General features: G+C 41.8%; 2 protein-coding genes across 4 annotated transcripts; both read left to right on the forward strand.

The window, feature by feature from the left end:
- Positions 1–26,807: 26,807 nt before the first annotated feature.
- Positions 26,808–28,361, forward strand: LOC307033870 (uncharacterized protein). Of its 2 annotated transcripts, none has more exons than XM_079672503.1 (2): positions 26,808–27,064; positions 27,180–28,361. In XM_079672503.1, exons 1-2 carry the CDS (start codon positions 26,845–26,847, stop codon positions 28,079–28,081), a joined length of 1,122 nt encoding a protein of 373 aa, XP_079528629.1. In that variant the 5' UTR covers positions 26,808–26,844; the 3' UTR covers positions 28,082–28,361. The 2 variants fall into 2 exon arrangements, with proteins under 2 accessions (XP_079528629.1, XP_079528630.1); XM_079672504.1 differs by having other exon boundaries at positions 27,183–28,361.
- A 2,774-nt stretch (positions 28,362–31,135) lies between these two features.
- On the forward strand, positions 31,136–45,865 carry LOC307031237 (uncharacterized protein). Of its 2 annotated transcripts, none has more exons than XM_079668154.1 (4): positions 31,136–40,683; positions 42,047–42,207; positions 43,024–43,500; positions 43,761–45,865. In XM_079668154.1, exons 2-4 carry the CDS (start codon positions 42,108–42,110, stop codon positions 43,853–43,855), a joined length of 672 nt encoding a protein of 223 aa, XP_079524280.1. In that variant the 5' UTR covers positions 31,136–40,683; positions 42,047–42,107; the 3' UTR covers positions 43,856–45,865. The 2 variants fall into 2 exon arrangements, with proteins under 2 accessions (XP_079524280.1, XP_079524281.1); XM_079668155.1 differs by having other exon boundaries at positions 44,330–45,865.
- The last annotated feature ends 26,224 nt before the right edge of the window (positions 45,866–72,089 follow it).

The raw sequence follows: 72,089 nt of genomic DNA on the forward strand, positions 1-72,089 counted from the left end.
ACTTTTTCAGAGTGTGGAGGAAGGTGAGGGGAGTTGACAGGGGACTTTACCCGCCTTATGGGGCACTATTCTCGGATACATTTTTTCATTTTCACCCATTTTTGATGGTTCTCCAAAAAATAACTCTGACTTTTTCAGAGTGTGGAGGAAGGTGAGGGGAGTTGACAGGGGACTTTACCCGCCTTATGGGGCACTATTCTCGGATACATTTTTTCATTTTCACCCATTTTTGATGGTTCTCCAAAAAATAACTCTGACTTTTTCAGAGTGTGGAGGAAGGTGAGGGGAGTTGACAGGGGACTTTACCCGCCTTATGGGGCACTATTCTCGGATACATTTTTTCATTTTCACCCATTTTTGATGGTTCTCCAAAAAATAACTCTGACTTTTTCAGAGTGTGGAGGAAGGTGAGGGGAGTTGACAGGGGACTTTACCCGCCTTATGGGGCACTATTCTCGGATACATTTTTTCATTTTCACCCATTTTTGATGGTTCTCCAAAAAATAACTCTGACTTTTTCAGAGTGTGGAGGAAGGTGAGGGGAGTTGACAGGGGACTTTACCCGCCTTATGGGGCACTATTCTCGGATACATTTTTTCATTTTCACCCATTTTTGATGGTTCTCCAAAAAATAACTCTGACTTTTTCAGAGTGTGGAGGAAGGTGAGGGGAGTTGACAGGGGACTTTACCCGCCTTATGGGGCACTATTCTCGGATACATTTTTTCATTTTCACCCATTTTTGATGGTTCTCCAAAAAGACAAGTTAGTCTTTTTTCTTCCCCCTTCCTCTTCTGATTTCTCACTGATCGAATGGCAAACGCGACCCGCCATCGGAGGGCCTCCGCCGGCCCGGCCTCGTGCCGGTGCTCTGGCGGTCGGTTCCTCCGAACTGCGGGTTCGACTCTGATGGCCGGGAGGGACGAGGGAAACGTCGGGGGGGTCTGCTGGAGGCTCCTGCTGGAGTCTTGCGTTCACTGGGACCTGGCTCGAAAAACTCGAAACCCTGACTCCAGTGCGGTGTTGCGGCCATGCGCCTCCGGGTACCAGACTCCCCTGCCTCCTCCGTGTTGCGTGGGCTGCGTGGGGGTAACCCTGCGTGTCCGTTACCCTGCGTGTCTCTTACCTCCCAGGCCGACCGATATGAAGCGTTTCCAAGACGAACCGTCTGACTCAGGGGTCCCACCACAGGTTCCGTAGCGGGGTGGAAGTTCCACCTCCCCTCTTTGCCGCGGAATGCAAAACAAACACCTGTTTCTCTCATCCTCCACTGTGGCATAGCGGCCTTAGTCGGCTGCGGCATTCAGCAATTGGCCTTGCTCCGGGCACAGGACCCTACTTCATCAAACTACCTATTTGATCCTGCGTAACAACCACATATATGCTTGTCTGCAAAGACATTGATCGAATGGCAAACGTGACCCGCCATCGGAAGGCCTCCGCCGGCCCGGCTTCGTGCCGGTGCTCTGGCGGTCGGTTCTTCCAAACTGCGGGTTTGACTCTGCTCCTGGGAGCACATATGCTTGTCTGCAAAGAGGGACATGCCTGGTCCCGCCCAGGTGTTCTTCTACGGCTAGTGTCCAGCCAGCTGCGGTATCATCAACTTTGACCCGCCATCGGAGGGCCTCTTCCCCGGGTCCAGCTTCCGGTGCTTGGCGGTCGGTTCCTCCAAACTGTGGGATTGACTCTGCTCCTGGGAGCACATATGCTTGTCTGCAAAGAGGGACATGCCTGGTCCCGCCCAGGTGTTCTTCTACGGCTAGTGTCCAGCCAGCTGCGGTATCATCAACTTTGACCCGCCATCGGAGGGCCTCCTCCCCGGGTCCAGCTTCCGGTGCTTGGCGGTCGGTTCCTCCAAACTGTGGGATTGACTCTGCTCCTGGGAGCACATATGCTTGTCTGCAAAGAGGGACATGCCTGGTCCCGCCCAGGTGTTCTTCTACGGCTAGTGTCCAGCCAGCTGCGGTATCATCAACTTTGACCCGCCATCGGAGGGCCTCCTCCCCGGGTCCAGCTTCCGGTGCTTGGCGGTCGGTTCCTCCAAACTGTGGGATTGACTCTGCTCCTGGGAGCACATATGCTTGTCTGCAAAGAGGGACATGCCTGGTCCCGCCCAGGTGTTCTTCTACAGCTAGTGTCCAGCCAGCTGCGGTATCATCAAATTTGACCCGCCATCGGAGGGCCTCCTCCCCGGGTCCAGCTTCCGGTGCTTGGTGGTCGGTTCCTCCAAACTGTGGGATTGACTCTGCTCCTGGGAGCACATATGCTTGTCTGCAAAGAGGGACATGCCTGGTCCCGCCCAGGTGTTCTTCTACGGCTAGTGTCCAGCCAGCTGCGGTATCATCAAATTTGACCCGCCATCGGAGGGCCTCCTCCCCGGGTCCAGCTTCCGGTGCTTGGCGGTCGGTTCATCCAAACTAGGGGTAATCCTGGAGCGGACATAAACAAAGAATGATATTTTACAGGACATGATGGATATGTGTTTTTTCCAGGCTTTTTGGAAATAAACCAAATGTGATTTTGCAGTGCATGATATAGCTCATTTTACCCATGTGATGTTGTGCAGTACATTACTGAGCTCATTTAACGATATTGGTCTACCAGGTGAAGTGGGATGCTGCCATTTCCCAACTGGTCTCCGGAGGAATATAAGGAGAGTTGACAGGGGACTCTGCCCAGTGCTCATGAACCAAATGAGGGGTGTGTTAGAGGGGAAAGGCTCTGGCTGTTTCTGCAGCCTCTGCATCTACCTTCTCTCCCCACCCCGATACCAGCGCGTGCCTGCTGTAAAAGGCAGGTGCACGGGCTCTCACTTCCACTAACTCTGAGCCTGGCTCCCGAGCAGCACGTTCTCCCCGGCAGTCCGCCAGCAGATGAAAAACACCCACCTCTCCGCCTCTTCCGAGGGACGAGGGAACCGCGCGGGGGGGTCTGCTGGAGGTTCCTGCCGGGTGCTCCGTACTGCGTTTCACCGGGACCTGGCTCGAAAAACTCGGAACTCTGACTCCAGTGCGGTGTGGCGGTCTCGCCCTGGCCGTCCACCGTGCGCCTCCGGGTACCTGACTCCCCTGCCTCCTCCGGGGGCAGGTGCGAGGGGTTCAATGCCTCCTCCCCCCGCTGCGGCGAAAGCCGGAGCGGGACGGAGCGCCCGGAGGTACTGTTACCCCCACGTTTTGTACCCAAAACTGTCTTGTGAGTTCGTGGCAGAACCATGAAACAAAAAACAATCAATGTATCGGACCCATCGCCAGTCGCGTTGGTGCGGAGGTGGGACCATTTTAACCAGGTGGTAACCCAAGTCCTCCCCTTGGTCCGTGTTCCCTGCATTGAAGCATCGGACCCATGGTTGCAATCAGCAGTTGGCTAACGCATATAAACGGAGAAACAGAGCTGAGAAGCGCATCCCTGATCTCCTTGACCTGATGGCTAGCAATCCGACCACAATCACCCAGTACCTGCTATATGGCTATCTAACCCTCCATTGGAGCCTCCTGTATGGCCACCGTCCGGGTGTGTATGCAAACATGACCAACACGGAGGTCTTTGAGGCGGACAGAAGGGGCACTGCTGAGGGCTACATCATCCACGTGCAGGATCACAAGACTGCCAAGACATTTGGTGAAGCACAGCTGGTGCTTACAATAAAGGAGTTTAGCTGGGTCATGCGGTGGATGGGGATAAAAGAGGGCTTGTCGGGTCCTCAGAATGAATTCTTCCTTTTCACATCGGGGAAGCAGGCTTCCAAGAACCTGAACGCTCACTTGAAGAGGGCTTGGGCTGATGCTGGGCTAGAAACAGCCATCACCTTCACCATCTTGCGCACTGCCCTGGCTGACAATATCAAGCATCACCAAGATCCAGAAAGCAGGTCGATTCTGGCTAGGTTTATGTGCCACGACGTAAGCACTGCAGACCGGTTCTACGCGAATACGCCTGGAATAAAGGAGGCATTGAAGATCCGCTCCATGTTCAGGGCGGCGGCAGCAGCTGCAGCAGCATCATCATCAGAAGGAGGTCTACCACCGTCAGCTACCTCCGAAGAGGATTCAGGGGCGGAGAGCAGCGATACCTCTTCTTCAGGACCGATTGGTACTCCTGATGAGGGGAAAGGGGCCGTGGACTCAACCTTTTTTCCCCGGTGCACTGTACAAGTTAGACGGCTAATATGGCCCCCAGGCCCCTGTTAATCATGTTGTTATTATGTTTATTTTGTATACTGTTTTTGTAAAAGTGGTGTGATAATTAAATAAAAAATAAAAAAAAAACATTAGTATAACCTTGAAGGTTCCCAGGGGCAAATACAGTGCCTGTCATTTTGCAGGATATAATTTAACATGTAACCTCTCCTGGAAATGGACATACTCTGTGCATTTCCAGGAGAGGTTCCATGTTAAATTATATCCTGCAATATCCTCCAAAGAAGGGGTGGTAGTGTCATGAATAAGGCCGAATATGTATGCCGATGTGCGGACGGTAAAGCACCGCAAAATCCACCCCTTTAGGGTAACCAGGGGCATGAAGTTCTGTAGGGTGTGAACATCTGGGTTTAGTCCGAGTGAGGAGTGCTCGAGCGTGGGAGGATGTGTAAGGCAGAGGAGGGTAACAAAAGGTGTGTGCAGGAGCAGGGAGAAAAGAGAAAATAAAAAGACTCAAAGTGTTCCACCTTCCAGCAGCAGCAGCAGCGGGCCCGCTCTGTCCGTGGTGCTGAACACCTGCCTGTCTATGTGGAGTACAAAAACAAACAAAGACAAACACCTTTAAGGTCACCAGGGTCGTGAGGTTCTGGTTCTGGCGGTGTGCATGGAGGGGTTTAGTCCGAGTGAGGAGTGCTCGAGCGTGGGAGGATGTGTAAGGCAGAGGAGGGGAACAAAAAAAAACGAATACAAATAAGTTAAAGTGTGAACCTCCAGCAGGGCAGGTGCTGCTGCTGCTGCTGCTGCTGCTGCTGCTGTGAAGGAGGACGAATATTGATGCTTGTGTTCGGACGGTAAAGCACCGCAAAATCCACCCCCCCTTAAAGGTGACCAGGGGCATGAGATTCTGCAGGGTGTGAACATCTGGGTTTAGTCCGTGGGGGAGTGCTTAAGTCCGGGGGCCCGGGGTCTCACGGTGCACGAGGTTATGGAAGTGCAGCAGGGCAGGTGCTGCTGCTGCTGCTGCTGCTGCTGCTGCTGTGAAGGAGGACGAATATTGATGCTTGTGTTCGGACGGTAAAGCACCGCAAAATCCACCCCCCCTTAAAGGTGACCAGGGGCATGAGATTCTGCAGGGTGTGAACATCTGGGTTTAGTCCGTGGGGGAGTGCTTAAGTCCGGGGGCCCGGGGTCTCACGGTGCACGAGGTTATGGAAGTGCCACTGTTGCCGGAGGTCCTTAGTCCGTCCTTTGGGGCTCTGTCAGGGGCTACAGAGAGGTGGTTTTCCCGGTCCCTCTCCTGGAGGTATGAAATAACCTGAGCTCCATGTGAGGGAGCCGTGCTGGAGCTGCTTAGTCCGTCCTTTGGTGGTCTTTGAGGGGCTAATGAGAGGTGTTTTCCCCGGTCTATTTGATGGAAGTCTGACACGAGCAGAGTGTGCATGCTTTGAAACTAATCCACCCACACTTAGCATGCTATTTTAGGGTATAAATCGTACATTGTCACCATGCACTGTGCTCCCTGGGACGACGCGCCCTCCTGTGGGGACACATGAGAACTGCACTCAAATCACTTTGTGCTTTTTAAACAGTTTAACATATTTTTTTCCACATTTAAAAAACGCTTTCTGCCCTGGAAATCATTTCTAATCATTATTACCGTTATGGAGGGGCTGCAGGAACACTTTCCCCGCCTTGCAAACATTTATTCCTGGTTCAAATAATCAATTTGTTCCGCCTGCTTTGCGTCAGCACCTCTGCGGCTGTCGGATTAACACAGATGAAGGCACTTTTAACACTCACGCAGCCAGAATTCCTGCTCTTTTCCTGGGTTACAAAGTGAGGTGACGCAGCCTGTCCTCTGAGTCTCCCCGCCTCTCATAGACTTATTTCTGGGTAAAAAAAGCCATGTGCTCCGCCCCCTGGATCTCTGCATGTGTGTGTGTGCCTGTGAGTCTGTGGCTACTGTCCACATGCCCGCATTAGGAGGCACTATTTTCGGATACATTTTCTCATTTTCACCACTTTTCATGTTTTTATTATGTATATTGTTATATTATTATTATTATTATTATTGTATATATGTATACTGTGTATACTGTTTTTGTAAAAATCATGTGATTATTAAATAAATAATAAAACATGAATATAACCTTGAAGTTTCCCAGGGGCAAATACAGTGCCAGGTGTCAGACTATTTAAACAATGTTTACCCAGGATTCCGACACCTTCCCTGGCTTGTAAAATGCGGTGATGCGCCCTGGAGGTATCAGACTATTTTAAACAACTTTTCCCCGCCTTTCAAACACTTGTTCCTGGCTTATAGCCTGTCATTTTGCAGGATATAATTTAACATGGAACCTCTCCCAGGGGCAAATACAGTGCCAGGTGTCAGACTATTTAAACAATGTTTACCCAGGATTCCGACACCTTCCCTGGCTTGTAAAATGCGGTGATGCGCCCTGGAGGTATCAGACTATTTTAAACAACTTTTCCCCGCCTTTCAAACACTTGTTCCTGGCTTATAGCCTGTCATTTTGCAGGATATAATTTAACATGGAACCTCTCCCAGGGGCAAATACAGTGCCAGGTGTCAGACTATTTAAACAATGTTTACCCAGGATTCCGACACCTTCCCTGGCTTGTAAAATGCGGTGATGCGCCCTGGAGGTATCAGACTATTTTAAACAACTTTTCCCCGCCTTTCAAACACTTGTTCCTGGCTTATAGCCTGTCATTTTGCAGGATATAATTTAACATGGAACCTCTCCCAGGGGCAAATACAGTGCCAGGTGTCAGACTATTTAAACAATGTTTACCCAGGATTCCGACACCTTCCCTGGCTTGTAAAATGCGGTGATGCGCCCTGGAGGTATCAGACTATTTTAAACAACTTTTCCCCGCCTTTCAAACACTTGTTCCTGGCTTATAGCCTGTCATTTTGCAGGATATAATTTAACATGGAACCTCTCCCAGGGGCAAATACAGTGCCAGGTGTCAGACTATTTAAACAATGTTTACCCAGGATTCCGACACCTTCCCTGGCTTGTAAAATGCGGTGATGCGCCCTGGAGGTATCAGACTATTTTAAACAACTTTTCCCCGCCTTTCAAACACTTGTTCCTGGCTTATAGCCTGTCATTTTGCAGGATATAATTTAACATGGAACCTCTCCCAGGGGCAAATACAGTGCCAGGTGTCAGACTATTTAAACAATGTTTACCCAGGATTCCGACACCTTCCCTGGCTTGTAAAATGCGGTGATGCGCCCTGGAGGTATCAGACTATTTTAAACAACTTTTCCCCGCCTTTCAAACACTTGTTCCTGGCTTATAGCCTGTCATTTTGCAGGATATAATTTAACATGGAACCTCTCCCAGGGGCAAATACAGTGCCAGGTGTCAGACTATTTAAACAATGTTTACCCAGGATTCCGACACCTTCCCTGGCTTGTAAAATGCGGTGATGCGCCCTGGAGGTATCAGACTATTTTAAACAACTTTTCCCCGCCTTTCAAACACTTGTTCCTGGCTTATAGCCTGTCATTTTGCAGGATATAATTTAACATGGAACCTCTCCCAGGGGCAAATACAGTGCCAGGTGTCAGACTATTTAAACAATGTTTACCCAGGATTCCGACACCTTCCCTGGCTTGTAAAATGCGGTGATGCGCCCTGGAGGTATCAGACTATTTTAAACAACTTTTCCCCGCCTTTCAAACACTTGTTCCTGGCTTATAGCCTGTCATTTTGCAGGATATAATTTAACATGGAACCTCTCCCAGGGGCAAATACAGTGCCAGGTGTCAGACTATTTAAACAATGTTTACCCAGGATTCCGACACCTTCCCTGGCTTGTAAAATGCGGTGATGCGCCCTGGAGGTATCAGACTATTTTAAACAACTTTTCCCCGCCTTTCAAACACTTGTTCCTGGCTTATAGCCTGTCATTTTGCAGGATATAATTTAACATGGAACCTCTCCCAGGGGCAAATACAGTGCCAGGTGTCAGACTATTTAAACAATGTTTACCCAGGATTCCGACACCTTCCCTGGCTTGTAAAATGCGGTGATGCGCCCTGGAGGTATCAGACTATTTTAAACAACTTTTCCCCGCCTTTCAAACACTTGTTCCTGGCTTATAGCCTGTCATTTTGCAGGATATAATTTAACATGGAACCTCTCCTGGAAATGGACATACTCTGCGCATTTCCAGGAGAGGTTCCATGTTAAATTATATCCTGCAAAATGACAGGCAACAACTCTCTTCCAGACGTTTAAAAACACTTTTCCGACTATTTTAAACAACTTTTCCCCACCTTTCAAACACTTTTTCCTGGCTTATAGCCTGTCATTTTGCAGGATATAATTTAACATGGAACCTCTCCTCGAAATGGACATACTCTGCGCATTTCCAGGAGAGGTTCCATGTTAAATTATATCCTGCAAAATGACAGGCAACAACTCTCTTCCAGACGTTTAAAAACACTTTTCCGACTATTTTAAACAACTTTTCCCCGCCTTTCAAACACTTTTTCCTGGCTTATAGCCTGTCATTTTGCAGGATATAATTTAACATGGAACCTCTCCTGGAAATGGACATATTCTGTGCATTTCCAGGAGAGGTTACATGTTAAATGATATCCTGCAAAATGACAGGCTACAACTCTCTTCCAGACGTTTAAAAACACTTTTCCGACTATTTTAAACAACTTTTCCCCGCCTTTCAAACACTTTTTCCTGGCTTATAGCCTGTCATTTTGCAGGATATAATTTAACATGGAACCTCTCCTGGAAATGGACATACTCTGCGCATTTCCAGGAGAGGTTCCATGTTAAATTATATCCTGCAAAATGACAGGCAACAACTCTCTTCCAGACGTTTAAAAACACTTTCCCCGACCATTTAAACATTATTTATGGCTTGTAAAGTGCGGTGATGAGCCCTGACAGTATCAGACTATTTAAAGGGTTACCAGGAGCATGAGAATATCCTCCACAGAAGGGGTGGTGGTGCCGTGAATAAGGCCGAATATGGATACCGATGTGCCGACGGTAAAGCACCGCAAAATCCACCCCCTTTAGGTTAACCAGGGGCATGGAGTTCTGTAGGGTGTGAACATCTGGGTTTAGTCCGTGGGGGAGTGCTTAAGTCCGGGAGTCCGGGGACTCACGGTGTGCAAGGTTATGGAGGTGCCCATGTCAGGGACACATGCTGGAGGTCTGTGGTCCGTCCTTTGGGGGTCTTGGAGGGGCCACAGAGAGGAGATTTCCCCGGTCTCTGTCCTGGATGAGTGAAATAAACAGAGTCTCCATGTCAGGGACACATGCTGGAGGTCTCTCTCCCGAGAGTGGACGTCCATTGCCTGTAAATTGGTCTAACATTAGGTCTGTCACTTTGGCTAACCGCACCACTGTCTGTCGTCTCCCGCAAGTGGACATCCATTGTCACTTTGGCTAACCGCACCACTGTCTGTCGTCTCCCGCAAGTGGACATCCATTGCCCCTAAATAGGGTAAGGGGCAAATTTTAATGGCCTCGTCCAATTTAAGGTCCTTTTCCCTTAGTAAACGACGTCTAGCACCCTCGTCAGTTATCCCGAGAACAAGCCTGTCCCTTATGAGTTCATCTTTTATAGCTCCATATTCACAAGAGGCAGCCTTTTCCCTCAGCCTGGTAGCAAACGCATCCAAGAGCTCTCCATCCTCTTGTTTAAGGTTGCCAAAAACGTACCTCTCAAAGATTACGTTCTTTGCGGGCGTGAAGTATTGCTCCAGTGCCACCAGTATATCACCCGCATCCTTTTGTTGGTCCGCGGTGAGTCCCAGGTTGTGTTTGTAAACATGGCGGCAGTCGTTCCCCATTAGCCTCCTTAGCGCAGCTGCTTGTACCGGCTTTTCTTCCTCGCTGAGCCCGGTCGCAAGCAGATAATCCTCAAATTCTGCTCGAAAGCTCACCCAGTTGCCGTGGATGTCCCCCGCCATCTTCATAGGCTCCGGAGGTGGGATGCTGGATGCCATTGTTCCAAGGTGACGCTAATGCTAACAGGCTAACTGAAACTGCTAAACCTCACCAAAACAAATAAATGCACGCCGTCTCAGCGACGGACAGTAGCATGCAGTCCACAGCTGGGTCCTATTTGAGCTTCTGACACCATGTTTGTAGATGTAGGTGCATTAATAAACAAGGCAAATCAGGCTGTGTCTCAACGCCGTGTATTCACATTAAGCAGGTAATCATACAACTGGAGTAGAGTCACGTGAGGCAGATATATATATAACACAGGCACAATACGTCCACAGGGTGGAGCTGCAACCTAGCCTAAACCATTCTGTAACAGCGCCGACTCTCCCATCGTTATTTTTTGCAAACTTTGCAGGAGGCTACTCGTGGGCTTGACCCTCGTCTTATCCATGGCTTGTATTTGTCTTCTGCTAGCCAACGCTTGTTGAAACTGCAACCTCCTGGCATACTGTCATCTATCACTTATCAGAATGCCCAGGTCACACACCTAACAAAAACACTTGCAGGTCGCGCGCATAGCGCGGGAAGGCCGGAGCGGAGCTGTTTTATGTAAAAGCGAAGCAATTAAGCTGGCTCCGACTTCTTTATTTTCTTTTAATCTAAAAAGCGAAGTAAAGCATTCACATTTTCAAGCACTTTATCCCAAAGTCAAGCACCATTCCCAAAATTCAAGCACTTTCCCAACCTTGAAAACACCACGTCAAATTTCAAGCATTTTCAAGGATTTCAAGCACCCGTACGAACCCTGTACTTATACGGGCAAAAAACCCGTAAAAAAACGGTCAAATGACTGGCAGCAGCAGGCTGCCAAACAAAAACCATAAAATTAAAGTAAAAATACTTTAACTGAAATAAAGTGCGAAAGCAATTAATATACAGGAATTGTCCTTAGAGATTTTAAGGAAAACACTTTGTTCTCTTTTCAAAATCCATTGTCTTAAAATGTTACATCCAAATACCTTAAATAAAGTTCTGGTGAGAAAAACAGTTTTTTACATTTTTTTTTGTATTAGATTTGTATGATCAAACACTAAAATAAATACAGAACCTGCAGTTCTACAGCTAGAATACTGTTATTTTCCAATCAAACAGGTTCAATAAAATGACATCACAAAATGTTCTGTAGGAAACAATTACTCTGAACCCAAGTCTGTAGGAGAATGAATATTGGCTGCAAAAAACTTGAGGCCCAATCATGTTTCCTCTGTCCATTCTGCGCTACTGTAGACGTGGCAGTGCAACCTAGAGCAGGTGTTCCCAAACTTTTCAGCCCGCGACCTCCAAAATAACAGTGCCAGAGACTGGCGACCCCCTGTCGACGGGGGGGGGGTGCTTGTGAATTAATTTCAGTTTTCCGCACAAACACTGCGCTAGTGGATTGTCAAAGGGAGAGCCTCGTTGCGGGGAAATTATACAGATGGCTAGTCCGCCACTGAAAATGTCTATGCAAACGTTATTATTAATAATAATTTTTAAAGGAAAATTATTTTAAAAAAATAATCATTTTTTTAAAATAATTTTCCATTTTTATTTTGTAATCATTTCGCGACCCCCACTTTGGGAACCCCTGACCTACAGGACAAAAAGATCAGAATGAGAAACGGGTTTATTGCCAGGTAGGTTTACACGTACGAGGAATTTGACTAGGTGTCGTGGTGCATACATACAAATAAAAAACTAAAATCAAAAAAAGTACACAGATAGCGAACTATATTAAGAGTAAAGTGTCAGTGGGGGAGGGGGCAGGCCTTGTTGAGGCGGCGAGAGGTTTCTAGTCCTGATGGAGAAGTTCTGGTCCTGATGGAGAGAGGTTCTGGTCCTGATGGAGAGAGGTTCTGGTCCTGATGGAGAGGTTTTGGTCCTGATGGAGCACGGAGGGGAGGGGGGTGAGCAGTTTGTATCCAGGATGGGAGGGGTCGGCCACTATCTTCCCGCCTCAGGGTTCTGGAGGCGTGCAGGTTGTGGAGGGATGGCAGATTACAGCCGATCACCCTCTCTGCAGAGCGGATGACACGCTGCTGCCTGCCCTTATCCTTGTCTGTGGCTGCAGCGTACCAGATGGTGATGGAGTATCCTCGGTAGGGCCGGGCGATATATCGAGTTTACACGATACATCGTGGATTACACTACATGCGATGTCGTAAATGACCACATCGTGAACATCGAGTATTATGTTGTCAAATCAATTTCCCGCCGCGGCCAAAATGAGCTTTCCTTTCTCCCTCAAAGACACAGTCACACACGCAGGCACACACGCAGGCCCCGTCTAACTTGCACACAAACATTACACACATGCACAGTGACAGAGAGCAGGGCTCGACATTATAAATGGCCCGCTGGCTAGGAAGCACTATTTAGACACCCCGGGCCAGCATAACGTACTTTCCACTTGCCCGCTCGGGCCACTAAAAATATTGCTTAAAAAAAATAAAATTGTCCTGTGGTATAGGTATTTTGACAAGCACTGTTGTTAAATTGTTTTGTTTATTAACGCTACAACATAGCGTTTCGTAAGGCGGTTGTCGTTGTTGGGTGAAAAGCAAACGGCTGTTTACTGCGGAGCCAGCGCGAGCAGGCTCCCGTTTGCCCGTGAGCAAGCTTGCCAACCTTGAGACCTCAGAAATCGGGAGCATTTCAAAATGCAAAATGGGGGGGGGAGGGGGGGGGGGGGGGGGGGGATGCTAGTGGATTGCCGGAGCTGTTAGATTAACATTAACATGCTTATATTGTAGTTCTAAGTGCAATGCCTTGCGGCCTGTAGCACCATCCTTGATGGTGCATATGTGTGGGCAGGAAAGGAGTGAGCAGAGAGTAGAGTAGTTGTCGATTTTTGTTATGTTTTCTGTGACTATCTGCCTCACCCTCTCAGACTTTCAGTTGCGCGCGCTACTAAAGAGACGTGTTTCCATGGAAACCAAACAATGGTGTAGCTGTATTAAAGTCCGAGTGGAAACAGTCCTGAGTAAATCTGATTTTGTCAGAAATCGGGAGAAATGCTACTGATACTGATACAAGTAGTAATGTAGTTAGTGCATAAATTACTATTGCAACAAATGTGTTAATTTTCTTCATTATTAGTCGATTTTTTTAATGCAGACATATGTGGCAGGGACTACTAGAATCATCATACTGGCGTGACTGTAAACATCAAGGGGTTAAATAAAAATGTTTTATGTGTTTTAGAGGACATTTCAGAATATCACGATATATATCGTATATCGCGATATAGTCAGTAAATATCGCGATATCATTTAGAGACCATATCGCCCAGCCCTAATCCTCGGCTGTGCTTTTTTGGTGAGGGAGCAGATGTTCTGCTCCCGTTTGAGGTCCTGGGCGATGATGGTGCCCAGGAAGCGGAAAGACTCCACAGCAGTTACTGGGGAGTCACACAGAGTGATGGGGGCGGGTGGGGCTGCGTTCTTCCTAAAGTCCACAACCATCTCCACTGTCTTGAGAGCGTTGAGCTCCAGGTGGTTTTCCCCACACCAGGTCACCAGATGGTCCATCTCCCACCTGTAGGCAGACTCGTCCCCACCAGATATGAGTCCGATGAGGGTGGTGTCGTCTGCGAACTTCAGTAGCTTGACAGACTGGTGACTGGAGGTGCATCTGTTGGTGTACAGGGAGAAGAGCAGAGGGGAAAGTAGCCGTTGGCACGAATGTAATGCTTCAGCTTCCTACAACTTTAACCTCTTAAGCCCTGAGCCTGTTTTTCAGGTTTCAGGCTCCAAAATGCCACTAACACAGCAAAGACTATATCTTCACTTCTAAAAGGGGTACATTAATAATATTTTCTCTCAAAGCAAGGTTACATCTGTGAGTTGGATGTAGAAGTGTCAGAATCCATATAGATGTTTTTATTTTAAAGTAAATTCAGATGGAACATAGTAAAAACATGTACATTATAATGTCCGCCTAAAGAAACCCCATTACTTATCGCGAAAACCACCCTTGAATGATGGGTTAGTAGACTAAAAGCTTTAGGAATCCAAACTATAACATATAATAAGTACCCTGTATCAAGATTGATGCAAAACAAGTGAAATGTGACCTTTTTAGAGAGGTTAAGAAAAATAAAGTCCAGGCAGACTCACCTCTGGGTAATTTGGGAACCATCGGTTCCATTTGACCTTTTTCACTGTAAAAGTAATTGTATTACTTTGAATTATCACTATAGGTATTCATTCCATCCAAATACAACTGTTGTGATAACATTTAAAATAAAAAAAATAAAAAAACATACTCTGTTATCCTCTTAGGCCCCACAATGCTAACAGTGAGCCTCTGGATTAGCCCCGAGCGAAAAATGCTAACCTATTACTGCACCTAAAATCACTCCTAGCTCCCTTATTACTTATCCCAGCTGCACATCCAACACATCGTTTATGATCATAAAGACACATAATCTAACGGTGCCCACCTCAACACTGAAAGATACAAACTTACAACGTCATCAACAAAAACGTAAATCAAAAGAAGTGGCGCTAGGTAGCTACACAATGCTAACATGGCTTACCTATGTCTTTGTCTGGTCCAAACTGGTCTTCAATGGCATTCAAACGATAACAACGATGACATAGTTAATCCATAGGTTAATATCCAATGTGGCTGTGTCCCCTTTGAAATGTTCTGATAATCTATAAGCAATAAAACTGCAATTCCGTTATCTGCTGTCCGCTCTGTGCTCCGTGCGCTCTGGGTCCTGCAATTCCTGCTTCCTTACGGTAGTAAACAATAAATGAAGTCGGCTGCGTAATGTTGTTATGCTGGCTGGCATTCTTCATACTTTACGCAGGATCATATCTCTGGAACCCCTTGGTCGATTTGGGTGATTTACACCTTTTTCTTTACCAAAATGTCCAATAGAATCGAGGGGCAGTTCCCAAATCCACGTAAAAATTACCATTGCGGACATAATAGAGAAGCAAACAAAGCACATCTGAAAGTACAAGCCTGGACGGCAAAACCTTATACCCGGTATATTGCCATAAATATGATGGTGGATTATCAGTAAAAAATTATATGTGACACAAAGACATTGGATTAACCTTGAGCGGCATTTTTATTCCGGTGAACACAACTTTTGATCACAAATCAAAAAAGGTAAGACGTAATTATTGTAATATTTTTGAAACCGGATGTTGTTTACTTTCTCTTTTCTGGCTGATAGCTCCGCAATTTGGGGTCCTACAGTGATGACATTACATGTGTGGAATCTGTGGAGTCTCAGCTTTAATCGGATCTCTTGTTTGTGCAGTGACGATAAGTAATAAGCGCATTGCTACCATGAGTGCTGTGCAAAAGTCCGTTAGCATTAGTTAACATTTTTTCGCTCCATGCTAATTCAAAGGCTTGGTATTACTCTTGTGTTTCTTTTAGCTAAAAATGGTTCATATTGTTAGTTAGTTGAGTTTCTTATCGTTAAAAGGGTATGGAACATTAATAGTTTCATACATGTTAAGAAGCCCTGAGACATAGTCTCGTAAAAAAACGGTGGGGGGGGTCCACTGGGGGGACCCTCGTTGTTAAGAGGTTAAAGCTGTGTGGACGTAGCTCTATGAAGAGTCGTTCATATTTTTCTCATTATTTCATATGTTTAGAAGGGGTAACAACAGTTACATTTTGTTAATTTTACCTCGAGCCAAACTTGTGCGACTTGTTTCTGAAATCCCTTTCTCTTAAAGAGGATACATTAAAAAAAAAAACAGTGGAGCTTACCCTAAAACTAACCACTGGATTGCTTGTCTAACATGACCTTGTCCATAAATGTGTTACGTGGAAGTTTCAAATTGGATTGAAAGGCGCGGACAGTGCTCATTGGCAGGTTTTTTCGATGACGTTTTGAAGGATTATTTGAATTATTTGAAGGATTAAAGTAACGTGGTATGGCAGGAAAGTTCAATCTGGTATATTCCTTTTTATGTCACCTTATATATATTCATGTGTGTTAAATTAGAAGGGACAAAGTATATTTTCCCTCCCCCAATATATTGAGGTGAAGTCCTTGTGTTTAGAGAGAGATGTGAGCAGGGGACACCCTTATTTGGGGATAGCTCCAAAACTCTGGAATGTTTCCCTCGTAAAAGAAGGGTGTGCGTTACACATTCTTGGAGCAGATGTGTGTGTGTTTTCATTGCAGTAAATATATGTGCTACAGGATTACTGGTCAACTATACCTCTGTTCTTATTCTTTCATGTGTGGGTACTAAATGGCTACAAACATTGTGGAGAAATTAGCTTAAACATCTTTTATTACTCTATATGGAATGGAAGCAGTTTTTTATGACAGGGACGAGAGAGTTGGGGGAGGGGACACATTCCGAAGAGTTTCAGCATGTCAATTATCAGGGAAATCGACTTGTTTTCAATAGATATGTGTGGTTGGTTACTTTGTATTAATAATAACAGTATGTGTAAAGGAAGCTGGAAATATGCAATGTGAAACCTTTTTAATTGAAGTAAAGATGTGAACGATAGCTCAAACAAATGGAAAGGTGGTAGGACAAATGAGTGTGTTCTCTATATTAGGCCTGTGTGAAGTTTGACTATTTGAAAAGCATCTCTAATACTGTTTAAGAGCATAGGTAATGTGTTCCTCGTTATTATTGATATGAAAGTGATTTACATGTATTACGTATATTTAGCCAACTATAACAACTATATCTTAAAACATACTTTTAACTTGTGTGTGGTAACCTGAAGGGGGGAAGATGGACTCAGGGACAAAGGGCCATAAAGGGGATGTGTGTGTGCTGGCTACAAGATGTGAATCGGGTTTCTTCTGCTGTGTCGCACTGATTGGGTGCGACAGGCCATGTGTTGGTCTCTGCCAATAAGATGACCTCTGGGGGAAAGCACGTACACACCTCCTCCTGTGTTTTTAGTATGAAAGCCTGTGTTTTCCTTTGGTTCGCGCTCTTGTTTTTGACCGGCCGTTCCTGAGACCTGTCTCACACGTGGTAGAACCTGAGCCCGGAGTACTCTGCAGAGTGCTTCGTGATTCCTTTGTATTTGTATTGTTACCTTGTATCATTAAAACAAGATTATTGTTTCACTTGCATTCTGGTGTTTCTTAATCCCTTCCTTTTTACGAATTCACCCAGCTTATCAAACGACACGCGGAGACGAGGGTGGTTTTGAACATCCTCCAAATCTCCAACAGTTTATATCAACCAATCAGGAGTGTTGTGGTTGTGGACTCATTCCAATCCTGCTTGTCTTGTCTGCCGTTGTATGGCTGGATTCCATTTCAAGTGCCGTAGCTTTTTACATACATTTTACGTTTTTTTTATTTGACACTTTTTTTTTACAGTTAAAGGTGGGGTAGGTAAGTTTCAGAAACCGGCTCGAGTGCACTCAAATTTGAAAGTAGACAGCCAAAAAGAATCCGCCCCTTCCTTCAGACTTCCTTACAGAGCACCTCCTCCGCGAGAGCAGGCTGCAGTAACATTACATATCAGGCAAAGCTAAACACATCTAGGTTAGCAATACTACACAGCCAAAGCAACTCCGATATTGACTCTGGTTTGACTTCTCCTAGTTTCCACTTTCTTTTTGTTCTTAATTTGCTCCGTTACATTTTTTCTTTTGCGACCAGTCGACAATGTTGAACCTAACTCTGCCATGGTGAAAGTGGCCGCCTGTTGCTGGCGAGTCATTGAAGTACTGCTGCAATGCACGCCCAATGAGGGCACGAGATACATTTGTGCGTGCACGAGATGGAAGGCTGACAGACAGGGCGGCAATCAAGAAAAAAAAATCCATTAAAAAATGTCATCTGTGGAACCCTTAATACTGTAAAAAGTACAACTTTCAATTTTTGTATGGATTCTTTGTCAAATCACTTAAGATATTCATTGCTATCGGGATGTTAAGAGCATTCCATTGAATATAACCAAAAAATGTATCTCGAGCCGGTTTCTGAAACTTACCTACCCCACCTTTAACTATTTTAGTATACTATGAAAACTACTTTATACAAAATCATTTTAGGGTATTTCTGCAATATATTACATTTTTTGTGAAGATGTATACATTTATTTATTTATTTTAGAGATGTTTTATAATAAGATTTATTTGTATTCTACAACAGTACAGAATACAGTTATTTATTTATTTTTTACATTTTGTTACATTAAATTTAAGGTTTTACTGCAACAAAAAAAAGAAAGTTGCCTTTATTTTACATGCAGTACAATTATGTGTATTTTATGTGTTTTTACATAGAATTCAATGTAATTTAACATTCAAGACAATTAAACAATGGAATTATCCTGTAAAAAAACCATAATTTCTCATCAAACCAATTTACAGAATAAAACCTTTATTTATTTTAAATAAAAGTAATTTACTGTATTTTTATGATATTTACACTTAATATAGAAAAACACGAAAGGTCTGTAAAATAATACAGTACATTTCTGTGATAAAACTTTTTTTTTTTTACAGTGTAGTAGACCCCTGTAACTACGTACTTTCCCCTCTGTGGGACTAATAAAGGGATTCTGGTTCTGGGGCCCCGTCAATTCCAAATAAAGTTGCTGAGTAGCGCATGAAGCCAAAATGGCCTGACTGACTTTCGAGAACAAAAGTACCATTATCAATGTTGGTACCCAGTTCTCTATTGGTGGCCAAAAGAGAACTGGGTATTTGATTTATTTATATTATTTTACATCTGCTGATTAACAGATGTCTCTCTGCCAATGTAAAATATTGTAAAAAGTATTCTTGAGCCCATATATGTGACAGACACTGAAGCTGAAGTACCACCGTTTGGCCACTAGGAAAATGTGCCATCTGGCGCACTCCCTGGGGGCTTGGGTCCAACTCGCAGTGAGGGACTAGCAAGCCGATGGGCTGATGCCGGGCGAAGTGCATGTGCTGAAGTGTAGGGTTTAACCATGGTCTGGATAGGATGACAAGGACCGGATCCCTCTACAGCAGGGTTGGCCAGTGCCAGTCTCCTGAAGCGGATTTTGGCAGTAATTCCTAGACAGAGAATGGAGCAGAGGAGCAGTGTAGTATGTCATCTCTCATTCAGATTACCAACTAATTGACATGTTTATTACATTAATATAAAGTAAGGAAATGTTCAGCTTTGCTTTGTACTGTCCTGTCGCCAATTATTCTCGCCAAGAGCTCGCTTTAGGTAAGGCTTTGCCATTGTTTGGCCTGCTTTGCCTCAGTGCAGCTGGGCAATGATGTATGGCGCTGGAGGCATGGGGGTATACAGGCTCCATTTGTCAGTACAAGCTGCCATGGTTACGGTGGCACACAGCCGGTTGAGGATAGACAGAGTTTCACTTTAAGGGCGCAATACGTGACCAGCCATTATCAATCCACTTGACGACGACGGCAGCCTCAAGCTGCTCTCCCCATGAGCATTCATTTTTACAAAAGGTAGCCCGAGGAAACCAAGTTCTGCTGCTGCCTGTTGTTGAAGTTTGTCATAAGACTCGCAGAGTTATTCATTGACAGAAAATATTTTTCACCTCCACGCAAACATTACACAACAGTAATAAAGGGTAATGTATAAAGGGATTAAAGTTAGCACAAATACAATTAAGTACACTTTTATCTTAACTTTTTCAGCCATGGGTGGAGACACACAATCACCACTGTAACAGGAACACCTTTTTCATTATTTAAACAGCGGTTTTAAAGAAATGATTCTGTCCCAAGCCCTTTGATCACTATATATTTAAAAGTAAAACATAGGGCAATGAAGAAAGTACACACCAGTTTTGAATTTGTTAAATTGGTCAAAGTTTATTTAACTTTTTCATTAACAAAATCATTATATTTAATAGAGTATTTATACTTGAGTGCTTTACGGAATACAACATTGCTGCTGACTGCAATAACATTGATCCTGTTAACAGCTACCATCTCCTCTTTGGCTCCTGAACATCACATGACATTAACCTACACCAGTTCATGTTCTAACAAAACAGTATTGATCATGCCCTTGATATAATAGGGGACATTGTGAGCACATGTAATTTAAATCAGCTAATCTAATATAATCCTTTTAAAAGGGAAGCAGCACCTCTCTGTCCCTCTTCTGAACTTTGTTGTCTAAGTTCCTTCTGTATAACATGTCACGAAGTCGACAAATGCTGCCTGATGGGGCCTGCCGGGGCTACGGAGCATAAAATGTCCACGCAAGGGTTTTTTGGCGCCTGGGGATGAGGTTGGTGATCAAAAAGACAGATTTCTAACAACGCTGAATGTCCCCTATAGAGAACAAAAAGCATATAGGCCTGACATGTAGTGCATTATTTCTGGTCGTTACTGAAAACCCAGGTTGTTATTTTCCAATATAATGACCTCATAGCATTTGTGTAGCACGTGTTTATTTCACTAGCCATGGGACAATCTCCTCCTACATCTCCTGTCTGCTTTTTGTGTGTCTAAAACTCTGAATGTATAAGCCTGAATGTGTGTGTGAGCCTTGTTTGTGAAAAATCATAAGCGAACATGAAGGTTTGCATAGTCAATGTAGTTTGGTGTGTTTGGACATTCCTCGGGGATTAGCTGTGTTGAAAAGGCCAACATCTATGTCACAAAATGCCATCTGTATGTGTGTGTGTGGTAAAAGAGAATTGAAAAGTGCACCTGGAAAAGAAGCTAGCAAATGGTGAGTGTGAATGTTCCAAATGCACGAGTAGGCCTCTGTCTCATCATGTTGTATTACATTTCTAGAGTAGGAGCGGGATTGCATGTGCCTGGCTGTAAGTAACAGCAAGACTTAGTCTGTGAGCATAGTGTTTCAGACAAAGAGTGGTGCAGGAATAAGTCCCAAAACCCTTATATAAGTTAGCATTTTAACACTTCCGATTCCCTCGTCTCGAAGTCAACGTCTTTGGTGTTTTAGTTAAAGAACTGAGGTATGTGGTTAACACAAGCTTTCGAGATGTTTAGGTTTAGTTCTTTGTCTCAAATATGTCAGTAAATACCCTAAATTTTACTGGGCTTTAACCTGTTAGACCCCGAGCCTGTTTTTCAGGTCTCAGGCTCGAAAATGACATTCCCAGAACAAATGACCATATCTTCCCTTCTAAAAGGGTTACATTAATAATCTTTTTTGTCAAAGTAATGATAAACCTGTGAATTGGATGTAGAAAAGTCAGAATCAATATACAGATGTAGCGATTCATTTCAGACAGTTTGAAACACGAGGGCCGTGATTGGTACGTGATCTGCCCTCGCTCAAGGGAAAACCTCCAGCTTGACTTGAGACCGCCCCTGTGATAGATAAATGTAATTATAATGAAGCCAGCTGCAATGGATCATTGATCCACCAGGGGGTACAGTGGGGTTCCACACTGGAGCTCATGTGAAATAAAGTGAGATACAGTATGCTGGATGTACAGCGGAACTTTGTTAAGATCCATATGTCACGGATATCATACTACTGTGCTAAATAAGAGACATGTAATCATTTACAAAACATCACCATGTTGTTATTTAACAAAATAATTTTGTTATTAGAAAAAAACGAACGGGAGGAAATGCAGCCCGGCTCTCGATTTTTAATCCTAATTTAATCAACATCTTCACCACGATCATTTATGTTTATGTTCGCCGAATTGACATGAAATCACCGACACATATGAATATACTGTATTCAACTTCATTAAAACGTTATTAACGTGCCTAAACTCAGTAATTCACCAAAAATATGTATATTTTAATGGAGCTTCGTCGGTCGATCAGGATCCCAAAGTGTAGTGGAGGGATCCTCATCTGGATGAAGGGTGTTATTTTCCCCATAAGGAACAAGTCGCTGCAAATTATTCCATGGCCACATTCTCAACAAAGTAACGATATGACTCCCAATATTAATTGAAATGCTTTTATGGATTTAGAAAATGTTTTTATTTTTTTTTTAAATAGTTGTATGTATCGATTTAAATTGACATGCATCCGCTAAGAAAAATAGTCCGTTGTTACCGTTTTTTAAACAGTCTGAAAGAAACGGCAACTCTCAGCTGTGTATTTACACAACTAATGGCCCATCAACCACAGCTCTCTCCCCCCCTCCCCCCCTGATCTTTCTTCTCCGGCAGCTAAATGAACAGTAGGTTACTCTGAGTGACCATAGACTGTGACAAGCTTACAGTTAGTGACGTAACAACACCATAAAAGCTGGTGGGTTGAAAGCAATACGGGAGGTAAAAATAACTAGAATAATTGTGATTTATTTATTGTGGCTTTTATGTTTTTAGGTATAAAATGTTATGTAATTCAGGCTTATAGTTCACCCTTCTCTAAAAGCCTTCAACAATGACAATATTGCTTGTAATTTAATAAATCCTTCCAACACACATTGTAAAAAATAGCCTACTGTAAGTTAAGAAATCATTTCAATATGTACATCTTCTGATGTAACAACAATAACATTATGAATAGTAACATAGCTGAACATGGTATTGCACATTTAGCTTTGAGTGTTACTGACCTGAGATGTTTTTATTACATGAATTAAGGTGACTGAGGCTTTTTAACATACAGGGATGCAAACTCGTCAGGTATGAAAAAGGTGACAATGATCCGAGCCCCCGGCTCCCCCACCCCACGGAATGACAGAGGATTTTAGCAGTCAGAACAACTAAAGCAGCAGTGTTAATAATAACAGAAACGTCAAAGAGTCACTTCTAATATAAATATATAAAAGCATTTATTTTAAATTGTGTTGCAGTCAGTTTATAATTTTGGCAGCACTGTTGAGCATTTTGAAAATGTATTTTCGTGCCTCTGTGCAAGGCTTAAGTCTTTTTATCTTTATAGCCACATGGTGTAAATTAACTAAGTTCATACACTCAACAAGTACTATACTTGGGCACAATTTTGAGATACTTGTACTTTATTTAAGTATTTCAATGTTTTGCTACTTTGTTCTTCTACTCCACTACAGTTCAGAGGTACATGGTGTACTTTGACTCCACTACATGTATTGAATACCTTTAGTTACTTTACAGATGTGGATGAATGATGTGAAATATAATCAAGTGTTAAATCAAACTTTAGTTCCACCTGGAGTAAATCCACAAGCTACCCTGCAGTATACAAAGTCATTCAAACTAGCTGCACCTTTACCAGCTTTGAGAACACTTTCATGATCAATCATTATAAAACATATCATATCTATTATTCTGAAATGGACCAATCTGCACAATGACTACTTTTACTGTCGCTACTTTCACTATATTTTGATGATAATACTTTTCTACTTTTACTTGAGGAACATTTTGAATGCAGGACTTTTACTGTAACAGAGTATTCCTACACTCTGGGACTATTACTTTTACTCAAGTACAAGATCTGAGTACTTCTACTTTTACTCAAGTACAAGACCTGAGTACTTCTACTTTTACTCTAGTACAAAATCTGTGTGCTTCTACTTTTACTCAAGTACAAGACCTGAGTGCTTCTACTTTTACTCAAGTACAAGATTTGAGTACTTCTACTTTTACTCTAGTAAAAGATCTGTGTGCTTCTACTTTTACTCAAGTACAAGATCTGAGTACTTCTACTTTTACTCAAGTACAAGACCTGAGTACTTCTACTTTTACTCAAGTACAAGATCTGAGTACTTCTAGTTTTACTCAAGTACAATATATATATACTTATACCACCTCTGTTTATAGCCTATGAAAACAACTATTAGAAATAGAAGGCTAAAGCTAACGTTAGCAGATAGTGACAATGTATGCTAGCTAGCTAGCTCAACGATTCCTTAAATAATATTGCCACAGAAAAACTTTTCAGTTCACATCACGCTCTGCCGCTCCGACAGGGAGCTCTGCTCTGAACACCTGAACGGCCCGTTCTAACAGCTGTTCACCAGCGGTCCAGTCTGTGCCACAGTGACTCCGGACGCACAGTTAATATTAACGAACGCACCCGTAGGTAATGTAGCTGCTGAAGCTAGACCATCATCTCGGAGCAGCAGAGCCTTATTTATACATCCATGAGCAGAGCCGACAGGCAGGAAGACTCGAGCACACAGCTCGTACTTCATTATAATATATAAAAAAAGAACACCATGCGTGTCATGATGGCACATAACAGCTCACGGCCGCAGATTACTCCGGGTCCCAGACCCCCCCATACCCCAACAATATTTTTATTGCAGATCTACATGAATCACACAAACGACTTATTTTGGATTCAAAACGGCGAATTTCGCCGAAAGGTGACAAGTTTGCATCACTGAACATAGACAGAGCACAACTGAAACATAACATCTGATATTTAACAACATAATACACTTTTCGGGGATGCTTGCGATGTGAGTGAGGGACACGGCTTAGAACGGGCGTGTCGCCTGGCAGGACAGGAGAGTGTGTGCACCAGTCTGCCTTGATCTATGAATTCATGTCCGTGACACTCACTGCTGCCCACAGCTGTTTTATAGAAGGAAATTCCTTCACTTCATGAAAGTGTTTTAACCACACACACCTCTAGACACACATGACGGGTGTTATTTTCCCCATAAGGAACAAGTCGCTGCAAATTATCCCGCTTATTACACAGCCACATTCTCAACAAAGTAACGACATGACTCCCAATATTAATTGAAATGCTTTTATGGATTTAGAAAATGTTTTTATTGATTTAAAATATAGCTGTATGTAGGGAGAGTGGGGTAATTTGTGCCAAGGCAAGTAGTGCCACCCCTGTTATCTAGAAAACCATAGAAGAAGTTGGTCATGTGACCACATATTTTTGAAGAGGCATCCATTTCAATCATCCTGCAAAGAAGAGAGACACATGGCTTGAGAGGTAAGTACATTTAAGTTCAAAAAACATTTTTTTGCCCTCCAAAGTAAAATTTCTATGATCAAGGTTTTTTGATTGCTGTGTTTGAACAATTTAGAGAACTTTGAAAACAGTTAACACATGTTTTAGTGCTTTAGTAAGCTACACCATGAGTCTATACAGTTAGCATGATGCTAGCTCAAAACAGCTGGGGGATGCATGTTATTTCAAAATGGTGGGCTTGGGGTAATTTGTGCCAAAGGGCCTGGGGTAAGTTGTGCCAGTGGCCCAACTTATGATTATTTACTATATATTACTTTATTGTATTTTATTGTTATTGTACATTGTATTCTTACATTTGATCACTAAAACTATGTGACATTCTTAATTTTAGACCAAAATCCATCATGCCACGCAAATACAAAAGGAAGACAGACAGGGTTTCAACTCCTCTTGAGGAAAGAGCAGTGAAAGAGGTGCAACAGGGGAAGACCATACGTCAGGTTGGAAAGGAGATGAAGATCTGCAGGATGACCATAAAAAGATATATGGATAAGAAAAAAATAGGAGAAGTAACAAAGCCAGGCTATGAAAGAACAGCAGTCGCCAAACGAGTCTTCAATGAGAACATGGAGAAAGAGCTGGCTGACCATATTAAGACACTAGCAGCAATGTTTCATGGCATAGGTGTCATGAAATGCCGTGAACTGGCTTTTGAGTACGCACAAAGAAATGGCATTGACATGTCTGCCAGCTGGACCAGAGACGAAAAAGCAGGTTAGATCAAGTATAGGCTATTGGATAGTTATTTGGAGCGGATAGCTTCAACTTATCTGAATGTAAACTGCAATGTGCTGATAAACTTTTAACCTTTTCTAGGACCTGATTGGTTCAACGCCTTTAAAGCACGCTACCATTTGGCATGCCGCGTTCCTGAAGCAACCTCTCTTGGAAGAGCTACTGCCTTTAATAAGCACAACGTGGGGGAGTTCTTTGATAACCTCTCTAAAGTGATGGACAGGTAACTTAATAATCATCTGGCTTTGACATGCTGATATGATCACATGAACACTCCGAGCCCCCCCCCCCCCCTCTCTCTTTCTCACACACACACACACACTCTCTCTCTCTCACACACACACCTACCCTCCCACACCGTGTCTAGGTAGCCTGGCAGCCTGGCGAGAGGGTACAGCATCTCTAGAGGGTCTTCTGTCCTCGGCAGCAGAGTTGACATTTACACACACAACCACATCCAAGTATGTTAAAACTGCTTTAAACGTCTCTGATCATCAGCACTACCTTTTATTTTATTTCAGGTACAGCTTCCCTCCACACATGATGTACAACATGGATGAAACTGGTGTGACGACAGTGCAGACACCCAAGCAGGTTGTCACAGAGAAAGGGAAGAAACAAGTGGGTTCACTAACATCTGCTGAAAGAGGAGAGCTCGTCACTGTGGCCTGTGCAGTAAACGCCACTGGAAATGCAGTCCCATCCATGTTCATTTTCCCGCGTGTCCGCTTCAAGGACAGCCTCCTCAATGGATCACCAGCAGGTTCCATTGGTCATTGTACAAAGTCTGGATAGATGAATGAAGACGCCTTCCTCATCTTCCTGAAGCACTTCATCCGCCACACCAACTGCTCCACCGATCACCCAGTCCTGCTCATTCTGGACAACCATGAGTCTCACATCTCACTCAAGTCAGTGACAATTGCTAAAGAGAATGGGGTCATTATGCTCACCCTGCCACCTCACACCTCACACCGCTTGCAACCATTAGACAAAACTGTCTATGGACCACTCAAAACCTACTATAACCGAGCGATAGATGGGTGGATGCGATCACATCCTTGGCGAACCGTATCGATCTATGAGGTCTCGGAACTTGTGAAGCAAGCGTTCCTCTCTGCAATGTCACCAACAAACATAACCTCAGGTTTCAGAGCAACAGGCATATACCCTTTCAACAGGGACATCTTCCCGGAAGAAGACTATGCACCATCAATGGTGACAGACAGGGCAAATCCAGAAGATGAACCCAGTGCCACTGCTGACCTGCCTGGAGAAGAGCCCTCCACCAGTGCATCTGCTCACCTGCCTGGACCATCTCATGAGCCAACACATGTCACAGGTATTTAAAAAAAAAGTCTAGTAGGCCAATAGTGGCGGTGCGCATAGTGGCACGTAATCTTGTTGTTCCCTGTGTTCAATGACAATAAAGTTCCTTTCCTTTCCTTTCTTTGAAGCAGATCCAGACCCAGGAGAGCCACCTGCCACTCTGAGAAATCCCGAGCACTTATCAAGTGACAAATCTGGTTCTTCTGCTCACTTGGGTTATGTGTCTCCAGAAGTCATTCTTCCCTTGCCAAAAGCCACAGAAAGAAAAAAACAATTTGTAAGAAAGAAAGTGAAAACAAGAATCGTGACCGACACACCTGAGAAGATGGAGTTGGAGAAGGCTCACAAAGAAAAAGAAGATAAAAAGGCTGAACAGGAAAAGAAAAAGAATGAAAGAGAGAAGAAAAGGGCTCTGAAAGCTGCAAATCAAACTAAAACCAAGAAAAAAACAGCTGTGTACAGTAGCTCAGAAGAAAGCTCCACCACCGATGATGAGGCAGAAGATGGCCTGGAGAAGACACACAGCAGAGAAAAGGAACGGGCTGAAAAGAAGAAAAGGAGTGGAAATAAGAAGGGGTCTCTGAAAGGGTCAAAACCAACCAAGCCCAAAAAGAAAGTGCTCTCCAGTAGCTCAGAAGAGAGTGACTTTCCGATTCCACTTAGCAATGCCACTCATTATGAGAGTTCAGATGTCCAGAGTGATGATGATGATGATGATGGTGACAAGGATCTGTCTGCTGGTGACTTTGTCATTGTGAAGTTTGCAGGTAAAAAATCCAAATCCTATAACTATGTTGGATTGGTGGAGAATGTTGAAGGTAACGAGATCAGTGCAAAGTTTCTGAAGCAAAGTTGTAAGAGGTCTGTTGATGGAAAGCCCATCTTCACATTTAGAGAGAATGATGAAGGAGTCATCCCTAGAGGTGATGTGCTCAAGAAACTACCCACACCACAAAAACTTGGTGGTACAGCCAGAAGGGAGTATAAGTCCACATTCCCCCGCAGCATTGACAAGTGGGATGTTCAGTAGTAGGCCGAATCTGTGAAGAGATTCAGATGCAGATGATTTGCAGATGATTAGGTGCTCATTTTGGAATTTTAATTTTGTTCTGAGTATGTGTTCATGTGGCGCTAGGCCTTGTTTAAGCAAATTGGCCACACCACAAAACTTGGTGGTACAGCCAGAAGGGAACAGAAGTTCATATTTCCCTGCAGCATTGGACAAGTAGGACGTTAGGTGTTCATAGGCCTTGTTATAGAAAAGTGGCCTTTGATGTTGTTAAAACTTTAAATAAACATTAAATAAATAATTTTGTATTGAATTTGTCTTGCTTTTATATAGCATTATTGTTTGTGAGATTAAAATGATCTGTTTTACTTCAATTATCAATGGCACAATTTACCCCAGTGTATTGTCTCTAATGGCACAACTTACCCCGCACAGGGCAAGTTGTGCCACAAAACCACTTTTTTTTCTAAAGCTATATTTCTCAAACAGTTTATTTAGGATCCGAAGTGATTGTTCCCAGGGATACACAACATCCTAAACTATATGTACATATTTTAGTTGGAGGCATTACTGTAATCCCCTTGCTTTAAAGGCACTTTAAGTAAAAATTGGCACTACTTACCCCACTCTCCCCTATTGATTTAAAAAATAGTTGTATCTATTGATTTAAATTGACATGCATCCGCTAAGAAAAATAGTCCGTTGTTACAGTTTTTTAAACAGTCTGAATGAAACGGCAGCTCTCAGCTGTGTATTTACACAACTAATGGCCCATCAACCACAGCTCTCTCCCCCCCTCCCCCTTGATCTTTCTTCTCCAGCAGCTAAATTAACGGTAGGTTACTCTGAGTGACAAGCTTACAATTAGACACAACACTGTCATTGCAAGTGACCCTCAGTTAGTTGACTTTTATGTTCAACTGCTAAATTCGTTACTGATAAAAAAGGGCTTCTTCTACCTAATTACCTTAACACTAGAACCGCCAGAGGTTTTTGTATAGGCCTACCTAAACCCGTCAAATCCCGCTATTAGAATGCAATTTTTAACAACATAGGGTGCTACATAACACACTTTCAGGAAAAGTCACGGACTGGGAGACTTTAATATTTTATTGAAAAAAAGTTACATTGCACACACACAACACACATCACACAAATTGACCCGATTGGCGGTTCTAGTGTTAAATAAACTCACTAATTAATGAAACCAGTTCAATACGCATTATTCTTATTCTTATCATTCTTTATGAGCGCAGAAATAGTCTTAAAATCAGATCTGTTTTTTAAATGAAATCTGACGGCAGGCAGTTAGCTCTGATCACCTATGATAAATGCGCCGCACCTAATCGCTGGCCATTCAGCCACAGACACTGTTCGAAATGGGGTTGAGCCAGGGGGAGCTTGGCTCCTCCGAAGAGGGAGGGAGCTCCCCTGAAGGCTGACTTTGAGATAATTAGGGGGAGCCCAAAACAATCGTGCATATTTGTGTCACACAGATTAGAAATGTTGAGTTTCTGTAAATAACAGTTCTTGAAATAAATAATAGTTATTATTCATTACAGTATCTGAATATTTGTTTTATATTTGTGAATATGTCTGGGTGTTGTCATCTGTACGTGGCGGCGCTGCATTCTTACTTACGTTGCTATGGTTATGGCGGTGATGCCGGCGCGGTATTTGAAATGTTCATATTGATATTTTTTTAACTCTGGCTGTGTAATAAAAAAATATGGCAAAACGAAAACAGCCAAGCGTCACAGCTTTTGGATTCACAAGCAAAGAAGCGAAGGAGTCTAAAAATGACAACGTGAATGGAAAACAACTTTTAGTTGGTAAGCGGCGTTAGGGTCGAGCTTGACAGCTCCACACCAAGGGAGAGGCCTGCCGATGCGGAGCCTGAAGAGGCTTCAACAACGGCCACATCCGCCGGCATAGTGACACCGTCTGTATTAGTAGAAGAGTGTTTTTATAGCAATTGATCGCATCCGCACTGCTGTGCCAGTCAACAGAGCGTGCGTGTGACATATTTAGTAGCAGGATGTGCTCTGAAAAATAGGGCTCCCCGAAAGCAAATGGGTAATTCGAAAACTGACAGAGCTCCCTCTATACAAATCAAACTGTAGACGGTGTGAAAGCACCTATTGTTTTAAATAATGGTCGGAATGTGACCGGTGAGCCTTCTGAATTACCGTGGGACAGCACATTCTAAACTAAAATGTTCAATCAATAAAGTAACATCTTATCTTATCTTAATAATATCTTCATATTAATAATAATAATAAATCATACAGTATGTGTCCGAAAGGGAGCAGGAGGAAGCAAACACAAAAATATACTGCATATTAAAGCAAACGATTGTAAAGGTTAAAGTATGAGCATAACAAATAAAGAAGTGTAATGTAAACATTTACATTATGATTATTTAATATATAAAGACTATATATTATTGAATTACAAGATTAGATATACTTTAGTTGATCTAAAATATTGATGTGTTCAAATGCCCTTCAAAACACAACTGAAAGTCCATGAAACTTGTCTTTCTGTATTTGTGAATGAAGCGCCATCTCCTGGTTAAAACCTGAAATTGAAAATCTGGCAACGCCCTCTTGGAAAATAGTGGGAGGGCTTAACATTCCTCTATACTGGTCTTTGGCAGGTCGTAGGCAGGAAGCTGTAAGCTGGAGTCCGAAATTCAGTGCTACATCTGTAGATGTTTTTTATTTTAAAGAAAATTTAGATTGAACATAGTAAAAAACTGTAAATTATAGTGTCCATCCAAAAATTATTTGTTACTTACAGTGAAAACTGCCCTTGGATGATGGTAAGGTAGACTAAAAGCTTTACAAATCTAAAGTACAACATATAATAAGTACCCTGTATCAAGATTGATGCCAAACAAGTGATATTTCACCTTTTTAGAGAGGTTTAGAAAAAAAAAACTCTGAGGTGATTTGGGTGGAAATGGGCGTTTTTACCGTTTCTCTGGAACCCATTGGTCGATTTTGGTGATTGACATCTCTTTCTGACCGTTAGAGCCAATAGAAACGAAGGGGAATTTCCACATACACACTAGGGCTGTAACGATACACTAATCTCACAATACGATACACGATATTGAGCTCACGATACGATATATATCACGATATTCAGCCAACGATACGATTCGATACGATTCGATATAATTCGATACACTTACATCATTTTCTGAAAGATTTTAAAGGGACAGTGTGATTTTGGTGACATCTTGTGAGTGTTCCATTGACTTGGATTGAATTAATTCAACTGAAAACTGAAAGCATCAATTATACAATATATGGCTCTGACTAGACAGAGAGTCTACAGCTTGCAAATGCTGGACAAAATGACTCAAAAGATGTGGTGAGAAAATTTGTTTCATTTATTGAAACAGTGCCAACTGTAGCTTACAAGCCTTTGAAACGTAAGTACATAAAGTGCAGTATCACAATGGACATTGTTAACTGTGTTCGTTATTCTCCCGACCAGGAGAGAAGCTTTAAAATAGGAGACTAAATGGAGTCTCTGTGAAAGTTCAATTGGGTACTTTAATTAAAAAAGGCGCGGTAGTGTTACAGACAGAATATTGTTCCGGCAGAAAAACAGCTGTGATCTGGCTCTCCTCGATAGGGAAGAGAAGAGAATGGATCTCTCCTCCGGTGCTGTTTATATATCCTCTGCTGGCTCCTCCCCGCCAGCCGGCTCGCCTCGTCTCCAATGTCCGTTATTGCATTTAAACAGAGGATAGGTTCTTTTCACATTCAATATATGCTTAACACGCCGTTTCTCCTCATATTCTCTTTCATCACTTTTCATTGAACACATTCTAAACGCTGTACTCAATACTCTAAACAATACTTCTCGGCTCGTTTGGTTTCCGGTCATTCCGGATGTTGTCACATGCTACTCTCGTCTGTAAACAATAATGTATTCAAATAAACTGTACCTTCATTTAATATTCAGCATGGTAGTATCTCGACATCTATAGTTGTAGTGTTAAATCAGTAGGCTTCGGTTTGCACCACTCCATATCATTTCGCTACTAAATTCACCTCTTTAGGAAATCGTATATTAGCCACATGCTAAATGCTAACCGGAGATGAAGGATTTTCAGAATAAAAGCTTAACTGCTTGTGCACAAGAATTTCTGGTTTTTCAGTATAAAAGAGCATTAAAACTGACGGCATGTTTAAACTACATTTCCCCATTAAAACATTGATTTTAATTTCTAACAGTCCCTCCTTACACACCTAAAAGGTGTGTATAATACTGAAATCAATGAGTTCTTCATCTGAAATTTGCATATTACATATCTCATATTAACAAACATACAATCAAATGGAATGGTTTTACAGCCGGCTTTACAAAAATACAAAATAAATTATTGTCTGTGTTCAAACATAAAAGTTTTCCCTTGTGCATAACTTCTAGTGTTTACATTCAATATCATTCTTCAAAATAGCAGCAATGGCTTGGTATCAGAACATTTCTTCCTCCCTCCTTTCACAGAAACCGTTCTCATACCACGCTCAGTGTTAAGGCACTTGTTTTTACAAAGTGAAAAGAAATAAACCATTTTAGAATAGCAATAAAATAGTAAAGTCAAATAAAATAGACCATCTTGGTATAGTATAAAATAAATTGAAAATAAAAATACACTATCTTGGAATAGTATAAAATAAATTGAAATGGATTCACTCCATTTTAGCATTTTATTTTGCTCACTTCTTCACATGATTTCATAATGTAAAGAATCACATCAGCTGGACATTCATTGATCAATCTCATCTCCGAACATCCATATCATTTAAACTAACTCATCATTGTCATCAACATCTGAATACGGGGGTGGGTCGTCTTGTTCTGCTAGCATTTGTAATTATCTCCTCATGAGAAATTTACCCTCCCTCCTTTCATACCATTTAAGGTATGAAAGTAATATGTTCTCTAGAAGGGGCCGTCGTGATCAATCGGTACGTTCTACTCTGGGGTACGGCATTCTAGACAGTCATTTCTGGGAGAAGATTTTGGTCAGTTACAACAGTTGTAGAGTTTCATCACTTAAAAGTTCCTTCTCATTACTGGTGGTCTGTTCTAATGCAGTGATAAAGTCCCTGAAATGGTGTGAGAACCAGTGGAATATCAATAACTCATTATACTAATTTATTTTCAATTCTTGTCTACTTAAATAGCTATGCTAACCCCTTTAACAGAACCTTGGGTGCTAGAGCATGTGATAATTACTCCCTCCTTTAACAAGAACTTTAAAACAGAAGTCATTTCATTAATGGTTTGCAGTTCAATTCAGGAATTTACACCTATGGCAGATATGTTTCTCCTTTAAATAACATCTCTAAAAGTCAGGTCATCACTGATTGAATGGATGACCTTTAGGAGCTGGTGGCGCTTGTCTTTTAAAACTCATACTCTGGTGCCGTGCGCTCCCTCTGAAGCTGCAAGTAAGATTTAAAACATCTGCAGGGTGGGTCGAGCGACCCCTTCTCCCTGAACGATATTTGTTGTAAAATATGCACCATCACAATGAGTGATCCAAGGTCCCCCATGTATTACTCCCAATTATATTAGTTTTTTTAAATTAAAATGTGCAATCTCTCTTTTGTCTTTTTAAAACTCTACATCTTGGACAAAAAACAACTGTTATTTCCACCCTAATCTTCCCTCCTGAGGTAATAACCATGCTACAATGGAGAAATCAATACTCTAGATTGGAATACTATCTTTGGCTTGGTACTAGCTCTACCTTTAACATTTTCCATACAAATAAAGTAACAAATTAAATCTTACCCACATTCACACATGAATAAAAAAAAACTCTTAAAGAATAATTTGTTCATATGATGAAAAGATTGAATAATATGTTCTACCCTCAGTGTGTTTTTAGGGTTATTTAATAGTTTCCTCTTTCTTTCTTTATAAATTCACCAATTGATTAATTCATGGCTAATAAATATTTTTCTTTACGTATTTCTCGTTGGTGAATAAGTGTGTTTATGTGTAAACTCACTCACTCCCGTTTTCCTTCTCTCCCCCTCTGGTTGTCAAGCCACGACCCCCTCACATTCTGCCGGACCATGCCAACTCCTCCGTCCTGTCCTCTTCTCCGTCCACCTTCTCCTCAGTCCATCCGCTCTTGGATCCTTCCGCTGTAACTCTCTTCAGTGTCCCATCTGCTTTGCTTTTCATCTCCTCCTTTACAGTCTCTACTTTGTTGCATGGAGGGCGTATTCTGCTCTCGTGTCCCACACTCTGCTCTTGTGTCCAAATCTTGTGGCTCAGCTTGGAACTTCATGTCCTGTGGGGGACCGATGAGAGTGTGCCTTTTTATGTCACCTGTAGTTCTGGATTCCTCAGGTGGAGATGGTTCAGCTCTGGTTCTCTATCTGTTCGATGGAGGAGGAGGAGTCTTCCGTGGTGAGGTCTTTTGTCTGCTTGGAAGTTGGGGTCGTAGCGTTCTGACAGGCGGAGAGATAGAGAGAGAGAGATCTCGGGACGCATTATCTATAGTTAACACACTGAGGTAAAATAAATCCAATCTTTCCCACTCTATTTTCCTAACCATACTATCTTTCTTTGATGTTAAATGTCATCTAAGCCCAGTTAATGTTTTCTAATAATTGTACCATATCCCTAAACATTGTTTTCACCCACTGTAACATGTTTACTCCAATTAACTTTCAGGAAACCACTTTCTTCCATACATTTAAATACCTAGATGCTTCAAGCACCACATATTTCACACACTATAAAGGAACGTCTCCATATTTTCTCCATCACTTTAAATCTCACTGTTATTTAGAACATAAGTAACTTTGGTGACTGGACATATCTGCAATGTCGCCACTGTCTGCTAGGACATTTTGTTCATAGAGTTTGTACGTACAAAGCTATACTTTTGGGTTAGTAGCCTGTTTCAACTGTAATCATTTTCAATAATTCTACTCAGGTCACCGGTCGGTTGTTCATAAACTTAACAGGGGGTGTTTCTGGTACAGACTAAAACATGGATCCAGTGTATTTAGTGATTCCCCTAATCTGTAAATCCCCATCACTTACATATCCCGATCACTTAAACCCATCTCATCATTTGATACAAGAACTGCATATAGGGGGGTGAATCATCTTGATTATAACCGCCTCTTGTTTGGGAACGAGTATTTCTAACTCCTCCTCTTGTTGCTCAGCTGATCTTTTGGCTCTGAGGATAAGTGAAAGTCTCTGAAACCCAGCTGGAGTCTTGTTAGTGATGTGGGCATTCCCTATGAGTGAACTAATGGTTCCATGTTTTACTTGATATTGTACTCCCCATCCAACCAACAAGGTGCCAAGTGTAATGAGCACAATCAACAATGCTATTCTGACTCTTATCCCTAGGGGACCCCACAATTGGTTTGGCTTTGTTCTCGTCATCATCTCTATTTTAAACCTGGTTGTGTCCGTTACAGAATTTAAATAATGAGTCCAAAAATAACATACAAAAAATTGGACTCTTTTTCAGATGTAAAACAAAAAAATAGGTTTTCACATTAATGTACAATCTATAAAAATCTATAGACAATTTGTCTTTTGAGCTGTTTCTATCTTTATCTTATTTCTATTTATTGTTTTGTTCCAGCTCTGCCAAATCAGTCCTAACTGCCAATAATGTTCTGGAAGTCGCCAGTGAAGGGTGACAATGTGTGAGGTGGTGTCAATTTGCTCCTTTTTCTTTACCTTTAAACCGGAGCGCGTGTGAAGTTTGTTACAACCTTTCACGCTTCCGTCCACCGGGGATGAGCCCACTGTCTTTTGTGAACTTTCACCCTCACCCAATCACCTGGCCGAACAGGAGTCTCTTCTGGTGTCTCGTCTGGTATCTCTGTAGTTTTCCTAGCCTGCTGTGTAGACAAAACTTGCATAATATTACTCAGAGTTCTGACATATTCATCCACTTCTATTTGTCTAATATCTAAAACTGGACCACTCCCTCCTTGGAGAAGGCCCAAGCTTTGGCATACCTCTTGTTGTTTTATGACCTATTGTTGACTACATGTTATTATTTATTAACTACGTCACTGAAATCAACATATCTGTATAATCATGACACTCCCTCCTTTGAGCATAAAGTGCCCAATTAATATTGCAATGATTATCCTATTCTGAACAGGACATGTAAAACCCATAACGTTGCATTAAATAAATATAACTTCTCCGTGTACCCACAAGGCGTACAAAAATATCATATGATGTATGGCTTTCTGATGGCATAAATGCATATTCACAAAACATTTCCCATTACCACTTCTAATAGTTTACTTGTTTCAATAATGGCTTTGTTTCAATAATGGCTTTTGTCATGGCATTATGCATCATCGTTGCTGCGAAAAACAATACCCCTGGTGTCGCTAATGCGTCTCAATAACTCTAGGATTAGAGGATTGGTTGACACTGCTGAACTAACATATGATAAAATAATCTGTCTCCAAACTGGAGGGAAAATATGAACTATTCTCACAGAGGGTGACCTGCATGAAGGGCTGGTGCTCCTCACTCATAATGAGATATTGCCTTACGCACAACACTATAAATCAGTAAAGTTACTCAAGAATAAATAAATAAAGACTGATTCTTGAAACTGTTGTAAAAACCCTACAACTTCTTCATCAGTGTTATGTTATTTAATCTGCGGCTCATGCCTTAAAACAGATACTTCAGACCGATTATAAAATTGTGTTTATGAGAAAAATGTAATCTGACTCCATAAATCACATAATTGTTTGATTAAAAACTGCACTTCTGGCTAAGAATAAATGAAGTTCCCCTTTAAACACAGCCCCGGTCTTCTGACGGGGTCTATCTATGTACTGGCTGGAAAATGTTGGGCCAGTCTCTGTCGCTCCGTCACATCTTGACCTCACTAGTTGTGTGGACACAATAGTTTTCTGTGTGGGGGAACAACATCACTTGTAATCTGTATCCTTCTCATAATTACAAAAATAGTCTGCTAAATGTTCTACTCTGCTACTTCTAATTGGTGGATGCTCTGTGTAAATGCAAATTCAAAGCAAAAGGAGCAAATTGAATTTGCATTTCACGAAATGGCGATTGCCCTGTCTTTGTTTTTCCACATGTGGGGTGTAAACAAGATGGCACCCGATTATTTCGCACTCTGACCTGTAGACAAAGAGATTTGTCCATGCGGCTCTCAGGTGGGAGTTTAAACAATGGCGAGGTGATCTTTAAAGGAACCGTAACAAAGTAAACCACTGGTGTGGTATTATAAACCCTGAAATACAAGCCAAAAAAACACTTAGTTTAAAATAACAACATTTCTATCGAGCTTACTATGAAAAAAATGGGCTTTATCTTATTGATATCATCACTTAAAGTTAGGAACCCTTACGCACTAGCTATAAACCTGTTCACGTAATATTTGACTTTATAGTCGACTATGGGCTTTATCTTATTAATATCATCACTTAAAGTTAGGAACCCTTACGCACTAGCTATAAACCTGTTCACGTAATATTTGACTTTATAGTCGACTATGGTTAACTGTTGCTATTTGGACACGCCAAACTGGGACTAATATGGAGACCTATCAGCCACTGATAATAAACCGTCGTCTTATTACTGCACTGCTGCTGTAACTCCGATTACCGTAACCCACCCGCAATATCTTTTTTTAAACAGAACAGTTTTAACCACTGATTAAGGCTTAGACCTTAACCAAGCCTTTCTTGAAAAGGACTTTCTTTAAAGCACTGACTTCGGTCTTAACCCTTAGTTGATTCACTATGCCCCGCTGGTTTTCACTTACTCGGCCCTTAACCGATTCGCTATGTCTCCAGATCTTAACAAAAAATCGTTAAATGGGCTATATACCCTTACGTCATAGGCTAAATCAGTGGTTCTCAAAGTGGGGTCCGCGACCCCCCGGGGGTCCGTGGCACTCTGCCAGGGGGTCCGTGAAAAGTTTTCAGATTCATTCATTTAAATTATCATGATATCATTTTTTTTTCATTATAATTTTTTTTACAAAGGGCTTCATAGTTCAACAAATAATATATATATTTTTTTAATCTAAAATAGTTCATAGATTACGTTCTAATCTAACGAATCTATACATTTAAAAATCAAGCGCGTCACCCGTTACCATGGAAACAACAATATCTGGTACGTCAGTCAGAGAGCGCCACTGCTAGCATCATAGAGATATAACACGGCTAGCATACTACGAAGATGGACCGATTTTTAAAACGACCGGTTACGGCTACAAATGAAGTAAATGAAAAACAAAAGTCAGGAAATACGATGAGGAGTATCTCCAATATGGATTTATTGAAGTGGAAGGGAAACCGAAATGTCTGATATGCCTGCGGTGTCTTGCCAATGAGGCGATGAAGCCTGCCAAATTGAAGAGGCACCTCGAGACCAAGCATCCAGATTATGTAAAAAAAGACCGGGCTTTTTTTTAGAGGAAGGGCGAGGAATACAGCCAGCAACAACAACGGATGGTTAATGTTACGTCTGTTTCTGCTAAAGAGCAGACGACGAATTTAGGACATGTCTGCTGATATCAAATCACAACTGCTGGAAAGACTGAGAGGGTCTAAATTCGCGGTTCAATTGGATGAGTCCATTGATGTGTCCGGCTCTGCGCGGCTCATCGCACTGGCGCGAGAGGAGAGGGAGAGCCGCAGAAGTGAGACTGACTGAGATTACTTTGAGCAACATGCATGGGAATAAGTTACAATATAATACATTTGTGTATATTTCTCGCTATTCAGATGGTCTGCTGCCTGGTGCTGCTGTTGCGCAATGTGCAGTAGTGTCCTCTTTTCGCACCATTACATTATCAGTTATGAATTTGTTTTTCACTGCTTGAGAAAATGGATTTGTGGCTGAGAGCGTGTGAAAAATCTCAATTGTGTGAGAGTTGGCAGCCCTGTGAACTCGCTTGACATTATTATGTATGAAACTGGCAATCAGATTTATTTACTTATTAATCGAAGGTGCCGGAACGCTGTTCTGGATCGTTCCCGCCCACTTTAACCCCTGTGTGTGTGTGTGTGTGTGTGTGTGTGTGTGTGTGTGTGTGTCTTCACTTGCAGAGAAAAGCAATCAGCTTCATGGACTGCTTTGCATCACTCCAATAGTGTCCAGAGCTGGCTGCCATTACAAGTAGTGGTTTGGGATTGTAGCAATGCAGTTGCAGTTGTTTTGCAATTTACTTGATATATGTTGCAATGCAGGCATGTGTTCAATTGTTTATAGCCTGCATTTATTTTGTTATTAGACTTTTATAAATCATTTAATTTTAACTAAGAGTGAAACACTTGGTGTGTGTGTGTGTGTGTGTGTGTGTGTGTGTGTGTGTGTGTATGTGTGCGTGTGTGTGTGTGTGTGTGTGTGTTGAAATGCACTTCAAATGATCACTTTTCTCTTGATTTCCCTTTGATATTTTGTTTAGGTACAGTGTTACTTGCAGCTGATTGATTGATTGTTTTATGGGTATTCTGTGTTGAGATGGTGCAAATATTTTTAATACATATCTAATATATTTCTAATACATTGCTCTTGTGTTGTTCTTTGACATAACTAAGACTATAGAAGTGTAAAAAATAGGCTACGTCAGATTATTCCAAGGGACATACATGTCAAGTCAAGTCAATTTTTATTTATATAGCCCAAAATCACAAATCAGAATGAGGGGGTCCTTGGTGTATTCTCTATCTTGTAAGGGGTCCTTGGCTGAAAAACAATTGAGAACCTCTGCCCTAGAGGACATGAGGTCCACCCCCACTTAAAACATATTCACATGGATAGGATACTAAATAAATGTGCACACTTTTTATCTAGTAACCTTTGTACCTCAGCAGGAGGGAGTTAGTTTATAAAAGGTCCTTCACTGATCACTTAACTATCACGCAGCTGTGTGCAGCATTTACTGTAAGAATCACACATTTATTCAATAATGCAGACTTAATAAATGACCATTCTTTGTTGATTCTGGCTGGAGTGTTAATTGACAGTAGTTACATAAGCTTCAAAACAAGCCACAACTGCGCGTGCACACGTGCAGAACTTATAGAATTAGCAATACACCCCTGCTAATGATGATTTTAGTATTATTTTCTGTGATGATGGAGCATCAACTTTTGGATCAACCAGATATTGACAGATTAGGGTTGTCCATAACAGTCAATTTAAACATGTGACTGACTCTGTATAACATTGTTTTCCTTACTCTTGTGATTTTTGTTCATCCTATCTAAAAGATAAAAAAACATGAGTTCATTGTTTTAACAAGATTTTTCACGATATAATAAAATACATGAATCCTGTAAACATTTGTAGTATAGTATTCTTATTTTTGGTATTCCCTGACATTATCTGTGTTTCTGTTACAGATGCCTACTCAAAAAGTGTGCCAGACATGCAGGCAAAGCATAGGAGTAGCAAGTAAAAAATGCAAACAATGTGGTGCCATCCAACCCTACAAAGAGAAACTCTCCAAGCAAAAAGAAAAGGTTGCACAGGAGTGGAAGGCCACGCAACAGAAAAACCACAGTGTCAACAAAGTGTATGACTCGACACATTTACTGGTAAGCTTTTTTCTCTTGCAGATGTCAGTTATCATAAAAAAGTGTGTAAATAATCCCTGATCTTAATCTTTTTATACAAATTGTTAAATTACTGAATTGATTTATACTTTCCAACAGTCGCCCTCATTTACTTTTTTAAAATAATCCTAATTTCTTAAGTAAGTTTATGTGAGAAGTACAGACTAGTGCACGATTACTGCACTTCATGTAATGTGTTAAGCAAAATTGTTGTCACCGTTGTATTTAAAGCTGTAAAGGCATAACACATTTTTTCGAACTGATGTTAGATAGTGTTTGTACTTGCAAGCACCCAGTTTTAGTAAAACATTATTTCTTAACCAGAAGTAACATAGTTCAGGCCAGTGGTAATTCCTAGAATCAGAGCTTCAATGTACATGTTTTTCTAATTATATCTTACAAAAAAACCTGCATTTTGGTGTTTTATATTTTATTTTGGAACTTCATGGTATGGAAAACACATAATTATGTGACTATGGTTTCCAAAAGTAAAATAAATGAAATATCATATACATTTTTGAATAAATGGTAAAACCAAGAATGTCACAGAATCAAAACCAGCCCATATTAATATAGTGCTTGAAAGACAATCAAGACCTGGAAAGAGTTAGTATTAATAAAGAGGCCCTTAAAAGCACTTTCATTAAGCTTACCAGAGTCTCTGACTTTGAGCCGTGTTCGAACAGTCATTTAAAAATTCCCCTGTAACACCAGCTTTACATCTGAAGTGCTGTTAATGCGGAACTTTGAACCTGAAATGATATAGGTTATAGCTTGCTGACATGTTTCAAAGCTAAATGTAGCTTATTCAGATATCTGAATGTGAGAATTAAATGGACCAATATTAGGCATGCCAGAAACTGACCATGATCAAAATCGGACAGCCCTGGCGAATATTAATCGATTATTCGCCGCCGAATTGAAACTAAGCCAGGAAAAAAAAGAAATACATAAATAATAATAAAAATATATATAAATAAAATCGAATTTTAAAAATAATTTTCGATTATGGAGACTGTAACGAATATTCGAAAAATAGAATAATCGCTGGCATCCCTAACCCATATAAAAAGAACTATGCCCATGTAAAAAAAACTCAAAGTGAACCCGAGCTCGATAAACTTCTTTTTTTTTTACAGTTCTTTTTTAGGGGCTCCCCTAAAAGGGGTCTAAAATCACACCTGGTTAATTGTGGGGTGCCTTCCTCAATGTGCACACGTATCACATCAGTGCATTTTTCACTTATGCAAAATAAATGGAGTTATAATGGCTTTAGGTGTGTGAAAATGTTTAGAACTGTTGTGTACATAATATTTCTTGTTTTTTTGTGTCCATTGTGTTCCAGCTCCACAAATGGAAAATGTTAGATCGGCGTCCCATCCTCCTTCTTGCCAAGAGAGGCACAAATGGTTTTTGCCGATTGCATCTGTCCATGGCAAATCGAGACAGAAGATGGTAACAATGCACTTGTTACCATAAAGAGGATTTACGAAAGCCTTATTAATGGTAAAGTATACAAATCTGCATGCTATATTTCAGCAATTTATCTGTTAACATGTTTTGTAAATTAGTTGCTCAGTTATCTGGTTTTAAATGTAAAAAAATGTGAATCACTGTTTACCAAGTAGTACAAATATGTCGTTATGTCTTGTTTTGTCAGTTAAAGGGCCCATGTCATGCTTTTCTGGTTATTACCCGTCCCCTTGTGTGTTATGAAGCTTTTCCTGCATGTAAACGGTCTGCAGAGTCACAAACCCTCAAAGTACACCCTGTAGCGAGTAAAACTCTAACACAGAAAATACCTGTCTATGCTGCTCTTTTTCAATTTTTTTCTTCCTGAGTATAGTGACGTAACGGGCATAGTGACGTACCGGCTCACACACACACACACTCAGCCTTATCTTTTCTCAGCCGAGGCTCCGCGGATCTCCTCACGCACACACGCACACACACTCACAGCCTGGCTGTGAGTGTGTGTGCGTGTGTGCACTCAGGCTGAGTTCCTCGCTGTCTCGCAGACCCCACGCAGCAACCAGGAAACAACACCAGTAATCCAGCTCACAATGTCTGCTCCTCGAGCCTCAAAGGGCGGAGCAGCGAGCCCCCCAACGTCCCGCCAACACGGCACCCAGACCCCACGCAGCATTCTCATGTTTGTCCTTACTGGTGTCATTTCCTGGTTGCTAACAAACGCCATAACGCATAATCACTGATGTTCCGCTGTTTCATTTTTAGCTGTAATTACTCAGATTATAAATGTATATGGCGGATTATACTTGGTCATTTATTCACCATGCGTCTACTTTTTTTTCTTCTCAACAGTGACTTTGGCAGTTGAACCTGAGGGCCCTTCAACCACACAGGCAGAAATGGCCGCGGACCCAGGATCAGACTTGTCTGTACCTCTTACCACCGAGACTGACACTGTTTTCACTCTCTTCCTCACTCCTGTGTCCTCCGGCCTGACTCCTGCTCTCTCCTCCGGGCTGACTCCTGCTCTCTACTCCGGGCTGACTCCTGCTCTCTCCTCCGGCCTGACTCCTGCTCTCTCCTCCGGCCTGACTCCTGCTCTCTCCTCCGGCCTGACTCCTGCTCTCTCCTCCGGCCTGACTCCTGCTCTCTCCTCCGGCCTGACTCCTGCTCTCTCCTCCGGCCTGGCTCCTGCTCTCTCCTCCGGCCTGGCTCCTGCTCTCTCCTCCGGCCTGGCTCCTGCTCTCTCCTCCGGCCTGGCTCCTGCTCTCTCCTCAGTGTCTTCCTCACAGAAAAGAAGACCAACGAGGAATAAAGTGGCAATTAATGGTATGTGCGAATTAATTAGTAATTATCTTATTTACATAGACTGAAACTGTGTTTGATTTTGCACATTGAATTAGTTAAAGAGAGAGAAAACAATCATCGGTACAATTAGAATACACCACCTTTTGTTTGTTTAAGACTTTGCAGTATCAAAAGTCTCAGTGCCATTTTGAACAGTTTAATTGAGCACAATGTGATGTTAGGCAATGTTTAGGAGGTTATTGCTGAACTTCAACTTATTACCATCTTTTAATTCCTTGCAGAATGTCCCATTCATCAAGGGTCAGACACTTTCCCCTACAAAAAACTACTGAGGGAACGAATCAGGGAGGTTTGTTTAGAAAATATTTTAAAATAAATAAACAATGACAATAATGTTTCCGTGGAACCAAGTCTTATCTTATTGGATTTTCGTATACTTTGTTTAAAAGGAGTGTTTCAGTCTTAAGCATGAATGCTAATGTAAATATTGAAATTACAGTAACAATAATTTATTATTAATTTAAGGTTGAGGTACTTGTGTAATGCTTCATGTCGCATTAATGCATCATGTCCAGCCATTTATTTGTATATTACATTTTTTCTTGTAATCCTTTGTAGGTGAATTCCTATTCTTGGCAGTAAAAATATCTTTTTAAATAATAATAGTATTCCAAAATATTAAACTGATGGGGAAAATGCTATTGACTATGTTACAGTCGTTCATATGTTTGAGTTAATCGTACCTACTATTATTTCAAATTATCATTTGATTTCACTGGACTTTTTGTATTTACATGTATGACATTTGAAAAAAATGAAGTTTACCTAAAATCTGTGTTTCTTTACTCAGGGTCATACCGAGGTGTTGGTGCAGTGGCAGTCTTGCTCTGGATGGTATGTATCTAATCTGAAGTTTCCTTCAGTGTAGCTGATGGGTCTGGCAGAACAGGGGCCACAAAGTAGTCTTACTAACCAACTTCATCAACCCTGAGATCACTAACTTAAACATTTTGGGTTCCTCAGCAGTAAATTGAATTTAGTTGATCACATGGGGGTGGGGAGCCATGTCATCAATGGCTCTATCAGACGTTTGCGCCATAAAGTAAGACATCCAAGTTCTCTGCCCTTCGTCATTCAGACCATCGCGCCCTAGAAACGCTGTCTGATTGTAACACATAAGCAGGGAAGTAGCCTACATTGAAATAGAAATTAAAATAAAATATACAATAGAGTTTATCCTTGATCAATATCACTAAAGGTTAAATGATTGATATGTGAGACTGGATGGTATTTGATCTCTTTTGTAATTACTGACTTGTTACATTTGTTCTTAACAATTATACTATAAGTATAGTTAGTAGTAGTAAGTAGTATTATTTCTGTGTGCAGTCTTGCAGGCAGTTGTCTAAGTTTAGTCCTGTATGTTTGGGCATTGATAAGACAGCAAATTCAATGAATTGGTCAAATGAAACATTGACTTTGAAATAAAAAATGTACCTTGTATTATATATGATGTACGTGTTATATATAAATATATACATTATACTGCACTTTCATCATGATATTTTTGAGTGACTTAGTGTATCTTCTCATTTGAAATAGATTTGTCAACATACTGTCGAACTACATATTCCAAACAGTTGAAAAAAAGTAATACTTTTTGCTGTGTTTCTGTATTACAGTGGGGCGAAGTGGAAAAAGTCCTGGGAGCCAAAGGAAAACTTTCCCAGTTAAATATGGCTGACTTTTTATTTTTCTATTTTGGAGTAATAAAATACATATAAAAAAACATCTATGTAAGTGTTGTGCCTATTTGTGTTCTTATGTTATCAGTGAGCTGAAGCCAAGACAAATACAAATATATGTTTTAAGTGTATCCATACAAACTCATTCTCTAAAACTGTCATGATTGGTCTGTTGTGAATGACACCCATGAGGAAAAAGGTCCTATACATTATATCACATCGGCAGGGCTGTGATGTGATGAGGCCCTCGCGAGCGTCGACGGGGGGGGTGGTGTGTAAACCCTGGACACACCAAGCCGATTACAGCTAGTGGAGCCTCGCAGCAGAAACTGTGGCGCGCTCAATTGCGCCGCATTTGCGCATCAGATGAGGCTCCCTCCACAAGATGAGGGCGAGAGGCAGACGCAGTCTGTTTGATCGGTGTGTATGGAGGGGCGGGCCTGCACATCGGCATATCACAGACTGGTGCATACATTGTACAGGCGGCAATTTGAAATGGAAAGCAGCCCACACACGGCAGACAAACCCAAACACTTTTGGAACACGCCACCTCCAGACACATTAACATGCACTCCCCTAACTTTCCCCTAATCTGACATTGTATTTCATTCCATAACATATAAATATACTGTTGACCCATGTGAAACACACACACTGAAACCAACATAATTTACTAACATGTAAAAATCTTTCAAATGCGATGGAAACTTCTGAAGCAATGGAAACAGGAGTCAGAGAGACACGAGGAGAGCAGGAACTTTGATGGCAAACTGATGGTTTATTCACAAGACATGTTGTGTGCCACGAATTGACACAAAAGATGCCAAACCAATTCTGAAGATCTCTACCCCAGACCCATATTTAGCTAGTTCTTAGAGAAGAATAAACATTGTGCATAACAAGATAAAACCAACACCTCTATCAGCTGACGCCAATAGGCAGGAACAGGGAGACAAAACACTGAGAGCACAGCAGCCAAGGCTACAGGTGCCTGTGCTCAGTCAGGACAAGACCAGGGGGGTATACCACGAAACTGGTTCAACCTAACCTGGATATGTTTGAGTTAGCCGGTTGGCCTAATCCAAAACATATGCCCTCTCGCTAAACGGCACTACGACACGGGTTATCAAGTGGATCGCTCAAGCCAGCCGTTTCCTATCTAGTTAGGTGCCCGTTCACATAAAAGGGGTAGTATTTGGAGCATTCAACCAATCACAAACATGGAGAAGCGTACTGGCAGCGCAGCGCGTCATACTTCCTGAATGAAAAGTCAACTATATAATTAGACAAATATGAAGACTTTAAACATCCATGACTCAAACACTTTATCCAGGATAAAAGCCACATAGCTGCACCTGCAAGGTGAATACAGCTGGTACAAGAAAAAGTGTTTGAATGCGTACATTAACAGGTTTATGATATGCCCCGTCTAAGACACGATCTGACTTTAATTACATTTGACTTGAGTGTTTCGTAATGTGTTGCTTAAAATAATACTTCTGCATACAGTATGTGACACTGTAAGTGTTGCACGGCCAGATACGGCTCAGCTGACTCAGATAAGGAAATATATGATACATTATGATGTGATGCCGCAGACTGTACTGTTACTTTGATCCAGTTACTTATGTTGTGGCAGATATTTAATTAAGCTTTCTTAACGCTAATGTTATAATAGTCAGATTGCTCTGAAGATGGGAGGTGATATTCTATTAATGTTCACATTCACACGTGAACACGTTTGGTTCTATGCAAACTCAGTAATATCCATTGTGATACAGTTATAAGGCCTTCACAAGAGACTGTCAGTGGAGATTAAAGGGGATCAGGAGCTCACGTCTTCTCAGAGTCCTTGGTATCTGGCTTGATGATTGTCTCACATTTCTAGACTTCATGTCAATAACCTGCTTAAAAAGCTGAGGGTTAGGCTAGGTTTCTTCTACAGGAACAAGTCCTGTTTCTCTGCCTGAGGCCAGGAAAAGGCTAGTCACTGTGACCTTTTGACCTGTGCTGGACTATGGTGATTTGATTTATATGAATGCACCTGCCAATTGCCTGGTCAAGTTAGATGCTGCGTATCACAGTGCACTGAGATTTGTGACAAACTGTAAAGCATTAACCCATCACTGTACCCTGTATGCAAGGGCTGGTTTGCTTTCACTAACTGTACGGAGGCTCAGTCACTGGTACATTTTTATATACAAAGCCATGTTAGGGAAACTTCCATCTTATATCTGCTCCCTGATCTCACGGAAAATTGTAAGTGGCTACTGCCTGAGATCGAATGCTGTGGTTTTATTAAATGTGCCAACTGCTAGGACTGTCTTAGGGAAGACAGCTTTTAGATGCGCAGCTCCTCTGTCTTGGAATAGTCTGCAAATTAAATGGAAACTGAGCAATCTGGTGCCACTAAATGTTTTTAAAGCTCGGTTGGATGCTACTCAATCGGAAGCTATTGGTACCTGTTTATGTGGATAGTTATGTAAATGATGCTGTATGATGTCCTTTTGTTGTTCTGTTTATGTTTTTATGTTTCATGTGGAACCTACTTGAGCAGGTCTCCCTTGAAAAATATATCAATGATCTCAATGGGATACACCTGTATAAATAAAGGTTTGAAATTAAATGAAATGAGAGTCATCATCATCATGTTCTCTCTGCTGCTGCTGGCAGCTGGAAGTGAGTCAACACTTATTATACTGCTGTTTAACAGGATAATCTGTCATATAACTTTTTTTTGTATTTGTACAGGTGTGAAGTGTGAACAGTTGACACAGCCAGCCTCTGTGACTGTGCAGCCAGGTCAATGTCTGACCATCAACTGTCAGGTCTCTTATTCTATTAGTTAATAATAATAATAATAAAATTCAATAACGCGCTTTAACCACTAGGTGCCCGTCTATCAGCTGTGCACCGTTATGTTGTAAATACTGCCTATCTACGAATTGGATCAAATATAAAAGTCAGCCGAATTACTGTTGATATTGCAAGGAGACATATTGTGTGAAAATAAATCTAAGATGTTGTTAAATGCCTGATATATTTGTGATCCACGTCACGTTTTCAGTTTTGGCGGCAGTTCTTCCTGTTTGTATAGAAGTCTTCTCATCAGGGCTCTATAAATAGATAACTACGGCAGATATGTAATATGTAATGCCGCCGAACCGTGTATTACAATGCCGTTATGTGATTACAGAGCTCATTATGCTAATGTCACTACTTGTGTTAGCTTCAATAAATTGGTGTTTGAAAAAGTATTAGGTAAAGTTTCTTCTCTTATAATTAGAAACCACTTGCAATTCTATCTTGGCGATCAAGCATGTGTTTATTTATAACACTTAAAATTATACTTCACAATGTTATGGTGTTTCTTCTATTTGTGTAATAATTCTGTACTACCACCAGAGTGCGCTATTTTAATTTCCAGCTTAATCCACTAGGGAATAGCTGTTGCAAAACTGACTTGTTTTTAACAAGGATAAACTTATTTTCCTTAAAAATATCTTTAAAATAGGAAGAACATTACACTATGGTTAAACAACACAGCACACTGCCAAAACACATTTGCAAACAAGAATATTCACAAAACCGCCAATACACACTTGCAAACAAGAATATCCCAAAACCAGCCAATACACTTTTACCAGCAGAAGTACTTCCAATAGTTCTAACTCTAACAAGAAGTATGGTTCTTTACAAGATGGAATGCCTAGCCTCAGTGTGTTAAAGCAAACAGAGTACTTCAATTAGCATTTCATGAAATGGCGACTGCCGTGTGGTTCACTGTGAACATGAGGTCAAGACAAGATGGCAACTGGTTTTCCAACCTTTGACCTGAAGAACAAAGGGATTTGAGAAAACACCTCGTGGCTCTCACAGTGGAGTTGAAATAATGGTGGGGTGATATTTTGTCTAGTAAATTCAACACACAACACTAGTTTAAAATAACATTTCTATTTAGTTTACAATGATAAATGGGCCTTAGGCCTATACCCTTACGTCATAGCCCTCTACCCATGTACGTAAATGTTTTGACTTTAAGAGCCATTATGGTCATCTGTTCTGTTTAAACACGCTATTATGGGACAAAATGGGACGCTATCCAAACACAATCAGAAGAATATCGTCTATCTAACGCACAAATGTCGCACTTCTCGTCGTAATCCACACAAAATGTATTTTTGAAAACAGAAAAAAGTAACCACTGAAAGCTTCAAACTCCTCAGGCCTTTTCCTTGAAAAAAGACTTTTTTAAAACAGCCTCACACTGTTAACACAAAACACTCACTCCAATAACCTTAGCTTCAAACTTTGGCTGTGTCTTTGCCTCAAGCAGTCCCGACTGCTTAATGGCCTAAAACCATTCACGTTAACTTAAAACGCAACAAAAGACACCTATTTAAGTGATTGGCCTCTGGCCGACATGTAATAACAGACAAACGAATAGCATGCAGGGTTAAATAGAACAAAATAAATTGAACTCACCCTACCTGTAACAAAGCAACGTCACGTGGTAAGATACCAATGATTATCAATTTAGGCTTTTTTTAACTTAAATTGCACAGCTATTTTCAGGATCCGCTGGCCGCCGTCAAACACACAGAACTAACATTGTCCTACATAAACTATTGAAGGATTCGATATAACAGGTCTCTCCTTACCTAGTTGATTTGAGCTCTCTGTGTGTTGAACGGATGCCAGCGGGCCCAGCGAGCAGCCTGCTGTAGTCTCTCCCGGTTGTGCGAGGATCACGTCAGGGTTGCACCAATTGTTAAACATGTTCTTTATTCTCGCATCCAGGAGAGAAGCTTTAAAATGAGACTAAATGGAGTCTCTGAGAAGATTCAAATGGGATACTTTAATTTAAAAAAAGGCGCGGTAGTGTTACAGACAGAATATTGTTCAGGCAGAAAACAGCTGTGATCTGGCTCTCATGAGCAAGAGAAGAGGGGGAATCCCTCGTCCGGTGCTGTTATATATATCCTCTGCTGGCTCCTCCCCGCCAGCCGGCTCGCCTCGTCTCTAATGTCCGTTGTTGCATTTAAACAGAGGATTGGTACTTTTCACATTCAATATATGCTTAACACGCCTTTTCTCCTCATATTCTCTTTCATCACTTTTCAGGTAACACATTCTAAACGCTGTAATCAATACTCTAAAAATATACAGAAAATACTTCACGGCTGGTTTAGTTTCCGGTCATTCCGGATGTTGTCACATGCTACTCTCGTCTGTAAACAATATTGTATTCAAATAAACTGTACCTTCATTTAATATTCAGCATGGTAGTATCTCGACATCTATAGTTGTAGTGTTAAATCAGTAGGTTTCGGTTTTCACCACTCCATGTCATTTCGCTACTAAATTCACCTCTTTAGGAAATCGTATATTAGCCACATGCTAAATGCTAACCGGAGATGAAGGATTTTCAGAATAAAAGCTTAACTGGTTGTGCTCGAGAATTTCAGGTTTTTTCAGTATAAATCAGCATTTTAACTGATGGCATGTTTAAACTAAATTATGCCATAAAACATTGATTTTAATTTCTAACACTACCCAAATCTCTTTAGTGTAAAATAGACACACTCATCTCCTCTTTTTATGGCAAGGGAAGACTACTAGAATTAGGAGAGAGCTTTTACAAAGGCACAGATCTACATGAGGATTGGCACTTCCAAACATAAGACCCTACTATTGGGCAGCCAATATCCACAAAGTAATTATTTGGACTAAGGAACCAACATGGAGTTGGTGTGAGCTTGAAGCCAAATCCTGTCCTAATACCTCACTCTTGGCTTTTCTTACATCTGCATTACCCAGCCGGCCGACTCAATACTCGAATAACCCGATTGTTGTTTCCACCCTAAGAATATGCTCCCAATTCAGAAAGACTCATGGACTTCATGGATCCTCTATTCATAGTCCCATTCTCAACAACCATCTCTTTCTCCCCCTCACACTGATGGGGCCTTCTCCACGTGGCAGAGATTAGGTCTTATCAGAGTAAGGGACCTTTACATCAACAATGTTTTCGGTAGTGTTAGCCAACTCTCTGACTCATGTAGCCTCCCAGACTCTCATCTATTTCGCTACTTCCAGGCCCGTAACTGGGTTAAACTAAATAACCCTCCCTTCCCCAATATCCCTCCGGATTCAATAATTGACTCAATTCTGGACTCTAACAACCGAAAAAGGTCTGGCTTCAAGAATTTACAATTCTATCTCCCGTCTCTCAGAAACATCTCTTGGTAAAATCAAACAGATGATGATGTCTGGGATGGCGCATTAGCGAGAGTGAACAATAGTACCTCCTGTTCCAGGCTCAATCTTAGACAACGTAAAGTTGTTGTCGTGGATATTTTAAACTCGTCAATACTGTAAAGATGTACAATGAGAGTAATCAATAATAAACTGGTGAAAGCAGGCAGCGTTGTCTTCTGGTTATTTATTTGAAGCTTCAAAGGTACATGTCTCACAGAGTATAGAGTAGTCTGCAGGAGTGCACACAGGGTATAATGTGTGTGTGTGTGTGTGTGTGTGTGTGTGTTTTAGAGAGGACTGTTGCTGTGCAGGAAGCACAAGAGATAAGACTTTCTTTAGAAACTGTTCTTACAATGCTCTCATAGGGAGAGCCGCATCCTCCAGGTACGACCTTGGTGGGAAGCTACCGTGTGGTACAACAGTTTCTAAGCATAATATCATCATTTGACTTTACCATATAAAGTAATATAAGAAATTGCCACTACATTCCCCCCCTTTTGATCATATTTGATCAATCAAGAAAATAAAACAAATGACAGGATATACTGATATGAACACATCAATAAATACACTCCATCGCTGGTTTAAATAAACACATCATAAACATATCATGGAAAGTGGCTGTTTTTGTGGAGGACAGACTCCGTATGTAGAAAGCAAAAGAATACTGAAACGAGGGAATGGCAATTTTACACACAATTTTACAGTTCGGTGTCTGACTCTTCAGTGTCGGAATCAGTGGAGGCTGAATCTGGGTTGGTCGTAACATTGTCAGTGGTTTGAGTGAGAGCGGCAGTGGCGGCCGGCCCATAGGGGCACTAGGGGCGCCGCACCCCCTCTTCCCACATGTTTGATTGTCATTAAAAATTAAAAATAAATAAAAAAATATATTTCGAAAAAATATTTTTATTTTATTTTGTATTTAATTTTTAAAGAAAAAGGTAAATATTATATTGTTGGTATCAGTAAAATGTATAATCTATAATAAAATCTCGTTTAAAATAGTTTTACGATTTCTAAAGTTACTGATAAGTCACATGTTTCCTGCCTGGCCGCAGCGTGTATCATTACCCTCTCTCGTCCGGGCGGTAGAAAGGAGCCCTCAGCCAGAGCAGCAGCAGCCAACAAGCTGACTGTTGCAATCTGTAAACTATACCGCCGAAACATAATTTCAGCCAAACAGCGTCGTCAGATCTGATGCTCAAAGGGCGCCATGTCAGCGCCCTGGCCTGTGTGTCTGTCAGTTGTTTGGACTCATATCCAAGGTGACGCTACAGTAGTTGTGTGCAGGTGGAGAATCCGGTGCTAGTGGATAGCCGGAGCTGTAGATTAACATTTACATGCTTATTGTAGTTGTAAGGGCAATGCCTGTGGCACCATGGAGCATATGTGTGGGCTGGACCTGTATTTTACAGGAAAGGAGTGGTCAGAGGGTCAAGTTGTCGATTCTTGTTCTGTTTTCATCTTCCTCACCCTCTCAGACTTTGAGTTGCGCGCGCTGCTAAAGAGACGCGCTACCATGGAAACCAAACAATGGTGTAGCTGTATTAAAGTCCGAGTGGAAACAGCCGTGAGTAAATCTGATTTTGTCAGAAATCGGGAGAAATGCGGGAGTGTCCCGCGAAAATTGGGAGGGTTGGCAAGTATGACACACAGACACACCAGTGAGGAGTGGCGTGACTATTCTGGCCAGCCAGCCTTCTCACCCTCAGTCCCAGCCTACAGGGTCGTAGTCCACGTCGTCAGACTTCATGTCTGCCAGAAGTGCGTTAAGGTGTTTTATGGTACGAGTCATGTTCTCTGATATGTCTGGAATGTATGTGCAAAAAGAGTCTCCAATAACGTGACATAGGCCCCCCCTTGAGGCAAACAGGATTTATCTAGAGCAAATTGATGCTGCATTAGCATATTTCTAGTTGCTACCATAAATGGATTCAGTGCCTGAAAACCTTGAGTAACTTCGAAAGTGAGGTTTTCCAATCGTGTGTGTATTTCGTCTAAATAGAGAACCGCAGTGACGCGTCGTAAAACCCGGAAGTAAACTTCTTCCGGTTCCTTCGCGAAAAACCAATGCAAATTCTCCATAGGATTTTGGAAAATAGCTCGAAATAAGGTCTTTGGTTGACACACATTTAAGAGAGGGATCACGTTTTGTTCAGCCGGATAATCTCCACATGTCAACCCTACTTTTATAATTTTTGAATCATAAATCTAGTCGCCAAAAGCGAAATGCTAACGTTATGCTATAAACGAACTACAAGCCAGTACAGCAGCAGGGTCGCACGACTTCAACGTCACGCCAATTTAAGATCGTTTCAACTGACTTGCACTGAAACTGGACTGTGAACACTTTAAATATATTAACATTTTAAACTGTATACCCCAGTTATCTAGGCCCGTTTTGTTTAATGTATACCACGTTTATCTAGGCCCTTTTTGTTTTATGTATACATGTCACACTGTGGGAAACGATATTTCTGGATGTATAACACATGTAGAATTTTTGACAATAAAGCTGAATTTGACTTTCGCGTGCTTGCATATTTTAACAAAGCTTTTCATTTTTGCCACACTGAATTTAACTAGAAGTCATTGCTGTTTTAATTACCAGTCTGATATCGTTTTACAAAGATGACAAGAAGAGTGCAGATAGAGGAGAGAACCACTACAAGTCAGGACACGTTACAGTGCAGCCTAGATGAAGGTGTGCTTACCGGTGTTGTCAGGGCTAGCATGAGGGACAAGGTTTATAGTGTCGGTGAGTAGTGATAGGAAGAGTACAATTAACCTTTTAAGACCGAGTTAATTTATTCACATTAATTCCCATCAACAAATCAATTGTATGTGTCACATGAAATCTTTATTAGGCAAGGCAAGTTTATTTATATAGCACTTTTCAACACAAGGCAATTCAAAGTGCTTTACAAAAAATGAAAGACATTAAGAAAATGGCATTTAAAATCAGTCATTAAAAAGAAAAGCTAATAAAATAAACATTAAAAGAAAAAATACATGGATACAAGTTACAGTGCAGTCTAAGATATGAATAGTTCAATTAAGAGCAGCGACAAAAAGAAAAGTCTTCAGCCTGGATTTAAAAGTAGTAACAGTTGCAGCGGACCTGCAGGTTTCTGGGAGTTTGTTCCAGAAATTTGGAGCATAATAACTGCACGCTGCTTTACCATGTTTAGTTCTGACTCTGGGGACAGAAAGCTGACCAGTCCCTGAAGACCTGAGAGATCTGGATGGTTCATCATTTAGCAGGTGTTAACTGTGTTCGTTATTCTCCCGACCAGGAGAGAAGCTTTAAAATAGGAGACTAAATGGAGTCTCTGTGAAAGTTCAATTGGGTACTTTAATTAAAAAAGGCGCGGTAGTGTTACAGACAGAATATTGTTCCGGCAGAAAAACAGCTGTGATCTGGCTCTCCTCGATAGGGAAGAGAAGAGACTGGATCTCTCCTCCGGTGCTGTTTATATATCCTCTGCTGGCTCCTCCCCGCCAGCCGGCTCACCTCGTCTCCAATGTCCATTATTGCATTTAAACAGAGGATAGGTTCTGTTCACATTCAATATATGCTTAACACGCCGTTTCTCCTCATATTCTCTTTCATCACTTTTCATTTAACACATTCTAAACGCTGTAATCAATACTCTAAACAATACTTCTCGGCTCGTTTGGTTTCCGGTCATTCCGGATGTTGTCACATGCTACTCTCGTCTGTAAACAATAATGTATTCAAATAAACTGTACCTTCATTTAATATTCAGCATGGTAGTACCTCGACATCTATAGTTGTAGTGTTAAATCCGTAGGTTTCGGTTTGCACCACTCCATATCATTTCGCTACTCAATTCACCTCTTTAGGAAATCGTATATTAGCCACATGCTAAATGCTAACCGTAGATGAAGGATTTTCAGAATAAAAGCTTAACTGCTTGTGCACAATAATTTCTGGTTTTTCAGTATAAAAGAGCGTTTAAACTGACAGTATGTTTAAGCTACATTATACCATCAAAACATTGATTTTAATTTCTAACACAGGTCAGAAATGTATTTAGGGCCTAAACCATTCAGTGCTTTATAAACAGCAGCAGTATTTTGAAATCTATTCTTTGACACAAAGGAAGCCAGTGTAAAGACTTCAGAACTGGAACGATGTGATCCAATTTCTTAGTGTTGGTAAGGACTCGAGCAGAGGTGTTCTGAATCAGCTGCAGCTTTCTAATAGATTTTTTAGTGAGACCTGTGAAGACACCATTGCAGTAGTCCAGTCTACTGAAGATAAAAGCATGGACACTTTTTTCCAAATCCTGCTGTGACATTAGTCTTTTAATCCTAGATATGTTCTTTAGGTGATAGTAAGCTGATTTAGTAACTGTTTTAATGTGACTGTTGAAACCAATAACTAATTTAACCCGCTGACAAGAGAGCCCACCTCCGAAGATCGTGACTGGCTGAGGGACAGACTCGGGGGCAGGTTTTCAGGAATTTCTTGGCTTCTCTCCCCCGAGCCAATAGAGGAACACTACAGCTTGGAAACACTTACTGTTCCTGAAATTATCAAATCTGTTGGGCATCAGGGACCTGAGGCAATTGTGGCAAGCATGGCATTGTCTGAAGAGCAACAGAGGGCAATTCAGGTGGCTGCCACTGGTCAGCGAACCAACCCAAACTGGCATTTGTTCAGGAAAGGAAGGTTGACTGCCAGCAACTTTGGAGCTATCCTGAGGTCAAAGCGTGTGACTGCTTCCTTTATTGCCAGGGTGCTAGGGCAACAACAGGCCCTTGATGGTGTTTTGTCTGTACAGTGGGGGACTATGAATGAATGTGAGGGTGTCAGGGCATTCCCCACTGCAACTCAGATGCAGGTCCATGAGTCAGATTTTTGGCTCTCCCTATCAGGATTGCTGGGGGCATCTCCGGATGGTCTGGTAGCGTCTTCCGCTCTGCTGGAGGTAAAGTGTCCCTACGGAGCCAGGGAAATAACAATTAGTGAAGCATTGCAAATCAAGGGCTTCTGTGTCAGTAAGGAAGGAGAAACATTCAGCCTGCGTGAGGAACATCCTTACTGGCACCAAGTGCAACGTCAGCTTCAGCTCTATGCAAGGAAGAAGAAATACAAAAATTGTGAATTGTTTTTAATTTACATTTACTCGCCTTTCCAATGTTGTGGTTGTTAGAGTGTTAGGTTTCCTGTCAGCTCATCTGTTGTGAAGATATAAAATATAGTTTCATGGAAGTCACACCGTCACATATACTGTAAGAGCATTAAGACATACAGTACATAGGCTAAAACAAAACATCTAAAGATATAACCTTGCACTTTGATAAGTCTCGTGAACATTTTCACTATTTTGACATTTTTATAGATGAAAATTGAACTAAAGAAATAAATGGTAGATTAATCCATATTGAAAATAGGTGTCAGCTGCTACACTAATTATAATAGTTATATTTCTTAATTAATTAAGATATTAATATTACTGTATTGATCCCAATTTGGGAAATGTTTGTGTTGCAGCAGCATAACAAGAAAAACAAAATATAAGTTATTATATATACAAAAGTATGTGAGGGATGGAATATTAAATTGAATATAAATGTAAAATGTACATGTGATTTTATGTCCAAGAGAAGCTATGGAGCAGAGAGTTCTCTGCCAGCCTGAGATGATTTGTTATTAGTTCAATATGTCAAACTGATTTCCCTGACTACAATCTTTAGTTACATGGTGAAACGTTATGCTGCTTGTACTAATAAGACTTATCATATTAGCCACACAGGTTTTAATAGGATGTATTCATTATCTTTACTTATGTTGCGGTCTTTTCAGCAGCGCCATCTCTATAACGGCGATACAGTCACTACCCATTATTTACATTTCACCGTGACATGGACAAAAATGTAACGTCAGCTTACCTCATGACACGAATCCAGACTCTCCTTTGGAAAACATTGGCCGGGAAACGATAGAACAAGCACGTTTCATACGAAGACCTGTGGCTGCAACCCGGAGCAAAGCAACAAACCATTACGTAGCTAACTAGTAGCGCTAGCTTTAGCTAACGTTAGCCAACGAAACGAACTGCTGAGTAAAATTGGAAAACACTGGTAATTAATTATTCTATCATTTGTAAAACTACGGTGTTAAAAACGACAATTTCAAAAATACAGATTCTAATGGTCAGATATAGATATACAGATACTAAAGATAGGCAGGTACTTGCTTTCAAGCAGAACACAGGGGGAAAAAAACTTAGCGGGAGTGTTTACGTGTTCGGCGTAATGACGTACAACGGCCTCGACAATTTCTGTAGTCCTATTCAGCCATTCGGTAACAACCATCGTTTTTCAGACACGTAAACTCTTCAAAAATCCCCAGTGGGGTCACTGCTGATGTATTTAATGTCGTAGAACAAAACGTCAATTACCTCTTAAATTTGTGTCAACCACAGACCTTATTTCGAGCTATTTTCCAAAACCCTATGGAAAAAATGCATTGCTTTTTGAGGAAGGAACCGGAAGTGCTAAAAATGCTAACTTACTTCCGGGTTTTAAGACGCGTCTCTGCGGCTCTCTATTAGGAGTGACGACAATCATTGTCCAGTATATTACTAATTACCAGTGAACACACATTAACCTGGACAGATAAATACACGCAAAGTCAATATGGAAGGGCAGTTCCAAAAGAATGATTTAGACGTCCCAATTCACGGAATTTTCCAAGAACAATGGGGACAGATTGAGGGATTGATTCTAAGTGGAACAAAACAGGGAGACAAGAAGAAGGCTTGTGCCGACCTTAAGTTCCTCCATGATAAAATGATAAAAGAAGATAGAGTGGGAGGAGATGAGATTCTAGGAAATTTAGGCTCAGCTCTGAATCTTTATGAGCGACAGCTTGTAAAGAAACTGGGAAACCTAAACGAGCAGAAGCCCGGATTATTTGGCCGTCAGAAACTAAAGGAAGAGAAAGAGGCGGTAGATAAATTGAGGAGGATTTGCCACAACGCAGCACTTGTCATGAAGGGGATAATTGTTGTTCTCCCCCCAGTCAAAAATCCCCCAGTCATGGTAGCAGCCCAAACACAGGGGGGGGGAGTTTCAACGCTCTAGTGACGTTGGCACTCTCCTGTTCCCCCAGGACATTAAGGAAACGTGCGTGCTGACACCACCACCCACAGATGACGACATACATCAATATGTTGCAAAACGTATCAGATTTTATAGCGATATGACTCAAGAGGACACCTCTGCCTCAGACAGGGGGAGACAAACTCTCAGCAGTGCTGTAAATGACGTGTGCACTGCACTAAAGGCTAGTTCAGGAGAGAGGTCTCAGACAGGAACTGTAGAGGATCAGTTTGTCTCAATTCATTCCCCCCTGATTTATCCGGATTTATACAGTGTATCTACACAACCGCCTCCTTACTCTTCCCCTGTCCTAAACGCACGCCCCAGGTATAATCTACAGATGACACTGACACCAGTGGGCTCTGGGTCAGACCAAGAAAAAGCAAGTGTAAGGGGGGGTAACTTTAACATGGTGGGAAATGTTTCGCTAACTCCTTTAAGGAAGACCTCCATTAAAAAGGGTGAGAGCAGCCCCACACCGGAACAATTGATCGCCATTGTAAAACAATGTGACGAGAGAGAGAAACAGGAGAAAGCACGGGCCGACGATTACAGAAAGCAACTGGAGGAGAGAGCAACTGAGGAGAAAAGCAGAGATTATGGTAGTAAGGACATTCAGGATAGTAAGGGGGACTATCACCAGGAAGCGGAAGAATTACTGAGACGGGAGAAGGAAGAAATAGAACGAGAAAGTCAGACCAGAATGAATAGAGAGCAAGAGGTCGGTAGCCAACAACAAACAGGTGGCGAATGGTATGGTGACAGTTCTCCCAAGAATGAGGGCAGTTTGAGTGACGTGCCGTTCCAAGAACGGCAGGCACAAACAGGCCATTTCTCCACCAGCAAGGGAGGGGCATCGAGGAATGACAGTGGTGAGTGTTCCTCTAGAGCAGAACAGGTAGAGGTCGAAGACAGGGTGTGCAAGAGCAAGGTTAAGCACATAAATATGACAGGAACAATCACTGAACTGACTGCTACACAGGTTCTTGCACTTCCCCGTATGAGTTTGAGATCCCAACACACCTCAGAAAACCCCACATCTCTTGCATTTATTGCTCCAGTATTACAAGCTCCTTTGGTGGTGCTCCCCAATGGGAATACCGCTTACCACCCTTTCGCACTAGGAGATGTGCATGCACTGGTTGACAAAATGCCGCTACCTACTGAGGGAGGGAGACATTGGATGAGAAAGTTTGCTGATATGTCGGTAGGACAAACAATCTGCCTTGGAGATTTCAGGAGGATATTAGCACAACATACTTCCAGCCATGACGTAAAGAAAGTTGAGGAAAGATCAGGAACAGTAAGAATGACCGATAACCGGCCTATCTCTTCCAACAACATACACAGCTTGCTGAGCTTGGCAATGAGAGAACATTTCCCACAGACAGGAGGAGGTTACGGCTCACTATCTTTCACGTTCACACCTGGAGAGGCCGCAGCAACCATGTTGCTCAGGTCACGCCAACAATACATAGTGTCTACTGACAGTCGTCCAGAAAGTAGTGACCAACATATGCAGATGTTCCGTAAAGCAATATTGGCAGCAGTACCTGCCGAGATTATAGCTCTTATGGAGGACAACCCAGAAGTGGATCTACTAACCACGCATACATGGGAGCGTCATTTGGGCCATCATTTAGGCAAATTTAACAAACAACTCACAAAGAATAAAACCGAGGAAGAAGAGTTGAGAGTGCAACTACTCCGTACTCAGCTAGAAATAGCCCGTAAAACAGTTCAAAATGAGAAACAAAGTGCCAAACAGCGGATTGTTCATCCTGTGGCGCCAGCAGAGCAGGCACCGGGGCCGCAAAACCCAAAAGGGGGTTTTCCCAACCAAGGTCCATTCTATAACCAGCCCCAATATGGCTACAATAATGGTTTTCAGCAACAGAGGGGCGGGTTCAGAGGCAGAGCTAGAGGTAGAGGAGGGTTTCAAACAGCTCCAGGATATTGTGTACCAATATCAGCAGAAGGTATGCTTCATCTGTGGACAGGCCGACCACTGGTACAAGCAGTGCCCACAGGGAACCCCACCACAGGGAGGGCGGGGACAAGGGGGACAGAGAGGGCATGTAAAAGGGTACAGAGCAGACATGCAGTATTTCCAGAAACCCCATGAGGCAGCCCCACAGGCCCAACACCAAGACCAGGGTCACGTTGCACCAAATGCGATGGCTGCCCCCTATGGCCAGTTTGTCCAGTACGAACAAGACTGTTACCCACCACAATGAGGTCGCCCAGGGAACCCTGAATGTACGGGCCTGGCGGATCCTTACATGGACATGACTGTAAAATAATCAAAGTTACCATTCCTTGTTGATTCAGGAGCTAGATATTCAACTATCAACTCCCACGTTTTCAACACATCCATGTCAAGTAATACAGTCTCAGTCATAGGGTTTTCGGGAGAGATAGAGCAAGTACCGCTCTCTACGTCATTAACCACCAGAATAGCGGGCCAGCTATTTTTCCATCAGTACGTTTTGGCACCCCAAAGTCCGGCTAACCTCATGGGAAGGGATGTTCTTATCAAAGCTAATGCCTCCATCCTCTGTTCCCCCGACGGACTAATAATATCGTTCCCAGATGGCACTCGCCTCAATTGTTCACTATCAACCATAAAGTCAGGTTCTCAAATGATGTTGGCCCAATCCACTGCAGCGGTAGCAACTCAGTATGCCACTATATACTGGGGGTTACTCGACCGGCACCAAGACAAGACACCGGGACTATTTTTCATTTTTCAACAATGGAAGCCGTTGATTAACCTCCCAGGCCTTATGGTTCCCCTCCAGATCCTCCCCATCTGACGCTGAATTATGATAGAATGGACGACCAAAGTTATGCATATGCGTATGACGTAGAGGTGGCTATGTCCATTTGGGACGTAGCCACAACCAATTTATTTGTGGGAAAAGCGGGGGTGGCTTCATCTGTTGAACTCACTGATGAACAACTCTATTGGTACCGTATGTCAGCTGAAGCCACACCACACATTTCATTAGCTATCAGGAAGGGCTATGAAGCTAAGGAACTTGGTCCTATGGTGAAGACACTGCTAGAAGTCGAGGATTGGGAACCAACACAAATAGCAGCACTCACATACTCTCCCTCACACCAAGCTTATGCTCTAAAAATCTGCACACAAGAATGCATCTTCATGGAGAGACACGAAGTGGAGAGACATCACGGTAGAGAAAAAACTGACCATTCATTCACTGATTACATGTTGCGTGACCTCCCACCTGACCTGTGGGCATCTGACTCTCATGACGTAGGTTTCTGCTCAAAGGCTGCACCAATAACATTTGAGGTGAGCAGCACTATGCCTATACATCTATCACAGTACCCTGTTAAACCACAGGCCAAAGGGGGTATCAGCAAGGCAGTTGAGGGACTGAAGAGAACAGGGGTGTTGGAACCCTCACAAAGCGAGTGGAACACTCCAATACTCCCGGTATCAAAACCTAGCGGGGAGTACAGAATGGCTCATGATTTAAGGACCATTAATGCTATTACAACTACAGCTCTGGTACCAGTTCCTAACCCATACACGGCTATTTGTAATATCACACCTGAACATACATGGTTCACCTGTATTGACCTGGCCAATGCTTTCTTCTGCATACCTCTGGCAGAGAAAATGAGGCCTATTTTTTCATTTACAATGGGAGGGGAAAAACTACAGTACACGAGACTGCCCCAAGGCTTCAGTCTGTCTCCAGGAATATTTAACAAAATACTCAGGGAACAGCTAGATGGCGTTTCATTACCAGAGGGGTTGGTGTTGATCTAGTATGTAGATGACCTTCTCATTGCAGCACCCTCCGCAGCCTCTTGTTTAGAGGCCACCAGGAACCTACTGGTTCGCCTCCACGCAACAGGGTTCAAGGTCTCCAAGAAAAAGCTACAATGCACCCGTAAAGAGGTGACATTTTTGGGCAGAGTTATCTCTCCAGCAGGTACAGGCATGTCAGCAACACATCAGGAGGTTATATTGCATCACCAAAAACCCAGGACAGTCAAAGACATGTTATATTTTCTGGGTCTCACAGGCTACAGCAGACATTACATCCCAGAGTATAACCCAAGAACAGCTGTACTGAGAACACTGATCAATGAGAAAGGCATGCGCAATCTCACTGCCACGCTGGCCTGGACACAAGCTGCAGAAGCTGCGTTCATTTCTCTCAAACAATCCATGTCCCAGGTCACCTCTCTCGCCTCTGCATCCTATGCATTGCCATTTTTCCTTGATGTTTCTGAAAATGAAAACACAGTAAATGGTGTTCTATTTCAGAAAAAGGGGGGATGTAGGTCAATACTGATGTACATTATTATCACACTGGACAGAGTGGAGAACAGGGAACCTCCATGCACAAGACATGCAGCAGGTACAGCACGTATCTTAAACAAAATTTCACACATTGTGATGAGACACCCTTTGACAGTACTGACAACACACAGCATTGTCTCTTTTGTGAACTCAAGTGCATTCACAATGACTTCCACAAGACAGACCAGGTTAGAGAAAACTCTGACACAAGCACACATCACCTACACACATGAAGGAGTTAACAGCGCAGACACCATTGGCAGCGGAGAACCCCATAGGTGTGAGGAAAGAATCATCCAGGATGTGAAGCTAAGAATAGATCTCAGAGACGAGCCGATGCCACATGCATAAAACCTGTTCACAGATGGATGTTGTTTTAGACACCCCACCAAAGGGCTCCAAGCGGCCTACGCAGTCGTGAGTCAAACAGCTGAGGGAGAGTTTGAGGAAAGAGCAACAGGAGAAGTAACAGGGAAAGTCTCAGCACAGTTGGCCTAAGTAATGGGAGTCATTGCAGCATTAGAGCTATCAAAGGGAAAAGATGTAAACATCTATACTGACTCAGCATATGTTCATGGTGTCATACATATGGAAATGCGCCAATGGATGCGAGCAGGATTTGTAACATCCACCAATACTCCCATCAAACACGAAAAAGAGATCAAAAGGCTTGCAGAAGCAGTAATATTACCCAACAAACTAGCTTTACTTAAATGTAAAGGTCACAGCACGGCAGACAACTATTTGGCTTGGGGTAACAATGCAGCAGACAAGGCAGCCAAAGCCAAAGCAGGGTATATGCCCCAGTTTCAAATGCTGGTCTCAAAATCTGCTAACTTACAGCCCGCAGTAGCAGATGATACTCTTAAAGAAGCTCAAGCAGCAGGGTCTCCTCAAGATAAGACAGTATGGTTAGACAGAGGAGCTACCAACAAAGACGGGATATGGTACTCCCCAGATGGGAGACCAGTGATACCCCCAGGATGGGTAATATCAATGCTTAAAGAAGCACACGTCCCAACACATTGCGGCAAAACTCAAATGAGCAGACACCTGACTCACTGGTGGCACCCCTACCTACCCGACATGATAGCTAATTACCTAGAGGAATGTGTAATTTGCTTAACCCATAACATCAGAGCCACTGTAAAACCACACCAGGGAAATTTTCCTTTACCTAAGATGGCAGGAGAAGAGATCATAATTGACTACACTGACATGATTGACAAAGTAAGAGGGTACAGATACTTACTAGTTGTAGTCGATGCATACACAGGTTGGCCAGAAGCTATGCCATGCAGGAGAGAAGATGCAGACTCAGTGATCAAGTTCTTAGTCAGGCATTACATTCCACTACATGGGTTTCCTAGGAAAGTGAGGTCAGACAATGGCAGCCATTTCAAGAACCATGACCTACGCACAGTAGAACAGTCTTTAGGACTAAGACCAGGGGTGAAAGTGGTTTGAATTTCTTGCAGGTACTATAATGCTACCCCGACCTTCATTGGTTCATATTGTTCTCCTCCCGCCCCCAGCTTCATGCATCCCTGAACACAAACTTCACATTTTTAATGTCTTTATGGGGTAGAAATTAGAAACACTTGACAATATGTATAGTCAATTATTTATTTTCAATTGTGCATACAACTTGTGTCAAAACTTAACAGACCATTAGCAAGGCATGTTGAGGGACGTAAACTACACACTTTTCCACATTTTCTACAGAGGGCTGAAGTAGCTCTCCTCTTCTGTGTACCGGCGAGCCATGCAGCTTGTTGAGTGGGCTGCTCTTCTTCCTTTGCCCAGCCAGGTCTTCACATAAGGCAGTGGATCCCACTGTCTGCATGGTGGTCCCACAGAGCTGATGAAGAGGAGATTTGCTGCATTTTTTGTTGTAAGTTTGCTCCTATACTCAGATATGATGTTATTCATTGTGCTGAACCCCCGTTCACAGTCAGCATTGCTTGGAGACAGTGCCACTGCCATGAGCAACTTCTTCATTTTGTTGGGAATGTTTCTTCCTCCACTGGCCTTGTATTCTGTGAATCCAAGATGGGCCTATTGTTGGTTCACATGTAGGACATCACACAAAGCCCTCACCTCATTATCTCCAAATCGAGGATTGTCATGGTCCCAGTTGTCAGGGTTGAGGACTGCCATTTGATTGATAAGGCTGTTATAAGCCTCTTTTCGGTTGGCTGCAACACTGGCCTGTGCTCTGTTTGCTGTGGTTGTGAAGAGTCTTTTTTTCATATTGTCTGCCATTGTCTGCCTGTTATTGTATATGTAATATTTTTCACTCCCTTCTCTTTTTCAAGTGAGGGTGCATAACATTCAACTGGGACCCTTATGCACCCCCGTAGAACCGGGCCTGGAGTTGGCCAAACTACGGCCCGCGGGCCACATGCGGCCCGTTGATGTGTTTAATGTGGCCCGTCCAATATTGGTATAAATGAGCCAGGGTTCCCGCGCTGATCTTAAAAAGCCTTAAAGTCTAAAATACAACGATCCAATTTTTATTGATGTTATCCCCCACTGTCCACACGCCGCGCGCGCCGCGAAAAGTCCCTTCCTCGCTGGTCGTCGCAGCTGCTCAACCCCAGGTTCACCGGCCCCTACAGAGTGACCCAGCCGTCCGCCTAGAAGGAAAGGGGGACATCTGGTACCACTGGAGCCAGTGTGCAGCGGGGAAATCACCTGGAAGGACCCTTGACGAACCTATTTTTGAGGAAGAAGACCCCATTTATAAACCCAAATTTAGGGAATTTATTTTTGTAAACTCGCATTTAGGGAGTTGTTTTCTAAAAACCCATATTTAAGGATTTTTTCTTTCTTTTTCTTTTTTACCTCATGTAGTACTGACACAGGAACCAAAACATTTCAGAGAAGAATAGAAAATGTCTGAAGGAGCCCTGAATTTCCTGATAACCTGTTGGTCGCTACTAGTGTTAGGAGTAATAATCTACTTGTTCGCCCTACTGTATGTACATTGTAACCTTTAAAAACATGGTTGAATGAACCAGTGGTCCACAGCATTTTTAATAACTTGGGTTTTAACACCATACGTTAGCATAGACGTATACTGACACTAGAAGGGTTAGAGCTAACAGTATAACTATGTATGGTAACTGGAAATGTCTCGCAGGCTTAGCCCTGTTTTCTACTGTGACTGTTGCCATTATTTTAATCTTATGGGATTCCATTGACCACCCAGACTCCACTCCCCCGCCAAATGAATCCGTAACTAGAGTCAAACGGGGCCAATATGAGACAGTAGTTACCCCAATGTCTCCTAGACAAACCTTCACTCTCCAAGCAGGTAGTGATGGAATAGTACAACTCGACCTGTGCAAAATTGCCCCCTGCAGAAACCTCGACAGGACCTATTCCTACCTAGCCAAATACGTCTGCTTAGCCCCTGCGGTATGTAACAGAAGCATCACAGATACGGTTAAAGGTGCTCCTTACATTAACAGTGGCAGTACATACAGGACCAAAGGTGACCCTTATGTGTCCGTCACATACACATACGGTTGCGCCTGCGAGTCCTGGTCCGGTGTCCTAGCAAATTTGGGTCCTGATGACTGGGGATACACGCCACCTTACCGATCGGCGAAAATTGTTAGATCCCTCAAACATAGAATGAAAGTGATTAGGAGAAACCCAAACGTCCCGTGCTCTGTCAGGTTTTGTAATCCGGTACGCATAACGCTAAAAAATGTAGTGCTCTCCGACGCTGGACTTTATGTCCTCGCGGTACATGCAGGAAGGGGTTCGCCACAAGGCCTCTTCGAAATTAAAGTTAAACCAAAGGTAGAGCGAAACCTTCCTCATGTAGCATCTAATATTAAATACCTGTCTAAAATCACATGTACGGATAAATGCACGTGGAATTATAGCCAACTTCAACCTCTAGACGTCATCCAAATGGCCACAGGATACACAGATGACAATCTATGGTTAAGATGGGTTGATCTCTGCCCTGTGACCCCTATCAAAAATGTAGAAAGGATCAACTATGTACATTACAACATACTCCGATTGGCCAATCTCACTAGGGACGCGGTAGAAGGCCTGGTTGAACAATTGGGTCCAACGTCCCTTATGGCTGTGCAAAAGGGCTTTAGAAGGCCTTAGTACCCTATCTAAAACTATGCATGAACAATCGGGGGTACACAATTTCTTAGAAGAGTGGTTTGCTAACATGTTTGGTCAATGGAAAGGTTTAATAATGTCTCTTTTTATTTCTGTAGCTACTTTTATGGCCATTTTAATAACATGTGGTTGTTGTTGTGTGCCGTGCATCCGCTCCTTGTGTGTCAAACTAATCATTTCCACCATTGAAGGAAAAGCTGCTCCTCCCCCACTGTACCAAATGCCCTTGTTGGCTTGGGCAGAGGGTGAGGATGAGTATGATGACGCGGCAGACAAGGACGCAGTTTGTTAACGTATTTTGGTCTTCCTCCACTGACACGAGAAACTGTTATGAGGAGCTGTTCCCAAATGTTTAAAGTGCTCTAAATCCCAGCTTCTGATGGATGTATATACTGTTGGGGAACAGACACAGTGGCAAGGAATGACAGTAGTTATGTTTCAAATGTCTTATGTAAATTGATCTTTGATTGTAGATCAAAAGGGGGATTTGTGATATATTTATTTTAATGTCACCTTATATATTCGTGTGTGTTAAATTTGAAAGTACATTTTTACTCTTTAAATAATAGAGAGGCTTTTCATATATTCCTGAAACAATGTCCCACTACTTACTAATAATAAATTAAAGCAATAGTCTTTTTCTTCCACTTTTTATGTGTAATCGAAAGGGTGGTTCTTTTGGCTATTTGTGAGCAGGCATAATACAAATGACATTTGACATCTGCTTTGCAGTTCCCAGACATCGGGAGGGGCCCTGAGTCTCTAGCTTCCTCTGTTAATTGCTAAAACCCGTATTGATTAGCCCAAAGGGAGATGTGCCTCAGATATAAGACAGTTGAAGCCTTGTAGAATTAATTATTTATCTCCTACAGACCCCAATCAGTTACCGAGGCCATAGTCTTTTGTTCTCATTAATGTCTGTATTCATTCCAGTAAAACGGACTTCAAATTGCAAGGAAGTTCAAATAGGGCCTTAAGCTACCAGAACAATTAAACTTCTGTTAATCAACCAAAACTCATGACTATTAGGGGACAGGACATTTGGACCTATAACAAGGGTCGCTTCATAGAGAATATATGTGTGTGTATTACTTACTGTGATCATATGTCCTGTATAATCATTGATCAACTATTCCTGTATTGGTGTTTTATTTGATTTCTCTGTTTTTATTCTTTCATGTGTGGGTACTAAATGGCTACAAACATTGTGGAGAATTAGCTTAAACATGTTTTATTACTCTATATGAAATGGAAGCAGCTTTTATGACAGGGACGAGAGAGCTGGGGGAGGGGACATTCTTCTTAAGATTTTCAGCATGTCAATTATCAGGGAAATCTACTTGTTTTAAATAGATGTGTGTGGTTAATTACTTTGTATTAATAATAACAGTATGTGTAAAAGAAGCTGGAAATATGCAATGTGAAACCTTTTATGTGAAATAAAGATTCTGCAGGGAATATTGTTAAAGAACAATAGCTCAAGTGTCTGGAAGAGCTGCAGGCTAAATGAGTGTGCGGTACTTTTTTACTGCTTGAGATCAGAGCTAATGTTTTCCTCTTGTTATTATTGTTTGAGGTCAAGGTAACTCACATGTGTTATTTGTATAATCCAACTATAAAAAACTATATCTTAAACCTATCTTTATAAAATGCCAAAAGTATGTGAAACTTGCAAGGAGGGGTTTGTTATCTCAAAAGTAAGGGTCGCCTCTGGCTCGCGCTGATTGGCTGTCTTTTCTAAGTAGAGGACCCCTCAGGGGGGAGCAGCTGCATAGCTCCTCCTGGGGTTTTTGGATATAAGCCTGTGTTTTCTTTAGACCGGTCTCTTCTTTTCTTCAAACTGACCAGATCCGTAGGATTGGAGGAAGAGCAGGAAGTACTTCCTTTGTATTTGTATTGTTACTTTTTATCATTAAAACAAGATTATTGTTTAACTTGCATTCTGGTGTTTCTTAATCCCTTCCTTTTTACGAATTTACCCAGTTTACCAAACGACACGCGGAGACGAGGTTGGTTTTAAACATCCTCCAATCTCCAACAATTCATGCAAAATTGATAAAAACGGTGTTGTCTCATTCTATATCCTGTGAGAAAATGATATACATTTAGCATTAGAAACTCTACATGCTATAACTAGCCTGAGGAAGATATGAATAATCAACAGGTTTGAATGGAATCACTAACCTTTTCATGTAGAATAAAGACAAAAGACTGATTATACAAATTACATTTATTGAAATTCGAACCAGAAGATGAAGTCTCAAAGAATGTTTTAAATAAAAGGGCATAAAACAAAAAGGTGGATAATAATAACATTTATTAAATGTAAAGACATTTGGCCAAATGAAATGACACTGAGCTAGTGATAACAGCAACGCGTGGATGAAGCTGGTGCAGGTCTTTCTTCATGCCCCCCCCTCCATGCTGTCCCCTCAGAGGAAGTGGGAAACGGGCTAAGACCTCTGGACGCCACGCTGTCTCAATGATCCACACTGTTAATATGAGACGAACATAATTGTTTTAGGAAATGAAAAATATGAAGTTAACAAATAAAACACGGGCATCATGGACGGTAGGTTTTCCTGCAAAGTTAACTCAGCCTCCATTGATTTTCATATCAAATTAGCGTGTTAATAAAATAAGCTATCATGGCTTATCTAAACAGAATCATGAAAGCCTGTTCGTAGAGTCCGTTTGAGTGTGTGCGCCTGTGTCTGAACGCTCACTCACTGCTAGCTATGTAGCTAACTGTTAGGAGCTCATTTCCTGCCATAACTCCACAAACAAACTAAACAGGTTTTTACAAATGCCTCATGGTTCACTAACAAACACAGTGTGGTTTGCAAATACAAAACACCATCTACAAACTAATGCATTTAGTTTTGCAAAGAAAAAACGTATCTATCAAACAAACACATACCATTTTTCTAATAAATCATGTTTCAGAGACACATTCAGCATAGGTTTTACAAGTACAAACATTTTTTTTACAAGTACACAACTTTTTTTTCACGCCGGAATATTACTGCCAAAAGTCACGTGACTCACTCACATGAATTTTGGCAGTAATATTCTGCCGTGGTTGTGCTCATACACACTCACACATGCTCACTCACACATGCTCCACATCAGCAGGGGGTGTATGGCGTTATATTTGTGCCTCTATCCTGAGCACGCAATGAAACATGTTGAGCATAGAAAATGCGATTGAACTTGAACATTTTTGAGCACAGAGAAATATATTTTCTCTCATAAAACTCCTGCTCCGTGCGCAAGCAGACCGCTGCACGCGCTCTCTCTCACTCGCTCGCTCGACCTCTCCACCCTGTGCGTGCTCAGCTTTGCCTGCCTGCTCGTTCAAGTTATCAAAGCGTTACAAATGTGCCACAAAACCAACCAATCGGAGAACTCGAGAAGGTCAATTCTGATTGGCTGGTCCAGCACCATGTAGAGAGAAGAGCTGCGACAGCGGGAGTCCAAAATGCTTGATCGTCACGTGGTTCAGAGAGACTCAGAAAGTTCCCGGAAGTTTGTGGCGGGCCATTTGAATCACGATTTGAATGCATTAATAACAGGATAGAAATGCAATTTTTGGTAGTTATTGGTCAATAAAGTTTTTGATTTGCAATATGTATACAACATATCGATATGTGTATGTATTTACATCAATGTATTTTTTTGTTTTTTTTAAAGTAAAATGTGCTAATATTTGAGGATTAAGACAAAATAAGAAGTACTTCATTGATACCAATTGGGGAAATGTTTACGCTGCAGCAGCAAAAGACAAGGCATTGTACATTAGACAGTTAAAATACTAGAATTAAACAATCGAAAATGTAAACATCTTAAATAGAAATAACAAAGCATTAAAAAAACTAGAAAATATACATGGATAGTGTGAACAGCTATCTTACCTGTTAACATACATGTTAGGCTAATGTTGCGTGGTTACAGAGCTTGTTGCTGTTGTTTATTGCTTTGCATTCTTTAAAACAAATATTATCTTCTTAAACTTGTATCAGTCAAGAACATCACATCCTTATTGATATATTTTGAAGGAAGGTTTCAAAATTCTGATTAGAATCTGATTAGAATCATTTCTGATTAGAATCATTTCTACCATTTCTTTAATTCATGGTGGTTTCAGTAATCCCCTGGTGATTGAGGACATAAGCAATCTAAATGAGTAATGTAATCTTTATGACTTTCAGAAAGGACAGCACAACCGACAGGTGGCTATCAATGATTGTCAACTGACAACACAATGAGTCAAAGCACTACAGATGTAGTGCTCCAGATAGGACTCACATGGGTGTGTCCCAGTCAAAAACCCAGCGGATCCCAGTGGCTGGGGGAGTTGCCAAATTGCTAGAGGGCGTTGCCCAATTTCCCCATTTGTTCAATTACAGGATTTAACCATGAGACGGCGCTTCAATCACAAATACACAAAGACAACTGGGTGTTGTAGAACTTAGTCTGTTTGCAATGTTTGCAGCTTTGCAGTTGTGTTTGCTGAATATTGTAGCATTTAATCACTTATTTGTTATGGTTTTCACAGGCTACTATAATGAAAAAACATCAATATTTTAGATCAAATAAAGTATAGTTTGCTTTATGCAGTATATTTTCTGTTATATTGTTGGGGTGTTTTTACACAGTAGTGAGAGTGAAAAACAGGATAGCACAGATTAATAAAATCGAAAAATAAGATGAGCGATACAAATAAAAATAATAATAATGAGAAACTATGAAATAAGAAATGAATACAACTCAAATGTAATTATCATATCATATATTAATGTATTGTATTATTAAGTAATATCATACATTAACCCCATTATAGCAGATGCCACATTGAATGGATGAACACATTTATGCATCAATAATTACAACAGAGTATTTCTAAATACAAGTTGTAACAATAATTATATGTATTTAATATGAAAAACATAATGATTAATTTCAGATGA

The sequence above is a fragment of the Notothenia rossii genome (assembly GCF_949606895.1).
Source record: "Notothenia rossii genome assembly, chromosome: 3".
Classification (NCBI taxonomy): domain Eukaryota; kingdom Metazoa; phylum Chordata; class Actinopteri; order Perciformes; family Nototheniidae; genus Notothenia; species Notothenia rossii.

Bases quoted from the DNA above. Each gene is read 5' to 3' on its own strand.
- LOC307033870 (XM_079672503.1), top strand. From the start codon at position 26,845: ATGTCACCAACAAACATAACCTCAGGTTTCAGAGCAACAGGCATATAC. The intron at 27,065-27,179 runs GTATTTAAAAAA...CTTTCTTTGAAG, and splicing joins TGAGCCAACACATGTCACAG to CAGATCCAGACCCAGGAGAG.
- LOC307031237 (XM_079668154.1), top strand. From the start codon at position 42,108: ATGGTTTTTGCCGATTGCATCTGTCCATGGCAAATCGAGACAGAAGAT. The intron at 42,208-43,023 runs GTAAAGTATACA...TCTTCTCAACAG, and splicing joins TTACGAAAGCCTTATTAATG to TGACTTTGGCAGTTGAACCT. The intron at 43,501-43,760 runs GTATGTGCGAAT...AATTCCTTGCAG, and splicing joins GAATAAAGTGGCAATTAATG to AATGTCCCATTCATCAAGGG.